This window comes from Pholcus phalangioides, unplaced genomic scaffold (genome assembly GCF_987345545.1).
Source record: "Pholcus phalangioides strain wild (caught in Gottingen) unplaced genomic scaffold, Ppha-v1.0 ptg000010l_1, whole genome shotgun sequence".
NCBI classification, from domain to species: Eukaryota; Metazoa; Arthropoda; class Arachnida; order Araneae; family Pholcidae; genus Pholcus; species Pholcus phalangioides.
In genome coordinates, this window is record NW_028301603.1 from 43,025,480 (window position 1) to 43,086,962 (window position 61,483).

The 61,483-nt window shown below is 38.6% G+C and overlaps 3 protein-coding genes across 4 annotated transcripts; 2 read left to right on the forward strand and 1 right to left on the reverse strand.

The window, feature by feature from the left end:
- Positions 1-14,475: 14,475 nt before the first annotated feature.
- Taf5 (TATA-box binding protein associated factor 5) lies at positions 14,476-37,855 on the forward strand. The gene is made up of 20 exons (XM_089238462.1): positions 14,476-14,783; positions 17,129-17,477; positions 19,223-19,332; positions 19,440-19,518; positions 21,152-21,230; positions 23,440-23,563; positions 24,833-24,951; positions 25,479-25,556; positions 25,913-26,013; positions 26,302-26,393; positions 28,642-28,761; positions 28,901-29,046; positions 30,353-30,490; positions 30,694-30,775; positions 30,972-31,083; positions 31,850-31,963; positions 35,130-35,184; positions 35,294-35,416; positions 35,533-35,629; positions 37,604-37,855. The coding sequence occupies exons 2-20, from the start codon at positions 17,133-17,135 to the stop codon at positions 37,716-37,718; spliced, it is 2,229 nt and encodes a 742-aa protein (XP_089094588.1). The 5' UTR covers positions 14,476-14,783; positions 17,129-17,132; the 3' UTR covers positions 37,719-37,855.
- Positions 37,856-45,354: 7,499 nt separating this feature from the next.
- On the reverse strand, positions 45,355-53,111 carry LOC149081533 (sentrin-specific protease 8-like). Of its 2 annotated transcripts, none has more exons than XM_089238463.1 (3): positions 52,859-52,997; positions 50,715-50,801; positions 45,355-48,283 (listed from the first exon to the last, which is right to left on the reverse strand). In XM_089238463.1, the coding sequence occupies exon 3, from the start codon at positions 48,098-48,100 to the stop codon at positions 47,444-47,446; it is 657 nt and encodes a 218-aa protein (XP_089094589.1). In that variant the 5' UTR covers positions 48,101-48,283; positions 50,715-50,801; positions 52,859-52,997; the 3' UTR covers positions 45,355-47,443. The 2 variants fall into 2 exon arrangements, with proteins under 2 accessions (XP_089094589.1, XP_089094590.1); XM_089238464.1 differs by having other exon boundaries at positions 45,524-48,283; positions 52,859-53,111.
- Positions 53,112-53,312: 201 nt separating this feature from the next.
- LOC149081534 (NADH dehydrogenase [ubiquinone] 1 beta subcomplex subunit 2, mitochondrial-like) lies at positions 53,313-58,542 on the forward strand. The gene is made up of 3 exons (XM_089238465.1): positions 53,313-53,517; positions 55,524-55,647; positions 58,381-58,542. The coding sequence occupies exons 1-3, from the start codon at positions 53,417-53,419 to the stop codon at positions 58,459-58,461; spliced, it is 306 nt and encodes a 101-aa protein (XP_089094591.1). The 5' UTR covers positions 53,313-53,416; the 3' UTR covers positions 58,462-58,542.
- Positions 58,543-61,483: the final 2,941 nt, after the last annotated feature.

Here is a 61,483-nt window from a genome sequence, read left to right on the forward strand (position 1 = left end):
CCGCTGATTGTGTTGCATTGCGTATTGTGGTGCACCGCTGATTGTGTTGCATTGCGTATGGTGGTGCATTGCGTATTGTATGCATTACGTAGTAAATCGTGTTCCGTATTGCTTATTCTAATGACGTGTCTACTGCTTATTATGCTGTAGGTCTCATTGTAGTGCACTGCAATATGGTGCATTGCGTATTGTTATGCATCACGTATTATAGTGCACTGCATGCTTTATTGCTTATTATATTGCAATGATTATTCCATATTGTAGTACATTGCGTATTGTGCTGTATTGCTTATTATATTGCAATGTTTATTCCATATTGTAGTACATTGCGTATTGTGCTGTATTGCTTATTCTAATGCATTGCGTATTGTAGTGTATTGCTTATTCTAATGCATTGCGTATTGTAGTGTATTGCTTATTCTAATGCATTGCGTATTGTAGTGTATTGCTTATTCTAATGCATTGCGTATTGTAGTGTATTGCTTATTCTAATGCATTGCGTATTGTAGTGTATTGCTTATTCTAATGCATTGCGTATTGTAGTGTATTGCTTATTCTAATGCATTGCGTATTGTAGTGTATTGCTTAATCTAATGCAGTGGTTATTGCTATTGTGCTGTATTGCTTATTGTGGTGCACTGTATTGCGTATTGTGCAGTATTGCTTATTGTAATACAGTGGGTATTGCTATTGTGCTGTATTACTTATTGTGGTGCACTGCCAATACAATGCTGATTTTAGTGCATCGCAAGCTGTATTGCTTATTATAATGCAGTCCGATGCAGTCTGTATTGCGTATTGTGGTAAATTGCTTATTGCGATGTGTCGCTGATTGCAGTGCATTTCTGATTTTGCTGGTTGTTGATTTGTACTGTTATTCATATCGTGCAAAACGTGCTGTATTGCTTATTGTAATGCAGTTCTTATTGCGTATTGAGGTGCATTGCGTATTATTCTGCTTTGCTTGATGCGATACATCGCGTTTGCGTATTGTGGTGGATTGCATATTATAATGTATTGCATATTATAATGTATTGCATATTATAATGTATTGCATATTATAATGTATTGCTTATTGTGGTGCACTGCAAATGGTGGTGCATTACTGATTGTAATGCATTACTGATTGTAATGCATTGCGTATTGTATTGCATCGCGTGCTGTATTGCTTTTTTTAATAAGTGCTTATTGCATATTGTGGTGTATTGCTTATTGCGGCGTACTGCAAATAGTGGTGCATTCCATATTGTAGTGCATTGCGTGCTGTATTGCTTATTGCAACGCAGTGCTTATTGCGTATTGTGGTGCATTGCGTATTATTGTGTTTTGTGCATTGCGTATTATTGTGTTTTGTGCATTGCGTATTATTGTGTTTTGTGCATTGCGTATTATTGTGTTTTGTGCATTGCGTATTATTGTGTTTTGTTCAATGCGATACATAGCGTACTGTGGTGCATTGCATATATATAGTGGGGTACTGCTTATTGTAATGCAGTGCTTACGGTGTATTGTGGTACATATTAGGGTTTTTTGGCTATTGCGATGCATCGCGTATTGCGCTGTATTGCGTATTGTGGTGCATTCCTTATCATGGTAAACTACTTATTTTGCAGTATTGCTGACGTTGGTGCATTGCCGATGGTGGTACATTGCGTTTTGTGCTGTATTGTGGTGCACTGCATATATTGGTGGGTTTGAGCATTGTGCTTTATTGCCGATAGCGGTGCTTTGCGTGGTGTGATACAACGTATATAGTGAATCACTATTTAATTAGCTGTATTGCTGATATAGTGGTGCATTATTTATTGTGCTGTATTGCCTATCGTGGTGTATCACGTATGTATTGCGGTGCATCGGGTATTCTGTTGTATTTATGATGGCAGTGCATTGCTTATCGAATGCAGGGTTGGACGCCGTACGTGGCCCAGTTTTGCCATAAAAATGCAGGTTTTTGTCAAGAAACTGTATATCTGACTCTGGTTTGAAGTACCTGCGGTTGTGATCAGTTCGAACATTATGTTAGGACAATGTTTCTCAACTGTAGTCCACAAACCCCCAGGGGTCTGTGAATGCCCTTAAAGGGGGCCCCACGGGATCATTTTTCATTTACTATTATTGCAAGAATGATCCCTTTCGTGCAGCGACATTGTAATTTATTACTTCAGTTTTTTTTTATGATATATAAATTATAAAGCCTTTTATGTATTTTTTTGGGAAGGTGTCGTGGAAATCGTCATCGCTACATGGGGTCCGCAGTGCATTGACCTTTACAGGGGTGTCCCCGACAAAATCAGATTGGGGAAATACTGATGTAGAACATTTGATTTCTCTGAATCAAATATTGGATGGCTCGGTTCTGTGTTTCAAAATGCTGGGTGCTCTAGCACTCCTAGTGGCTCTGAGTCAGAGCCTCAACTAGATACTTAATCAACGGGTATGCATGTAAATGCATGTAAGCATTTTGACATCCCTGTGTAATATCGCAAGCAGTGCCGTCTTAAACACATGGGCCCCACCTAGACATGGCCCCGAGCCTCATGAAAATGAGATCTGATTAAAATTTTCGAAAGTAAACATGTCTCGCTCGGTAGGGGGCTTCAGAAAAACTACTTCTTTCCCGTGTGTCCAAGATGCTCTTAAGACGGCCCTGCTCGAAAATATGGTTGATGGTGGGGGAGGCAATTTTGGTGCCCCTCTCTGATAAGGCGATTGGGGGGGGGGACTAGATCAGCCTGTACACTTTCCTACGCCGCTGTTTGAACGGTTATTCTTGCGGCATCGCCATCACAAATAGTCTCTGTGTGAATGAATGAAGGAAACATCTGCGCTGAAAAAAAGACATAAAATCGAATACAAAAGGAAAGCCTCATATCGTAATTAATACCATTGGGTACTCACGATAGCCACACATTGTCGATTTCCATCTCTCCGACAGACTTCGTATTCACAATGAGCTTGACATCAAACTACAGGACGTGTAAGTCCCGATGTAAGCAGAAGATGACGGATCCCGTCATCTTCGGATTGCTCACGCAATCCCGTTCTAAGAAAAACTTATAACAACTAAATGATATGAATGCGTGTGCGTGACAACAATATTATTGTTCAGGAGAATTGGTTCCAGCTCCTCACATACGCGTATATCATGATACAAATGGGGTGAGGAAGTTCATAGTTACACGTATGGTGAATTTCCACGTTTCTGCTCACTTAGTAAAAAGCTTCCACGAAATGGTTAATGTTATATAGAGAGACTAAAGGTTTTTTCCTATGTTAATACCTTTATTTCCCATCCAACTTGTAGTGTTCCCAAACCCGAATTGGTTCAGAAGCATTACCCACGTGTAGAAATGATTTCCGAGTGATATTTCTCAGAAACTGCCGATTTAATTCGGCTTTATTTCCTCACTTCCCATATCATTTGTACGGTCTATTAAAGTATTATAAGACCAACCACCAAAGATAGGTGACTTTGAGACGTTAACGTAATGATGTTTCAACCTCATGTTCTGACCATTGTGTCATTATAACTCTCGGTGAGTCCTCAATATGTTAGTTCGTGGCATTTCGAGGTACTACGACGCTCTCCAGAAGCTTTTCTACGTCACGTTCAAAGTCTTTCCGAGCGGAGAGCCCGGAAGAGGCTACACCAGACTCATCTGGAACGTTCTAGATGCAATCATGGTGCTCTTCCTCTTCTACCTCCTGCTGTTGGACATTTACGTTTGCATCACTTTGGAAGGACTATTGGGACTGAAGGTGTCCACTCTGATAGTCGATGTCACGGCGTTGCTGATACGGGTCCAGCTCTCGGTGAATCAGAACCCTATCCGACACTCGATCGAGTCCGTGATGCGCGTCATCGAAGACACTGGCGATCATTACCCCTACGATCGCTTGCTCGCGTGTCGGGTTTTCGGTTCGGTCGCCAGCTGCTCGTTTCCGATCTTGCTGTTCATAAAAGTTATCAAAGGGTTATCATCGATGGATGGTGTCCTCGGATTCCAGAAGGTCTTCGCGTTCGGTTGGAGCAGCAACACCACCGGCGCGGTCGTCGTGGTGTTCGCGTACCATTCGCTCGTGGTGCTGCAGCTTTTCGTCTTCCCGGGGCTGTGCGTGGTCCTGTGCTGCTTCGCGAGCGTGTGTCTGCAGGCGGCCTGTCTCAACGTCTCGGGGAGGATCGCCAAGGAATCCAGAATGTCTTCGGTGTACGGGTGCGTGGCGACCCTGCTACCCCGGGTCGCGACGTGCGCCATGGATGTCAAGAGAGCGATATCCGTGCTGATGGCGCTCGTCTACGTGTTCATCCTTAGCTACGTGTTCTCGCTGACAACCTTCTTCGTCGAGCTCGTGTTGTTCCAAGTGAGGCCAGACATCGCCGACCTACTCATGCACCAACTCTTGGAAGCCGCGCTGGTCCTCGTGGCTTTCTTCGGACTCAGCATCAAGGCGTCGGACGTCCACGAGGCGGCGGAAGAGATCCGGAAGGTCATCCACGAAAGATGCACGGACGGAATGGTTTCCTGCGGTTTTCCCGACGATCTGGAGATTCGGTCCTTGGCGATGGCTCGCGCCGACGCTTTCCCGGATGAGATCATGCTGACCGGTTGGAACTTTTTCGACCTAACGAAAAAATTCGTACTCAGGACTGTGGGAGTTATACTAACTTACGGCGTCATTCTATCGCAATTGGGACAGTAACGATATTGTGCCGCACCGTCAGGTTCGTCGCGGGTGACACAGTAGTAGTCAGCTGATGATGGTTTCCTGCGGGTTGTCAAGACGCAAATAGAAGCATGACGTGCAAATTCTGTCATTTTCTCCGCTTAACCAGAATTAGAAAAAAAAAGCGCTTCTTCTTGTTTGCACTCGTGGTAGCTTCCAATGGACGACCGGCCCTATTCTAACCCTATGAACGGAAGTTGTTTTTTTTACCTTCCTCTTGTTTTTTTCTTATACTCCTGTTTAGTGACTTTTTACCCGCACACATTTTATAAAAGAGAAAAAATAGGGGAAAGAATAAAAGGATAAAGATAAGAATAAAAATAGGGGAAAAATAAGAGAGGAAAGAGAAAAAAAATAGGGGAGGGTGAGAAGATGATGATGATGAAAGTGAAATCTACTGCACACTAAAATCTTTTTCCCCTTTTATTTCTAACAAAAATTCCACCGGTGTTAACGCTGATACTACAAATACAAATCATAGATATCATAGAGGAGTTAATTTGAAATGATTTCTGAAGGTTACAGTAACTCATAAATTCTCTGGAAGAGATTCCATATGTTCCTTCCTCCTTCCCCTTCCACCTCAACTAAGCATGCTCCCCTGAAAAGGCCAATCCTGTGTACGCCCCTGGGTGTATTTTGTGATTTTGTGAGCGGGGAAGCATTTCACCGCGTGCAGGTATATGGGGCGCTGCTTGAAGGGAATACTGGTCATAGCTCCGCACATCCCCGAGCCGGTCTCTAGCCTGAGATCTTTGGCGTGGCCTTCTATTATGAATCTATAGAGGAAAAAAAAAGATAAGATTTATCCCGAACCCTCGGTCTGTAGGTCTGCCAGTTCCAATCCCCGGAGGTCAGGTGTGCTACGACCTTGGGTATATGATATACGCGGTAATTTGAAAAGGTCTATGGCACGGGGCGCAACCTGCAGTCCGTGGATAAAATGCACACAACCAAGCCGTTCCCCCAGGTAATATTTCATGGACACCTAGCGGCTTCCGCCAACATGTCTCCACTTACAGAACGCTCCTGGAGTAGAAATCAGACATTTTGCAAGCACAAAAAGATCCTTTGCAAATAATACTGACACGGACAGCTTTTATTCCCACACCCTCAATTTTCACTGTCGAAACATTACACAGCTGGACGCGCGTTGGCAAAATGTGCTGTACCTTTAGTCTCCTCGGGTAATCCTCCATGTCCATGGACACCTAGCAGCTCTCGCCAACATACCTCTAGTTGAAGAATGCATTGGTGGCTGAGGCTGTTTGAGATCTGCCCACCAACTAATTTTATGGCATGGGGGAGGGGGGGGGGAAGGCTCAGCAGAAACGGATCTATAACGGGTGCGTGCCCTGCGCGCCCATAATTTTCTGCTCACGGGACCCTCAACTGACTTCAATCTGCTTCTGAGGCTTAAGTCCCCCACCCCCGAATAGTTAATGAAAATGCAATGCAATGCACCATTATCCCCCCCTCCCCTGCGCATAAGGGCTTGCGTCCTTACATACGGTCAGTGGCTTCGGAGCCGGTGGTTGCTGTGAGTGCTCGAGCATCCGCAGAAATTTATGGCATAGGTCTGAGAACCCCTAAACTGATTCAGAAATCGAAATTTTCTAGATAAGAACGAGCATCCGCGCAAGTTCCGAACACCTCCGACGCCCATGGTTCCAATAACACCTCGTAAATCATGCCTTTGCACTTACGGAAAAAACGGTATTGGAAAGCTATAAGAATTAATTTTGAACGATAGTCTCGAAATACCATGGGAACCGTGATGGAGGAAGACTGCGAATCATGTTCTAGAGAAGGTTCTGGAAGACCACGCGTAATCAAGCTCCAAGACAATGATCTAGTTCTATGATTATTTGAATAAATTTTTCTTTTGAATAGCTCTAGAATTTATTTTTCAAGACCACGAGAATCAATATCTAGGAAACCTACGAGTGTTGGTGAAGACCTTGAAGAGGAATCACGAAAATTAACTTCTAGGAAGAGACTACGAGAACCTTTTCCCGATCAAGTGCTGTGAATTGATTAAAATGATTAACTAGTTAATCAAAAATTTTTATTCGATTAATCGAATATTTTTCGTAACTATATAATTGGTGGCTTCTCCACCTTCCAAGGATTGTAGTAATTTATTTTTTTTACTCGCAGATCTAAAAAAATCACTAGTTTGAGAAGAAAATTCTTATTGAGGATAAAATCTTAAAGATTACGATTAATTTTGTTATGCGATTGATGCCACTGAACTCAGACCGGATATCGAGAATGGATCATGATACGAACTTCGAAACTAGTTACGGAGGGGAACGAGGGAACACATGAAATCGCTCTAACCGATTTGCAGTTGTCATGGCCAGTGCCGTCTTAACGCATGGGCACACCCGGGCACGACCCGAAGGCCTCAGGAGAAGAGGGGCCTCACAAAAATGAGATCCGGTTGAAATTTTCTAGAATTTGCAAGGTAGGGCCTCAGGAAAGACCACTTGGCCTAGGGCCCATGATACTCTTAAGACAGCCCTAGTCATGGCTGTAGGCTGCTAGTCGCTGTTTAACATGCGCTAACCATTTGCATGCTGAACATGAAATGCAAGCCCAATACTTCTAAGAATCAAAACGAAAGTGGCCGCCCATGCCCCCGCAAACAAGAAAAATTAATAGTCCAGGGTCTTCAAATAAAAAAAAATGCGGCTTTCCAAAACCACAAACTGGGAATCCGATATCGGCACAAATTATTGGTTCCCGTGGGGCTTCGGTTCTTTGAATTTGAACGAATGTGCTTTAAATTTCCGAATTTATCTTCTCGACAACTAATGAGGGAGGGAGGGATGGGGGAAGGAGAGACAGAGAATTAGAATGGATCGGGATACGAACTTCGAAACTAGTTGCGGGGGCAGAAGGTTACTAAAGAGGAATGCTAGAAAGCATGGAATTGCGCTACGCAATTTGTCGATGTCGTGGCAGTAAAGAAGTCGCTGGTCGCTGTTAGACTTGAGCTAACAATGTGCGTACTGAAGTGCAGGGCCCACACTTCCAAGATTCAAAATGAAAAAATGAACTGGACGTCCAGGGCCGCAAACAAAGTAACTGCCTAAGCCTGAGAAAGGAAATGGGTAGATTATATTCGCAATTGAGAACAAAAGTGTCTATCCAGACTTCAAACTAGCATGCGGTGTTCCAGAGTCGCAAAGTCGAGTTCCCTGTCGCTGCAAATGTTGGTTACCGTGGGGCTTCGTTTCTTTGAAAATTTTATAAATGAATATGGCTTGCATTTCTTTCTCGGCAACTATGGAGGGGGAAATGGTGGAAGAGAGACAGAGAACCAAAATGGATCATGATACGAACTTCGAAACTAGTTACGGGGGGCAGAAGGTTCCTGAAGAGGAATGCTAGAAAGCGCATCAAATTGCGCTGAGCGATTTGGAGATGTCGATATCTTAGCAGTAAACAAGTGTCCGCTGGCTTTCGGTAACGATGTGCGTACAGAAGTGTAAGCCCAGCGCTTGGCCCTTCTAATTCGAATGCGGCGTTCCGCAAACAAACTGAAATTCCTATGTGGCCATAAATTATCGGTTACCGTGGGGATACTCGAACCCCCAATATGTGTAGGTATTTATACGCCTCGTATTTCTGAAGTTTCCTCCGACGGGTGTGGGGGGGGAAGAGAATTAGAATTTGTAATGGTACGAACTAGTTATGGGGGCACGTTACTGAAGAGTGCATGGAAACATGAAATCTCTAAGCGAACTGAAGATGCCGTGGCAGTACGCAAGTAGCTGGTGTTAGACCAACTGTCACTGCAAATTATTGGTTACCGTGGGACTTCGTTTCTTAGAATTTAAACGAATGATTTTTGATTTTTTTTTTCCTCAGTTATTAACGGGGAAGGGGTGGTGGAGGAGAGATAGAGAACCAGAATGGATCATGATACGGAACTTCATGAGGAACTCATGTTACGGGATTCACGAAAGTACATGAAAGACTTCCGGTTAGAGACAACGTAAGACTAGCAGTAAACACCGTGCATACTGAAGTGCAAGCCCAACTCTTCTAAGACTCGGATCAAAAGTGGCCGCCCAGACCCACAAACAAGAACTAAACCCAGCGAACTAGCGGGCGCTACTTTATACCCTCAAACTGGAATTCAGCTGTTGCCGCAAATTATTGGTTGCCGTGGGGCTTTGTTTCTTCGAATTTAAACGAATGATTTTGATTTTTTTTTCCGTTATTAACGGGGAAGGGGTGGTGGAGGAGAGATAGAGAACCAGAATGGACCATGATACGAAATTCGAAACCAGTTATGCAGGTGAGGATGTTACTAAAGAGGAGGGCAAGAAAGCACATGAAATTGCGTTCAGCGATTTGAAATTGTGGCAGTAAACAAGTGACCACTGTTACAGTTGCGGTTACAATATGCGTACTGATCTATATGGTCAAGACTGATCGAAAGTGGCCGTCTAGGCCCACAAAGAAGGATGGTAGTGGCATTCCAAGCTAGGGAAAGAAAAGCACATGAAATTGCGCTTATCGATTTGAAGTTGATGTGGGTGGGAGTAAACAAGTGGCCGCTGTTAGATTTGCGTCAAGAATGTGCGTACTGAAGTGCAAAGATAAGATTCAGATTGCAAGTGGTCGTCCAGATCCATCAAACTACCCTGCGGTATTCTAAGCCCGCAAGCAAACTGTTGACGCAAATTATTGGTTACCGTGGGACCTCGTTTCTTTGAATTTAAACAAATATGCCTTAGCTGGGAGGGGGGATGGTGGAGGATAGACAGAGAACCAGAATGGATCATGATACGAACTTCGAGACTAGTTACGGGGACAGAAGGTTTCTGAAGAGGAATGATAAAAATCATATGAAATTGCGCTTAGCTATTTGAGATGTCTATCGTGGCAGTAAATAAGTGGCCTCTGACTTCCAATAACAATGTGCGTACTGAAGTGTCAGCCTAACACTTGGCCGTCCAGCCCCTTATAATTCGAATGCGGCGTTACGCAAACTAATTGACAGCCCAATGTGGCTGCAAATTATCGGTTACCGTGGGGATACGGATCTTTGAATTTGAACAAAAACATGCGTCTCGTATTTCTGAAGTTTTCTCTGGGGGCAGCGAATTAGAATTTATAATGAACTTGGAAATTAGTTATGCGGTTATTCATTTTATTCTGTGAATGAAAGCGGCTTCTCTTTCGTAAGGCAAATGTGGGGCACGATCATCATTCGTACCTACATTCCCTTTTATCATTCAATCACAGAAATCATATTCTGGTTGCTTTCTGGCATTTCAAGGTTTCAGGAAACGCTTGCATTGTAACGTTACGGCCCGCTTTATAGAGTTCTGTTATTGTATTTAACTTTGTACATTGTTGTGCACCTTCACATTTAGTAATTGTACCCCTTTCTGTGATATTACGAATCGACGTGTAAATTTAGTCGTATAACAAGCATATAATGGTCCTTTATGTCATACCCGTTCTCATTTTATATTTGTGTTATTAATTGTACCTCATTGTGTTGCCACCTTTGCAATTAGTTTTATGACCATCTTATATATAAATGTGAAAGTATGTATGTATGTTTCTTTATACAAATCTACAGTTTTAGACCGATCGTCGCCAGATTTTGCATATATACCAAACAGGTCCGGGATTGAACCGTAGGCTACTTTAAAACTTCGTCAGAGCTGGGCAAAAAACTGTCGGGCAACAATGGTATTGGGGCCTCAACAATTACTTTCGGAACGTTTACTTTGGTTACCGTGGTTTCCAACAATGCGTTTCAGACGTGAATATATGCCTTTACAATGGTTTGTCACACCTTTAATTCTGTTATTATAATAGTTTATTCCTTTATAATTGTTTGTCACTTTTCCAATCCTCCCAGTAATTGAAGAAAACCCGGGAAGCGCCGGGTATTTCTGCTAGCCTATATACAGGGTGTCCTGTAAGTGCTAATGCGGCCTTTATCTCATCAACCACTTATCGTAGAGGTATAGTTTCAATTTAAAAAATGCTTAAAAGGCGTTTGAATAATATTCGCTGCACAAGCTGGACGTATGACGTCGCTAACAACAGAGAACAGCAACTACAACGACAAAACTGGGAATAAAAATGTTCAACGCCAGCTGATGAACTCAATGCTTGCCTCAAATCATCAACGCTCTGGCACGAAGTTAAAAAGTTATCATTATCCACCAACATGCGAGTTCAACTGAAAAATTACTCAGCACTGATATCATTTTTACATCAGTTGATCAAACTTGGAAATGGAAGAATTCCCGTAGAGACCCGAGCACTGGACTGATTACGTTCCCAAATGGATTTTGCCAGTTATTAAATTCGGTTCAAGAACTTGCAGACAAACTCTTCCCAAACATTCAACAAAAGCACTGAAACCATGTGTGGTTTTGTGAGAGAGACATTCAGGCACCGAAAAATGACAGTGTGAACAAGATCAACGAAAAAATTCAAAAAATTGTTCCGGGAGACTCCACATCTTACAAATTGGTTGGCACTGTCACAGACACAGCGCAGACAGTTATGTATCCTGCGGAATTTCTGAACTCTTTGGATATTCCGGGTGTGCCACCATACAACTTGACCCTCAAAGTCGGAGCACCTATAATGCTTTCAAGAAATTTGGAGACACCGAGACTGCAATGGCACCAGACTCTGCGTGAAGAAATTGCACAGCACAATTACATCATCGAAGCAACGATTGTAATTGGATGTGCCAAAGGAGAAGACGTCTTCATTTCACGTATCCCAATCATCACTGAAGAAATGTCATTCACTTTCAAGCGATTACAGTTCCCGGTTCGTTTAGCTTTTGCCATTACAATCAACAAAGCGCAAGGCCAGTCGTTAGCAGTGGCAGGTATCAACCTACTTGAGCCCTGAATTTCTCACGGACAGCTTTTCGTCACCTGTTCGCGTGTTGGTAATCCCGAAAATTTGTACATCTACACACCAGATGGGAAAACAAAAAATATTGCGCATCCACAAGCGATTGCCTGAAGTTTTTAATTCAAATATTTGAAAATAAAAATATTTTTTTTACTTGATGCAGAAATTTTTTTGATTGAGAAATAATTAATAAGCTATACGTATATACATTTTTTACGAGGCGGGAATTAGTCGCCGGGTTTCAGCTAGTAGAGCAATAAATTTGAATGTTGGAAGAGAGACAGAGAACAAGAATGAATCATTATAGGAAATTCGGACTTAGTCGCGGGGGCCAAATGTCGCAATATAAGTACTGAAATGTAATCCCAACCCTTCAAAGATTCAGATCAAAAGTGGCCGTCTAAGCCTGAGGCTGAAACTTGTAGCTGAGGCCTGCGAGCACGAAATTGGCCGTTTGGGCGTGAGAATGAAATTAGCAGTCCAGACCCGGAAACAAGAACGATAGCTTGTCCAGGCCTTTCAAACTAGAATGCAGTGACCGCAAACAAATTAGTAAAGCTCTGTAGCCTCAAATTATTGGTTACCGTGGGGCTTCGTTTCTTTGTATTTAAACGAATCTTGCCTTGTGTTGTGATCGAAGTAATAACAAATTTTATGTTAATTATTATCAATCATTTGTGATTCATTTTGGGTTGCTATATTATGCATAAAAAGATGCGATATCACAACGATATCGTTAGGATATCGTATCGATACTGGTCCGACGCCGTAACGTCGAATGAATATCGAACGTCAGAAAGAGTTCGGCAATTTTTAAGTGTCCGATATCAAATGAAATAGTAAAAAAAACTCACTCAATAAACGCCAAAATATCTTCTTTTTTCTCTAAAGTAGTTTTACTCTGATTTTTACAGTATTTTGTTTCCAAGGAGAATATATATGTCTGTATGGTAATTAGTCCCTTTTGAAATAATCCAAATTTCTCTACGTCGAACTACGTCGACAAATGTATGCATTTCTACGACGAACTATATCGGTAAAGACGTCGAACGGTATAGAAATTTCTCTGTCGTTCTATATCGGTGTGCTACTGGAGTAGTCTGGAACTTGGAACGTCTCCACATTTGACTTTGCCTGGAGCAAGGAGGGGTTTTTCTCTCTATATATCTCCAGAAGATTTTTTTTTTAAATCTTTTGGAAGTGGTTTTTTTTTTCTCCAGAGGAATCAGCTTTGAGTGTTGTTTGCATACTACTTTCTTTATTTCTGAATGCAATAGGTAACCCCCACCTCCCCACTTCAGTACACGGCATCTGCCGTTGGCGAACAAACAATGGTATGTATTCTCAAAAATGGATATTGCGATTTTCTTCTTCCAGCGCTGTTTATCGGAGTGTCTTTTTCATGTTATCCTGGGTCAAGCTGGGCCATGCCATATAGCATCTGCTCTGCTTGGATTCATATGAAGAATTTCGAGGGCGTTGGTGAAAGTGTGTAATAATATGTGGGAAAAAACACACGCAAACACGCATACCAATGGAGAGATACATGTTTCAAAATGAAGGGGGGGGGGGAATGATTCCGAAAACCTGAAAAGGAGGACAGAAGGACGAATTTTCTAAAACGTAGGAGGACGCTTGAAATGACACCAAAAAGAAGAACTTGTCCTTCTTGAGGCAGGGCCGTCTTAAGAACATCATGGGCCCCCGGGCCAATTAGTTTTTCTTAGGTCCTACCTGGAAAATTCTCGGATATTTCAGTTATTTCTAATTTTTGTGAGGCCCCCCGGGCTGTGCCCGAGTGGGCCCATATGTTAAGACGACACTGCTTTGAAGATGGTTGGTAACCCTAAATTAGGTATACTAAAGAAAATTTCAGTTAAAAAGGTAAACTGAAAAACTGAAGAGTATATTATTTATTTTTTAACATAAGAAGTAATAACTGAAAAAGAAAAAAAAATAGAATAATGAAAAAAATTATTAGGTCATATTTCTATGCTTTTAAAGGTCATAAATTCTTGCATATTTTTGATTTTCAGGTCATAAAAATCCGAAACTTAGTGATTTTCGTCACCGGATGATTCGTCTTAAATTTTTAGAACAGATGGCAGCAGATAGTTTTACTGAATGGTTTTACTGAAATAAGTACCATATTTATTCGAGAAAAATACGGGAAATTCGTCTTCGAAATACGGGACATTGCCAATTATCGCCAAAAATAATGCCAAAAGTGAGTAAAGTCACCATTTCATGTGAAAATCACAAAAAATTCGCCAATCACGGGAAATGAATCTCCACTTGACATTGCAGTGAATTAAAATGAAAACCTTACAAATATGCGAGATGAACATTGTTATTTGTTATCGTAATTGTCATAATTAGGCTGACCATATTTCCTCGAAAGAAATACGGGAAAATACGGGACATCACCAATTATTGCCAAAAATGACGCCAAAAGTAAACAAGGTTGCCAAATATTGAGAAATTACGTAAAAATAAAATGGCGTGAAATAAAGCATTACTGCGAATTGCAGTGGATTTAAATGAATTCCACGAAATAAAACGTTCACCAAGACAAATGCGAGAGATTAATATTCTTATTTATAATTGTAATTATCATAATATAGTTTATGAGTGGGAAAATAATTTCATTCTTTGACTTGAATAAAAAATAAAAATTCAAGTAAACTTCGTGTAAAAAACGGGAAAAACCGGGACTGTCCCGGGAAATACGGGACGTATGGTCACTTTACTTATAGATCAGTGACTGAACAGTATTAGTGATTCCGAGTCCAATTTCCGGAGCGCAGGAGAAAAGTCTCAGCACCCAATAGTCTTGGATAATGAAACCGACAAAATTGTATTTTTCTTGTTTGTTTTTAACCTTTGAATACAAAATTATTAGAGAGCTCGTCCTGTGAATACTATCACGTTTGTTTGTATTCCTATGATTTCTCGTTGAAATTTTATGTCATACTTTTGCTCGTTGAGGAGCCTCCCCACCCACGAATGATTGGGGGTGAAAGAAGCCCCAAGCCTTCCTGAGCTAGCTGCTTTGATTGTGGGACCACCCAGAAGCTCTAGGTACCTGGCGATCTGGATTATATTGGATTTGGCGGTCTGGATTATACAGCACCTGTACCAAGGTCCGTTCAAGTATTACCGTTTAATCAAAGATTTAGCATACATGGTAAACCCTTGACCCTTCGGACAAATATGGCCCGGAAGGTTATCTGATGCGGCTTGCCCCATCAAACCCGGTTTTGTAAAAATGAACTAGGCGGCACATTTACAGATCGCTTAAATGATCTGTGGCACAATTCCAGAGCATTCAAGTGGCCTGTGGCACATTTTCAGATCACTGAAGTGGGCCCGTGGCACTTTCAAAGATCACTTAAGTAATCCGCGACACAGTTCCAGAACACTTAAACGATCCGTGGCACATCTTAGAGATCTCTTGAGTGACTTGGGGCACAGTTTTAAAGCACTTAAGTGGCACCCCAGTGCGGTTCTGCGTCACTCAAGTTGCCCGTGGAACATTCCCAAATTACTGAAGTGATCCGTGGCATAATTCTGTGGTTGTTGGGTCAGAACATGATAAGTCCAAAATCACGTTTTTGAGACATAAGCATTTTCATTGTCATTTAAAAATCAGAAATAAAGCATACATAAAAATACAAATGAAAATATCATACATCAGCATTTTGTTTAGCACGTGTTTGTGCATTTATCTTGCTTCTAATTAGTTATAATTAGCGAGACTTATTTTTGGATGTGGTTACTTATTTAGTAATTTTTAATTTAGACTAATCCCACTCTTGAGAGGGCCGCGGGTAGGGAAAAGCATACATTAGAAAACCTCGGCTTTGGAAAACGTCTGGTTTTTCAACAAAGATATTTTGTTTAAATGTGGAACCAGGGTTTTTAAGCTGGATAAAAAATTCCTTTCGCAAAAAAGCGAAAATGGGGGAAAAGCTTGAGCAAAATGCTGCAATGCTAATGTTGATGATTGGATGTCTACTCGTTGCGTACCTCCTGTACGCATTTTTGCAAAAGAAAATTTTCCACTTTCTACTACTACTACTTTTTTCACATTCTACGATTTTCTTTCGCATTTTGCGAAAAATGTGACCATAGCTTAAACCCTGTTTGGAACCCTAAATTAGTGAAACCCCATGCAAAAATCAGGTCTAGCTCGAACAGTCCCCTATAACGTATCAAAAACTTTGGTCAGCAAATGGACTTTCCCAGCATAACTGTCGTGCTTTGAACTGTTTTGTTTTGGTACATAAGGCTTCTATGGTGACTTTTAAGCATATGGCAATGCTTTTAACAAGTTCTTTTTTTTTTAAAGGGAGCCGTAAAATTAATCTGTTCCACTCTCTTAAACTTTTTCATAGTGACGAGTTAACTGAAATTTGCGGCGAGTAAACAAGGGTTTAATAACATTGCCGTCAGTTGTGCCTGAGAGAATGGTGGCAACATATCGCTATTTTATCCTGATCCAAAACTTGGCGACAAAAGGGTACTGAAAATTGGGAATTAACCGGGAAACTGCTATATAACTGTACTCAGGGACTGGATAATGTGTCTTCTCAAACCATAATTCGTTATTGATGAACGCTGTGAGAATTGCATGGGGGACCAGAGATTGATATCATTTTACAGCGTGATGTGACATGTTTTTGCTAAACGAAAGGGGGCCATATATATACAGACAAGTCAAAGTTTAACATGAAACTCCCTACCAACCCTGTCCTGTCTCGATACATTTTTGAGTTGACTGATAATCAATTATGGGAAAAAATGTGCAGAGTCTGAAAAAACTAGAATTTATGAAGTTTCTGGACGATCTACACACAAACTAAGGACATATTTGGAAAGAGAAGAAAGAAATTGTATAAGATGTCACCAATTTCACCGAAATATCTAGATTCACCAGTGAGCTACAAGCACTGAAAGACTGGCGAAGTTCAAAATCAAATTGTCGCCAAAATTTTTAGCTGAAAATTCCGCAAACACCCTTCTAGCTAGTTACAATCGGTCAAATTTACCAAAAGCTTGTTCATTATAGCAGCTTTCGAAAGAGCCTACAGTATACCATATCAGTGTTCCGATTCAGGAGAACCTTAGCCTTTTGTTTGCAACACATCGTGTTTGTCATCAGTGCAAATGGTTGATACTAATCCACTCTCAGTCCTGCGGTAAATGAATTTATTAGAGCACTGGTTTCACTACTTTCGAAAACCAGATTGATCCAAGGGTCGCAGAATTGATCACATTGCTGATTTTGAGTCGCAGCTGAAAAAGATTGAAAACCTATACTTTGATTGAATAATGTTTTATATATAAATGTTTTGATTTCCTTTTTTAAGATTACTTTGATATTTACATTGTTGATATGCATCATCAATATACGACTATCTTTTGAATATTGTATTTATTGCACAATTTTAATATTAATGTACGTGTTTTTGTGTGGTTGTCATAGGAATATGGATGAAGTAATTCCTGTACCTACAGCGGCAGTGAGTCTACCATCGGTTATTTCAACACCAGTCACAGAACAATTGAAGTCTGTTAATGAAATAAGAACGGAACACGAGATCGTTGCTGCTGCAGCAGCCGCAGCCTCTGTGGTCATGGCTCCTGCTGTCGCCTCACTTCCCCTCCAGCAACCTCCTGCTCCGCCTGTTACCACCGCTGCTGATGCGCCGTCGTCGATTGTAACACCGAAAGTGGATCAGAAGGACACTGCGTCTTGTAATGGTGGGGCTAATGGACTGGATAAAAGCACGCTTTCTGCTGTTCTGCAGTTTCTGAAGAAGAACAATTTACAGGTTCGTGGCATTTTTTTAAAAATTAAGTGCAGAATGTGATCATTACATGTTTTGTGACATTTGTGATTTCTAGATTTTGATTTGAAGATGAAAGATAATTTCTGCAATGTTTGGTATCGATCTATGGTTGTCTCTTGGTATTCACGAGGGTTATGTTCTAGCCGCTGTTGTGGTCGAATGGTCACAGTGACAGACTTGTATTGCAGGACCCAGGTTCGAACCCCACCTGCACCAAAGTGGTGGTCAGCTGAAGTTGTCTCCCCAATGAAAAGGCTCGCCACAGGCCCACAACAGTACAATTATCCAATCATTACATTCACTCACAGTTAGAAAAATTGATGGCAGACGGCAGCACTGCACATAACAAGCATTACACAGACTTCACGTTAGGTTCACGACACATACACACACACCTTCCAGCATGGCCCAGGTGTTCTTCGATCACTTGTTAAAATCCCTTAATTAAGACAGCTGTGGGCCATGATCTGGTTAGGTGGAGGGGGGGGGGTGACTGCAAATAACACAAACTTCTGCTTTTTTAGACATCTCATTTATATCTGCTTTTGCGGCAAAAGTAGGAAGGGACATCCAGTAATCCTCATCTATGTTATCTGAAAGACCGTTATAATGTCTGATAGCTGTTTCTTCTTCATTTCATTTAATTTGTATGTTCCTTCACCTTGACGGAGGAAATGGCTGAAATTGGCTCTAAAAGTCTATGAAGCCTTGACCGTGCTCGGTTTGGAAGAAAGAAAACAAATGATAACAAGGCTTCCTCATGCAATTTCTCTCATGTGAAAAACTTATCATAGATGGGTCTATGTCAGGGAAACGATCCATTACTGAAACTTTCAAGCTATGTTTGCTCATAATGAACTTGCCGTCCAAGTTCTTAATCATCATGCTGTATCGCTTTGGTTTCAGAAGCAGCCGGTTCTATTAATCCCTCCCCTTTCAATTTCTGAATTGCTGTTAATTTAATTCTACAATTTCTCATTGAACACTGTCCACTTCATTGAACCCTTCTAACATCCACCTGTGTTGCTAAGTTAATATCTTTCATAGCCTTTTCGGCTGGCTCCCTAGAAATGGATGTAGCGCACATTGGGGCCAAAATTAGTAACCAAAGTTCTTCCAATATTAGATTCTCATCTATATAGCTTCCACAGTTCTAGCAATGGCAAATTTCATGTATGAAATTCATCCATGATTTTAAAACGTTTCCTGCATTTGCATCTTCTTCGAACACCCGCACAATGATGATTGTGCAGGCATTCGTTCATTGCTGGCAAATCATCATTTACATCAGTAATGTGTGTATAGCGAACCACACATAAATGTTCGCATAACATCCGAACAAGTTGCTGAATGCTAGATTTGGAATTATATAAGGCATATAGAAAACTTAAGTACTAGCGAAAACTTAAGGAGGGTTTTATTTAACACATACAATTTACATTTTGTTCTGATGCGAGAATTAGCACTGCAACTGTGTTATCACTGAAAACTGGTAAGGAGATTGCGAATGCCCTCAGACTGTATTTGCTTCCTCTTCCATCCTGTGCTGGAATTTTCCACTGTCCTCTGAAGTAAATTTATAGTGCGCTTTTTTGTATGAAATAATTTAATTGTAGCGTTTGGTTAGTCAGACTTTTTTGAACGAAAGTTCACAGTTGTATTATTGAATGAAATTGTGGCGTTCATTGATGTACACACATTTTTAATGTCATTGTACCATCTTTTAGGAGACTGAGGCAGTATTACGCAAGGAAACAAAAGTACTAGACGGTGAGAAAATCGGTGAATCAACACAGAGCAGTACTGATGTCACGAGTGTGCTTTCGACCTATAAGAGGCGAGTCCGTCGTCAAAGTTCTAGTTTGGAAGTTCTGTTCAAGTTTCATGACCTTAAATGTTTGGAAGAGCTCTAATAATACGTTTGTTTCTTTTATATATCAACAGTGATGGTGATCCAGACATCTATGAGGAAACGTATTGCAGTTTGAAAAAATGCGTAGAGATGGCTCTCGACACCTACCGTGTAAGAATCATTTCGATAATTTTCTTTTTTTGGAAATGTTTTTTTGATCATTCCACTTGATAGACGATTGATTTACCACTTCAATCACAAATATACCAATTTTATGTTCAATGCCCTTAAAGTCTTTTAACCCGAATTCCCGCTTAGTCAAAACTGCTTAAAAAGAATAGGATAGGATGAAAGGCTTGGAGCTCTGTGTGCTTGGATATAATCGACAAGCTACTTCATCAAATATTAACTCTGGCCATATCGCTATGTTGCAATTTACTGTCATTAATGGGGTGGTTTACTGTCATTAATGGGATATTGGGTTGGAAATGAAGACACCATCAGCTTGAGGTGGTTGCCTCAAGCTCGTCAGAGAAAATATCTATATTTGTTCCCATAAGTGAACCTGGGACCATGATGACAACCTTCATGGTGGTAGACGAGCTTTTTACCACCACACCACTTGGGTGCCTTGCTCATGGACAAGCTGGTATTATCAACATTAATTGTGATTAAATGTAATATTGGAACTTTCCATGCAATAGTGATCCCCTGGGTACCATGTCTTGCTGTGCTCTTGCAGTAAGGTGGCTCTGCCCATGCATGGACTTCATCATCCAATCGGAACATGTATTACATTCAAGAAAGATAGGCTCCTCACACTTTCAACTCTCAGCATTGTTGAATTAAAACCATTAGGTCTGAAACTCTGGACTGACATGTAGGGGATACTCACCATTATTAAGTATTTAAATCCTGAACCCCCTGGTCATTTAAATGTTTATCAATCTGGATGGGTTCCAATTGGCTCTGTTCTCTACTATAGTTTCTGTTTATTGCTGAATAAATATACTATTATGACTGCTGATTGAATCATGACCACCTGGCTTAAATACAAGGGTACTACTATGTCTACCCATGAAATGTGATGTTGCAGACTACTACTACTTAAATCAGACATGCACCTAGTCCATATTCCTCTGCGGAACTTCTAACGAATTGTTACATGTTGGAATGTGTGTGTGTACATAGTAAATCTTCTGTGAAGTTTGTTTCTGTGTAATGCTTGTTATGTGTACTGTCATCTGATGCTGCAGACTACAAGTGTACACAGTTAAGTGGCTACATGTAGTTAAGCAGCAAATGTTAAAGTCAATCAGAATTTAATTATTTCTTAAAAGAGCATGATTGTGGATGCCATAATCTGGGGGGGGGGGGGCATTGATAACTGCGGAAACATCACTTGTTAATGTTTAAAACTGGTGCTGGTTAACTGAGTTTTGGATTAACAAGGGTTGAATTATCAGGTTTTGCTGTGTATTATATGCTTTCAGGGGCGCTTCGATATATCTCTGAGATAGAAAGCGGGGTCCTTCAATATAAGTTATATTGCATATAATGATACAATAGATAAAAAAAATCGACTATTCACGGCTATAAAAGAGATGGCTTGAAATTTCTTGCAGCATCGATTAATTTAACTTGTGCATGTGTGTGTTCATGTTTTTCCTTTATATTTAATATTAAAGCATCATTCTTCGTTTACAAATAGAAAACCTTACTCTTATTAATTATTTAGAATTAAATGACCAGCAGTGTGAGCCCACAAAATCTGACACTCATATTCTTTTCTTTTCGTAATCAGCATGAGTTGGCGATGATTCTTTATCCCGTCTTTGTGCACATGTATCTAGAATTGGTGTACAACACTCATGAAGAGCAAGGTAATACTTCTTTGTCCTTTATTTATGTGCAACAATTTCATTTTAATATTACATGTCATATTAATGTGAACCACTCTTTCAAATCATGATTACGTGGTCATGGTCTCATGGTTACTGAGTATTTTTTAAAATAAATATGAACAAAAGCAGCTATCAAAAAAGTTTTAACACAATTATAGATCTAGCTAAAACACACTCCTGCACCATAGACCGTCAATTATGTGAATGTTCTGGGTCAACTTCAAACTAACTTTGTTTGATTTGACAAGTTCTCTCTGTTTCTTCTTTACGCTTCGTAAATAAACCCATACATTTCCCTGAAAATTTGTGAAGAAATATTCCATTTGTTGTAAGACTGTATTTTCATGTCTTCCTGACAAGAAAATTGAAAGTTATATAGCATTTTTTAAAACTAAATGGTTAATCAATCATCTGGTTACAACAGCATATGCCATTGCGCCATTTTTTAAATCTAATTACTTATATTTCTGAAACTAATTAGTAATTATTTTAATCTTTTTTTTTTTTTGTTGGTGATTTAAAAACGCAGTTAAGGACGTAATGAAGACAGTTTCAATGTATTTATGAAAATATGTATTTTATTAGTTTCAAACTTTTAAAAAGGGGGGAAAAGAAGAAATTAATTGGCCAGATGACTGGTTAACGTTAAGTTTTTTAGTTAAAAGTAAAGTTAGATTTTTGTTTTAGAGACAGCAGAATCCCATTATAATGAACTCCAAGAGACTGGGAAATCACTTCATTATAAAGGAATTCCAGATTTTTACACCATTCCTATGTAAACTTATCTGCAGGAGTAAAAGGGTTTCTTTAAAACAAGATTTTTCACTATAACAATATTCGTTAAAACAGGGATTGACTGTACATGTGAAAACTGTTACATGGACATATCTCAATTAGTTTTATAATTGTGGTTTTAAAACTTCTTTGATTGTCACTTTCTTTCATATTTTATTTTGAAAAATACTCGGCCTCTATATTTATGAGACTTACAATACAGTGAAACCTGTATAAAACAGAATATCAAAAGACTGAAATTATTTTCCACTTTAGGCAAATCTCCTTGTTATAAAAGTGAACACAAAAATACATGTAGCGATTTACTCCTATTGCTTTGCAAAACTTTTACATTTTTAGAATATCCCTAATTATATTATATTAGAATATCCCGTATTAGAAAAGAGACATGCAAATTGTTATTTTGAATTTTCTCATGTTGTTTCAAATTACTATACTTTTGAAATTTCATATTTAATTTTCTAATTGTTGAAATTCAATATAAAACATTTTTCTTAATCTTGATAAAATGAAAACTTACTGTTGTCAAAAGTAAAACATTTTTAATATTTGAAATAAAAAATTGAGAAATTGTGCACCTTCTGAAAAATAGTCACATTGAGATCAACAAACAATAACATTTTTCTAGAAGAAAGATTCTACATCGCTCTGTAACACTTAATTTTTGATTAATTTTACTTTGCCTCTATGACCTGCATTTTTGTGTTCAAATTTAAGACCTGTTTTTTGCGGCTGGTGGCTCTCTCTACACTGAATAAAATGTTAAAACATTGTATCGTTTAAATTGTGAATAATAATTCAGTCTCCCTCTTTTATTCCTCTCCCAAACTAGTTTAAATTGAAATTATCAACCTTTTTCTAAAAAAACAGAGTGTTTTCTAAGAAAAGTTATCATTTTCATCATAAATGAAATGCTAACTGATCTCTTATTCAATTTTGAATAGTAAATCTGCTTTCCATCCAAACCTTACTTCCAGAACTAGTTCAGGTACAATAGTAAGCATTCATTGTTTTCCCAAGAAGTAAAAGAGTTCTCTAATGAAAGGGAAGGATCAGTACGACTTTATTTTTTCCCATTTAAAGGACAAAAACTTGCACTTGGCCAAAAATTCTTTCCGTTTCAGCAGGTTTTTTCAAAAGAAAATAGACTAAATACACCCTCCGTTTTCACGTTTGACATTCTCCATCTTAAAAAAGTTTCCCAATGTTGGGAAAGCATTAATTTTCTAAGACACTCTCTGTTCTGTTTAATACAGGTTTCCATCTCATACGGTGTCTTACAGGTTTCACTGTATTTCGATACATTTTTATTTTAAATTTAATTTTTGTATTTTTATCATGCCATGTTCATTGTGTCATATATGTCAGGCATCATTGTTATTATTATTCCCAGCGATTAAATTCATGGATAAATTTGGTCGAGAGCAAGAGGAATATTATCTAGACGATATCAAGAGGTTGTCATTCCTGACGAAGAAGGACCACATGAAAGGGAACGAGTTCATGGACAGCTTCAGGTATAAACTAAAAATTGGTATCCTGATCTATATAGGCATAAAATAACAAGGGGCTTTGTGAATATTATTATTCTTCTGGATAATGTCTTGAAATGATCAATGGATGAAACAATTTTGAGGAAGTCACAGATTTATTCACCAAAAACAGCTATTTACAATTATTCTCATCGAGGATAAAGTCCAACAACGCACTCTACTCTTGTGATCACATCACTTTTTATCGACTTGTCGAACGTTCTGGAAATAGAAAATTTCAGCAAACTCAATCATTGCTCGTAGTTCTAGAAAAGTGGCGCTTCTGAAAGGGGACAGACTTTTTCCCCAGAATGTTTTAGACCAATAGAATGATCTCTCTTCTTTTCCTCATGGCTCTGTTAACTTGAGGGGGTCCTTAACAAATTATGTTACCGATATTTTTTGTGGCATTATATAAGACACAAATGTGCTTCAATTTGGTGGAATTTCTTATGTTTGTAAAACATGTTTTTGTAATGCCTAAAGAAAAAAATTGCTGTTAAAATTCCACCATAGCATCTGACTGGAACTGAAGTGGTTTTTTTTTTGTAAGCAAGGTTCATTAAGTAACCCAAGTGGCATCTCTGATCACCTTGATGGTAGTTATATTTATCCTCTGGAGATGGCACCCATTGTGTATCAAAAAATATTAGAATTTGTGGCTTTTCCCTGTTTATTTGCTTTTAATGTTGGGTCCTTCTATGAATGTGTCGGGCAAAGGATTATTACTCCTTCACAGAATCATTAGTTGTGCATTTTGTGCTGGATGCTTACATAGATGTTTGAAAAGTATTGTAGACATGCCCCCAATATCTGAAATTTGAACCATTGGTTATGCTCTTTATTCAATAGGCATTGAATGACTACGTGTAGAGTAGATTAATAATTGTGGTAAAGAAATGATAATGTTTCTTAATCAAACCTCTGTTACAAAACAATACATGAGATTACATCACAATTATTGAACTAAATGAAACACATGCAGCGTCTAGGCTTTTAGGCCATGATCCAAGAATATGAGGAACAACATGACACAATCAGGTTACATAGTTTTTTGCCGCTTGTTGCAGAGACCTGCACATGTTATCAAACATCTGAAGATGCCTACAACAGATGTGAGCAAAAACGCAAAGTAAATTTCTCTGACCTTGGCCAGACAGCCTGGAGAGAAGCTGCATATATTTTATCGAAAGCCTAAAACGATCGATTTAAATTCTGTTTTTCATATCCATTTCTCTTGTGTTATCATTCTAGATCTGGCCAGTTCACTGTCCGAATGTCAAGGGATACATATAACTACTTGAAACGATTCCTTCAAGACAAGAAGAATACTGTTCTTCAGAACATAATTCAAGAACACTTATACCTGGATGGTGAGTCACTGTATATCTGAATATTCATTGACGATTCCTTGTGAATGATATCGTTAAGATTCATATTCAAAGTTTTTTTGTGTTGGTGAAAAAAAAATTTCTGGTCAAATTATGTTTTTTTAAATCAATATTATGTTTGTATTATATGTATAATGGGCCTTAAAATGATACTTCCTGAACATATAAAATCGAGCATGTGTTTATTTTGAGAAAAAAAAATGTTTTATCGGCCCTTTGAGCATTAATTCAGTTTGATTTTCCATACATATCTCAATGTATTTTTTTTTTCTTGAAAACCTTGATATCTTGAATTAGTGATTTCTCTATCCAGCAAAATGCAAGTTGTATACATACAGATGTTAATCTATTATTATGCGCCTGTTTCTTTCAGAATGGAATAACAGCCAGTTAAATTTTAAAAATAATACTGTCTGGAGGGCTGTGCAAATGTTCATACATATATATTTATTTATATATGGAGTAAACTTATGTATATTAAATGTTTTACATCTATTTTCGTTCAAAAGTTTATGAAGGAATATCACGGACGAAGCAGCAGATTGATAACACCGCTGGTGGTTTAGTTGGTGAAGCTGCTCGACAAGGTATGTCTTGAATCAGTCAAAATGCTTTCACTATGCTTACTTAAATTGTGATTTCTTTTTATTTTGTTTAAAAATTCACAGTAATCCAGATAATTTACTTGAACCAGAAAATGTGTCAGTTGCGTCCAACCATGAATGAAAAAAAATCAATATTCATAAAAATAATACCATTTATGCATGTTTCTTCATTGTGTAAGTCCATTAGCATTCAGTCTCACAATTTTCGTTTGTGTAATTTTCATCTCACACAAATATAATATTATTTAAACATTTATTGGGTGTTGAAGGCTTACATATCATCCATATTTAAACATGATTTCAACTTATGAATTGATTCATGTGGTTTCCGTTTCCAGCAAACAAATCGAAAGTATATTATGGTTTGCTGAAGGAACCCGAAATTCAAATTCCATTGGATGAAGAGGATGAATGTGGTGAGGGAGATGACAAGCCAAAGGTATTTTATTTTTTGTTTAGTAGAACTTTGATAACTCAACACCCTAAGAGGAATAAAAAAAACATGTTGACTTAATCGGATGTCAAGTTAGCGAGGTTTTATTTCATCTTACCTTCAATGGTTTTTTAAAACAGTATATGTATATACTTGTATATAATTAGAAAGTTCTGCACTGTATCGTCTAAAAATTTATAAAATGTTGTGACCTTCACTTTTCGATGAAAAGTTTCTTTATTCGAAATAATCCAAAATTAGGTGGAATACTAGGACAGGTCTTTTATGTTTCAGAAAAAGAAACCGAAAAAGGATCCTATCCTGTCAAAGAAAGCAAGGAATGATCCGAATGCTCCTCCAAACAACAGGATACCTCTTCCAGAACTGTATGATTTACTCCTTATATTTTTTTTCTGTACTGTGGAAACATTAGTTCGTTTTAAATTATAATCAGTGCATTAATATTTAAAAAAAAATCAGTGAAACCTGTGTGTGCTTGTATGCATCATCAGCACTGTCACAAGTTAAAACATGAATACATATTTCTCATATCATTATAGTGTACCATGACCTGTGTTTGCTAGGGGAAATAATCAAAACTGATGATGTCAAACTTTGTGATACCACATGTATGTAAATCTCAGGTACCAGCTCCCCATGCCAACTACAAAATTGATATTAGTGCCCTAAAATTTTCTACGTGTGGTTACTAGCTCGGGCAAAAAAAATAAAAACACACTTGGCTCCTAAAACATTAGGTTGGTGCCTAGATTTTTTCTCGATTTGTCATGCCCTGCCTAAGGTACCATTTGATTTATCTCTCATCCATATGAAAACAACATTGGCTTTTACATACTTCTTGAGATTTCTAGTCACAAAATTATTTTGTTACTGTACTATTCTGGTGATTCTGTCCAAAAAGTTGAAAACATGCTCTAACCAATAGGTTGGATTTGGCTCTATGAAATCTATACATAGGTACCAGCAACTTACATTTCCCGAGATATACAGTAAAATTATTTTGTTATGAAAGTTGGCTGAAAGTTGAGTACCCAAACATCAATATAAATTTAGGCCAGTTAGATATTGTTATACAGTTGAATCCCATTATAACAAACTTCAAGAGACTAGTGTAATCAATTTGTTATAACAAAACTTTGTTATAGAGGAATTCCAGGTTTTTTGCATTGTTCCTATGTAAACTTATCTGGGGGATTAGAAAAGTGTTTGTTAAAATGAGATTTTTGCTATAATGGTATTCATTAAAACGGAATTCGACTGTATTTGCAGAGTTGCCCACTGTTATGGATTGCACAAATCTACAGTTTTAGATCGATCGTCACCAAATTTTGTATATATACCAAATGGGACCAGACTGAACGATAGGCTACTCTAAAATTTTGTCAGAGCAGGGCAAATGCCCCAAATGGGCAAAAAATTGTCGGGCAACAATGGTTTTTGAGCCTCAACAATCACTTTCCGAACGTTTACTTTGGTTACCGTGGTTCCCTAGCAATGCGTTTCAGACGTGTATATGCCTTTATAATTGTTTGCCACATTTTCAATACTCTCAGTAATGAGGCTTTTTGAATATACGTCATAATCATCATCAGCATTGCTTTGAGGGTCAGGAAAAGGGTGATCCTCATAGAAATCAGTGTTAAAATTGCCGATTTTACTGTAGAAATGCAGAAATTTGGTGGGGTTTTCTGTCACAATAATTTAAAAAATTGTAGAGAATACTCAATTTTTGAAATATTGAGTTCGTTTAGAGATATACAAAGCCCAGGAAAATAAATATGAAGTAATTAGCCGCACCTACTCTTGAGTTGGATATCCATGCAATAACACTGATTTAAACTTTTTATTTATATCTTCTCAGGCATCCCTAAAGCAGAATGTACCAAAATCGGTGACGTACGTTGCAGAACAATTAGCGCTACTGCAGAACAATTTGGAAGAATTTTAAGAAAAAGTGCAAAAACACACTATTACATGTATGGGGATTTTAACTGCAGAACATTTCCAGTCAGCTGAGGGCTCGTCGCAGAACAATGCTAAACATTCTGCTTTGGGGTCGGGCATGAAAATTAATGTCTCCGTATTGTCTTTTGATATTCAACTGCATAAATTCATATAGTTCAGGATGTTTTAAAATTAATTATGGGCCCTTAAAAAGTACATCGAAAAAATTTCACAGCTTTAATTAAGCATTTTTGAAAGCTGAAACAGGCTGATGGATAACTTGAAGTTTGGGAGAGGACCGAAATACATAATTACCACCCCTTAAAAAAGGAAAAATATATATATTCATTTCTATGTTTCTTTAAATCTAGATTTGTTTATTTCATGAGTTGCCATATTGGTTGACTTAGAGACACAAAGAAAGAGGGAGATATCACGTGATCCAAAAAGCCTCATTAAAGAAAACCCTGGCAGCGCCAGGTATTATAGCTAGTTACAATAAAAGAGGGGCGAGTAAGTCCTGAAAAGAAAAATTTTTCTTAAATAATTTTTCTCTGAAAAAAAAAAACGTGTGTCAAGAAATCTCGCACAGTTGAGTTAGATATTTTTCATTGATTAACGAAAGAAGTATTAAAATATAGATCCATGTAATGATTTATTTATTTTAAGGCGAGATGCAGATAAACTTGACAAAATAAATGCGATGAGAGAGGCTACAAAGAGAATGAGGCTTGGACCAGAGAGTCTACCTTCAATATGCTTCTACACATTTCTGAATTCTCATCAAGGGTAAGTCAAGTTTCCCCCCCCCCCCCTCTTCCTAACTTTTAATTTTTGTTGATATTAATTTGAAATGTTCCATTCAACATTGCCTTTTGAGACGAGTTGCCTACCAATGTTCACAAAAACATTGACTATTTATTTGCAGTGTAACGTGTGCAGAAATTTCTGAGGACTCTGGACTTTTGAGTGCTGGGTTCTCTGATTCGCTGATCAGAGTCTGGAGCTTGAACATGAACAAATTGAAAGCGATGAAACCTGCTGAAGATTTGGAGCAAATTGACAAGGAAGCAGGTGGGTTTGGTTGGCATTGTAGGATATTCTTGCCCATTTAGTGTCGTCTGAAATGAAAAGTTATACAAGCAAATTTCACATCTCGTTTATCAGCTCTGGAAGTAATCTCGATTGATATCCAGCACACCTTTCACCTACTTGCCTTCAGCTTTACTATGCCCTGGTGGTAAAAATTTATTTATTTAACTTACAAGCCTGTAAAAAGCCAGTGGGCTCTAACTTCACTGGGTGCACAATACAAACAATCAGTGAAAATGGAAGGGAAAAAAGTAGGTGGTATCAGTAAAAACGATAAATTAATTACACACGCAAACATGCAAAAAGAGGGAAAATGCATAAATAATGACACTAATAAATAGTTTAATAAAAAAAAACCCTGAATGCATTACAAACAATAAAATTAACATGTATATGTTACTGCCAAAGCCTGAAATCGGCCACCTCACGAATTGTCCAATTTCATAGTAAATTGACCCTACAAATTTTGAGCTTTGGCTAGCCAGTTTGCAAAGTGGCTAAACATCCCTGACTAGAGTCCGCATGACTTGGACTCACGCCATTTGGCATATTTTTTCATGATAATTATGTCCACAAATCCTATTTATGTGGTAATCATTATGTATTACAATGTTGTAATCTTTTTTATTTCAAAATTTGACCAAAAAAAAAACTATATCTCTATATTATTGTACAAATAGTTTTTTTCTCAAATTTTGCTTTTTTTTCCTCTTGTCACATGGAGCTAATCCAATACAACTACTATACACAGCCATGCATCACATGTTAGTGATGGTAAAAATGGATTTGAGGCCTGTTGGACCACTTACATCAGCACATCAAACAAACATTGGCCAAGGTTTTGACTTGTATTTCTTTTCCATTCGAAGTTTTGGTCAGACAGATTTTGCTGAAAACCCAGTATTATCTCTCCAAGTTCGCTAGACTACAACCATTGTGGAAATGCTTTGCAAATGAGGCAAAGTGTAGGTGCTCATAGACTTATGTGTGCCCAAGATCCCCCAATGTTTCTCAACGGGGGTGTTGTACAACTGGAGGTTGATTGGGAAAAAGGGACTGGATACACATATAGATCACTTCAAGGACTAAACCATTTGTGCTACACATTTTTGTTTCTGATGATCAAAAATGGCTAGGACTCATTTTCTTTGGTTACCATGCCTGTCTGTTGCATCTATTCTTTACTATATTTCCCGTGGAAAAAAGAGGTTTTTTTTTGTCATCCAAATTATTTTCTGATATTAGAAAGATGGCTGACCCTTTCTGGAAATTATGTTTGAAATTATAGATGATGTCCTGTACAGGATGATGGACGATAAAAATGCCACTGATATGCGAACGCTGATAGGTCATAATGGTCCTGTATATTCCACAAGCTTCAGTCCAGATAAGTCCTTGCTGTTGTCGTGCTCGGAAGATTCTACTGGTAAATTTTAACACTACTGCTCTTATATACTATAGACAAAAAAAGCTAAATGCATTTTCTCATAGGATATAGTAGGTTATAAATATTTTGTACCAATTTAATTTTGGACATTTGATGATTCTCATTCACAAATTAGTTTTCGCTGGCAACTCGAACTCCATGTACTGTAACATGCTGATGAATTTATATTTCATTTTGTATAGTCCGTCTTTGGAGCCTTCATACGTGGACAAACGTTGTGTGTTTCAAAGGCCATTGTTTTCCGGTGTGGGATGTCAAATTCAGGTTTGTATGAATCGATAAGAAATATTTTGATACTCTTTCCCTGCTAACATGTTTTCCTTGAAGTTGGTGAACTTTTTGGTTAAGCTATTTCTCGGTACTGTATTTTTTTCTTTAGTGTTACTGTGTAGTTTCTTTTTTAAGAGAAGGAAAATCCAAGGCTGATGTAAATATTTTAGTGTTCAAACTTTATTTTTAGTCCACACGGATATTACTTTGCATCTTGTGGTCATGACAGAACGGCAAGGTTATGGGCAACTGACACTTACCAGCCATTGCGGATATTTGCTGGACATGTATCTGATGTGGATGTAAGTTATTTTGTACCGGAAAACACTAACATATAAAAAGATTATGAAAATGAAATATCATTATAAAAATGTGTAAACAATAGTTTGTGCTCTTTTTTTTTAATTTTGGTTATTTGACTAGCTTATCATACCAGTAACATCACTGAACATGCTATGTCTGTACATATCAGTGTTTTCTATTGAAAGTGTAAACAGTAAAAACCTTGCTACATCGATATTCCACATAACGATAAATCTCTCTACAATGATATTTTTCAAGTCTTGTTTGGAGAAATGTCAAGTCTTGTTTGGAGAATCTATAATGTTAAACTGCTGCCTCTCGATATAATGATAATCCCTCTTCAACAATATATATATATATATATTTGTGATCCTATCATTTGTGTGGCATATCATTATATTGAGGTTTCATTGGATTTTCAAACATTTTACTTTCTTCATTTATCAGTTGCAAAGATTAGCTGCTTCATAGAATTAAAATTGTCAGGATAAAAGTGATTTCTATAAGTCATAGGTGCTGTACAGAGGCGTATTTACAGGGGCTAAGTAGGCTATAGCTTAAGGTGGCAGACTATGGTACCTGTGTGGCCAAGAACATTCAATCATAAGAGAGAAGGGTGGCAGGATTTGAATAGCCCACAGTCAGCGAAGCCATAAATCCACATCTGGCATTGTGTTTTTAGCTGGCGCCTCAATGATGTGCATGAGTTTAATATATTGCAGTTGTATTTATAACTCTTGTTAATATTTTTCCCTTTAATTCCAGTGTCTACAGTTCCATCCAAATAGTAACTACATCGCAACTGGATCCAGCGATCGAACTATAAGGCTGTGGGATGTTCTAACCGGCAACTGTGTTCGATTTATGACTGGCCACAAGGTGGTTTTCAATTTTTATCTCAATTTTTTTCTACCAAAACTTTTTTGCTGAACAAATCTGTTAATTCGTGTGCCTTTATGGTGTGCGTGTGTCAATTACTAGTGATTGCTTAATGCAAAGGCCTTCAATTCAAAAGATCTTGAAATTCAAGTATGTTTTTGAGAAACCATTTTTTATCAACACAAAACACAAGGATTGTAAATACAGTATTAGCAACTTGGTCGAGGAGGCTACTATTAAACCAGACATGCACCTCACTCATATTCCTCTGTGGAACTTCTAACGAATTGGTACATGTTGGAATGTGTGCGCGCGTAGTGAACCTTTTGTGAAGTTTGTTTCCATGTAATATTTGTTATGTGTAGTGCTGCCATCTGCCATCAATTTTTCCTAACTATGTATGAAGTGTAATGATTGAATTTTATACCGTTGTAGGCCTGCTCTCTGCAGTGAGACTTTTTAACGGGGAGATTGGCTCTCACATTTGTGTCTCGAAGTTGGGAACCACATGTCAAGGAAGATACTGCTAAACCGTGCATGTACCTCGTACACATTCCTCTAAGGAATTTAGTCAAGGAGGCTTTTTTTTTTTTCAAACCGAGCACAACTCAGGTCTATTGCCATAGGCAATTTACTACCTAGTGAGTTGTGCCGGAAGTGTAAGTGCGTGTACCTAACAGTCTGAGTGCGTATCTAGTGTTGTGTATGATTTTTCAGTACTGCCATCTATATCTCAGAAGTGAAGTGAGTGATGTGTAGTGACTGAATATTTGTACTGTTTGTAGGACTGTTGCTCTCTGTGGCGAGACTTTTTAACGGGGAGATTGGCTCGCATTTGCGCCTCGAAGTTGGGAACCACAGGAAACCAACTTCAGCCGACTACCACTGTGGTGACGGTGGGGCTCGAACCCGGGTCCCCGCGATGCGAGTCCGTCACTGTGACCACTCGACCACCACAGCGGCAGTCAAGGAGGCTGCAAAACATATTCCACATGTGCTGAAACACACGTTGTTAGGTGTAAACACTAGGGTATGTCAACAAATATGGCTTCATACAATCAGCTGATTTCAATACAGAGAGGATGGAAGGAAAAACCAGAAATCAATCTATGTAAAAAACTTGACCACTATTCAATGAGTTGTCTAGTCAAATATTGCATAATTAAGCTACGCTGAATCTCAAAAAGTAGAGCTGATAGAGTAAAAACTGTTTTTATATTTGAAAACAGCTTATCAAATATAGTCAAAGCCACTTTAGTTTACACACTAGTTTAACCACTTTCCAATCAGGGACGTAATATTGCGTCCAAATGCCTGTGGAATAAACTCAAACAAGATCTCTTTGTTTTCTTTCCTCTCTCCTCATCACTGTGAGTCTTTGTTGTAACCCTACAAAGTTCATTTTACTTCTGTATAAATTACTAGCTATAATACTCTGCGCTGCCCGGGTTTTGTTTAATAAGGCTTTTTGGATCACACGGTATCTCCCTCTTTCTTGGAGGGACATACAAACCGTGTCTAAGTTAGCCAATATGGTGACTTTGTGTGTGACTCATAAATAAACAAATCTAGATTTAAAGAAACATACAAATGAATATATTATATATGGTAAGTATTTCGATTCCCCCCCTGAACTTCAAGTTATCCATCTCCCTGTTTCAGCTTCCAAAAATGCTTAATTAAAGCTGTGGAATTTCTTCGATGTACTTTTTACAGGCCCATAATTAATTTTAAAACATCCTAACCCAGATGAATTTATGCAGTTGAATATCAAAAGACAATACGGAGACATTAATTTTCATGCCTGAGAAGATATAAATAAAAAGTTGAAATCAATGTTATTGCATGGACATCCAACTCGAAAGTAGGTCCGGCTAATTACTTCATATTTAATCTCCTGGGCTTCGTATATCTCTAAGCGAACTCAATATCTCAAAAATCGAGAATTCCATACAATTTTTAAAATTATTGATTGTCGGAAAACCCCACCAAATTTCCGCATTTTTACAGTAAAATCAGCAATTTCAACACTGATTTCTATGAGGATCACCCTTTTCCTGGCCCTCGAAGCGATGCTGATGATGATTATGACGTCATTCAAAAAGCCTCATTAGTGAGAGTATTGAAAATGTGGCAAACCATTATAAAGGCATAAACTATTATACATTTTATTGACAGCGTTGAAGAAATGACAAACCATTGTAAAGGCATATACACGTCTGAAACGCATTGCTAACCAAAGTAAATGTTCGGAAAGTGATTGTTGAGGCTCAAAAATTATTGTTGCCCGACAGTTTTTTGCCCATTTGCCCTGTTCTGACGAAATTTTAGAGTAGCCTATCATTCAAGTCGGGTCCCATATGGTATATATGAAAAATTTGGTGACAATCGATCTAAAATTGTAGATTTGTATAGAGAACACACACACACACACAGAGAAAATCAATTTTATATATATAGATTTGAGATTCCCCCGCATATGATATATCTTTGTACTATATACAGATTAGAGCAAAAGAGAACAGGTAGGGTGAGGGTGAAAAGAGAAATCTACTTTGTGTAACTACGCTCGCTTATCTCTCTTTTATCTGTACTTATCTATTATACTGTTTTTGGTTTTTTTTCTTCTACGTTAGGGTACCATATTTATCGCCCATTCGTCAAATTGAGATCATTCAAATTTCTTGCCAATATACCTTGTAAGCGAAGCAATTAAACGAGACAAAAAACTTTTTTATAGAGCCATGTAATTTCATTTATCGTGCTATAAATATGCTGATGATTTCATTTATTACTTTCAAAAAAGATGCATGTGTGTTTTGTGAATTGGAAGACAGTGTGTGTATTTAAAGGGTCGAAATGGATCTGCACGCTCAACTAGAAATTCAGTTTTAGAGAATGCATCAATTTTTCACTTTATGTTGCTCTGGGCTCAATATATATAAGAAGCTTCGTTTCAAATTTCTAAAAGCTTTTCATGCAACACATGCATGAAAAGATAGTTTTTATAAAATGTCACTTTTAGTTAGTTTTTAAAAAAAAATCATTTTGATAACTCAGTTTCTTGTTTTTCATACATTTGTGGAATGACGTTATAATTTTTTCGTTATGAAATCAATTTAATAATAGTTGTTTATTGACTCATAAGTTACAATTCCCTCTACAGGGAACAGTGTGTAATTTGGCCTTTTCAACTTGCGGTCGTTTCCTCGCATCAGCAGGTTCGTCAATCATAATTTTTTCCCCCCTAAAAATATAGTCATTTATTGACAACAAATTTAATCTGTGATTATGAATCAGCTGATTATTATTGTTATGTGTATTTTGCAGGAACGGACAAGAAAATACTCATATGGGACATTGCTTATGGACATCTGTTGGCCGAGCTGAGTGGTCATACAGACACTATATATACCCTGTGCTTCAGCCGTGAAGGAACCGTCCTTGCATCTGGTATTTACTTTCGTAGTGGTTTGTCAAAATACCATTTTCCTTTCCAATCTGAAAAAAAAAGAAATTGTGTTTTTTACTCATGCATCCTTTATTACTCAATGACGATGATGTTGCAGGTGGTTTGGATAACTGCGTCAGGTTATGGGACATTGTAAGGATTCTGGATGAAATAGACTTGGAAGACATCAATATATCTCATGCTCCAAATGTGAAGTAAGAAAAGTTTCATTCCTGCATTATAGTGGATCTCGTTTTAAGTTGTTTTAGAGAAGTCTTTGTCCCAGGTCTCGATTCTTCTCCTCCATAAATAACTAGGAACATGAGTGACATTTTTCAAGAAACATTTCTAATTTAAGAAGTTTTTCTTGCTTGGTGTACATTAGTATTGTATTATCTCCAACAACAATGTATCAAGCAATCACTGTATTTACTTACAGATTCTTTTTGAAATTGAATGCATCCTCGTTTCTGTACTGAATTTAAAAAAAATTAATTTTTCTGTGTCCGATTAGAGCAGTGTTTCCCGAAGGGAGCATCACAGTTCTTAGAAGGTGTTGCCAACTTATGTTACAAGCATTGCGATGAGCTGAAAATTTTCTTGTGTATATTTTTTCTTGTGTTTATGCTTCAAAGTGAGTTTTTTATGAATGCAAATTATATATGTACTAAACTATTCTGGGAGCCGCAGATGAACCATGAATTGGGCAAGGGAGCCGCAAGTGACGAAAGTTTTGAGAACCACCATATTATAGCATTGAGTGAAACAATGTCCTCTGAAAGTCATGACGTTGCACTGTCACTACAATTGTGTAGGCATTGGGAGGATGTGGAGCTTCGAAAAGTTTTATGCCCCCCTCCCCACCCACACTGTCTTCCACAAATCCCATATATGCTGAAGAGTATTTACATTACAGATACTTGTCTCGTATCATGTACCACCACCTTTCACTCTGATGGCGATTCTTGTAGGCATGGACCCAACAAGGCACCTGAAGTCCGGGCAGCATACAAATCCATGATTCCTACAGTTCACATATTTTGTGGAGGAGGTACATCATCTGAACATCTCAGTCAGTGGTGTCCCAGATGTTCTTGAAGCCAGGAAGTCAAGATAAAGTCTGGATAAAAGTAGAGTGTTCCTCCAACCATTCGGATACGATGTGGGAGCGATGACATGGCATTGTCTTGTTGAAGAAGAGGGGTCATCGATGGGAGGCTGCAGATACAGGAACACATGGTCGTTGAAGATCTTCACGATGCCACGTGTACCAGAGGTCCCATTTTCGTCCATATAAACAATCCCCAGATGAGAATTCCATTTCTGCTGTCATGAGATCTCCAATGAGGCTTGCCCTGTACTCATACCCTGACATTGGCATTCACCAACTTCAATTTTTACTCATCCATCCAGGCAGCCTTTTGCCATCTTTCTAGGATCCAGTGGCAATGTTCCCATGCCCAGACTAATCATTGAAATCATGGAGTCTTGTGCCATGCGATCAGCAAAAGTACACTCTTGGAATGATGGCTCCTGTATCTCTTAGCAAAAATATAGTTCTGGATGGTATGGCTGCTTACACGTTTTTGGTGCAGCAGCATTGAATAGCAGTGATTTTTTTTGTTGCACTCTAATGCATCTATCTGCCTTTACAATGCAAGCCAAAGTTGACATTGATCATTCACATGCTGTTGTCCACGGCAAATATTCTTTTACTAGAATCTCAATGCACTCATGATAGATCATTGACGCAGTGGTATGTAAAAGTTCCAAGTGCTTGCATGAGTTCCGAAGTAGAGTGACGCATTCTTCTGACCATGATCAAAATGCACTCAGTTCCTTCATCTTGCCCATAATGCATCTAACTCCAACTTGTCCCATGCTTAGCACTCCATTTAATGCCAGAGTGCTGCTTACGCCTGTATCAGTCACAGGCCACCCACAGCACCTCTTTTTGTGGGTGTATTGTATACTGCAAGCTGTCTCTAATCCAGTTGCTCTTTAGTGTACCTCCCTTGGGCTCACAAGATATGCATAAATGTTCCAATGCTATAAATTTTATAGCTTAGTACTTGAAAAAAAAGCTTATCACCGAATAATTTTAAGAATTTTCCCCACAGCCAGAAAACCCACTATATCGTGTACAATTATGCAGTCTATGCGTCATTCAATCTTTTTTTCTTTTCCAGACAAAATACAGAAGCTCATCTCCTAGGTTCATACCCAACGAAGTCCACGCCAGTACTTTCTGTTCATTTCACCAGGAGGAATCTCTTGCTGGCGACAGGAATGTACCATGGTTGAAAACGTGTGAACTGTGCATACTGCAAAACAGTGGCAAGGCACGTAGTGACAGCATCATCTTGTAATATTTTTTCATCTCAATCAATCAGCTTTTTTAATCATTGTTGGTGATTTGTAATAAAAGTGCATATTCTAAGAATAGACTTGTTTTTCTTCTCCTGCAAGCCTATGATATATATGTTGACTTCGCCAATGTCATCTGTAGCCATAAGTAGATACACAGAGAGTCTTTGAATAAGGGAGGGAAGTAAATGTCCACCTCCGACAAAAGATTTTTTTTTTTGTGTGTAAGCCCGCCTTTGCCTGTAGCTTAATGTAATGATTGTAAGGGCAAATATTCGTAATATAAAATGGGTAGGAGGATGTCAAGGCAATCATTCAATCAATTGAAGATTATACTAGATTCTTATGGGATGGACGGCTATACACCACTATCTTATAATCCCGTTTATAATTTTAATTGCCCATTGGCGTTGATTGTTTTGATTTTATTTGTTATATGACTTCAAGGGTTGACGATCAATTTTTATGTAAATTATTTTATTTTGCTGCCTTCGTCTGAGGTGGTCATGTTACGTTGTTTTTAATAAAACTTTCCAGATACACCCATCCTTCAGGAATGCTTCAATATCTCTCTGAGATGGGAAGCGGAATGAGACCGGTCCTCAAAGGTCAATAAATTATGGGCCCTGCAGCAATTTTTTTTCGCTCAGTTCTTGAATATTGATTTTTGCGTCAAAACGTTGGTACATTTGATGTCATCTGTCAGGGCCCCCAGGCTCTTTTGCGCACCCTCCCCCCCCCCCCGATCAGACTTTTCACGGGGCCACCTATAGTTAATTTATAGCAGCAAAAAATGAAAATTCTCCAGGGCTATGGTCAGACCCACCCTTATAGGCGCCACGCCATCTGTGGGTAGACTGGAAAACGTCGTCGGAAAAATAGAACCGACTATAGAACAGCTGCTGCCATCTCATACTTATAGAAGGAAATAAAACCCGCATCTAGTACTATTCTTGAAAACCAGATGGCAGTAAACTGGTTCACTTCATGGAATGTTTTCACACAATGGAATCGTATTGGCCAAAGTCGTACAGCTTTCAGGAAAGACTACGGTGAGCATATGCGTACCCAGGATTATATATCGCAGAGGGGTATTATGCTTCTTCCTGCAAAATAGCACTCTATTAACCCCCTTTGCGTACAATAAGAGTGAGTCAAGACCATATTTACATCGGTAAAGCATATACATTATTTTTTACTTTAACTCGGCACCCATTGGCGCATTTTTTTTCCCAATTGGCGTTTTTTAATAAGGAGAGTATTACATCGATGCAGCCTCTGTATCAGCAATATTCGTTTCTAATAGTATCCCTGCAGAAGGCGGATTTACCAAGCGGGCCGCCATGTTTGTTGACATGCAAAGTAGGACGGCTTTGACTAGCAGTTGAAAAAAATATCTGATTTGCTGCCATCTATAGTTCAGAAATAGTACTACTTCAGTTTTCCGTTTGCTTTCTAAATAATAAATGACAGCACGTCTTATTTTACTGTTTATTATTAACTAACTTCTCGAATTTCGGGATAGATGGCAGGAAGAGATGCAGTATTTCGATATGGATAGGGTTACCAGATTTTTTCCCTAAGAAAAAAAAATTGTTCCGAGAACCTAAAAAGTAGGGCGAATGAAATGAAAAAGGAGGTAACGGAAGGCAAAATGATTTAATCGTCTCACGGTACATGTGTCCCCCCCATAAATTTGTATATAGTTTAAAAAAGTAATTGTGTGGTATATTTGAACGCGGTTTGCGAAAAAAGTTGTTCTTATGAAAGGGGATTTCCGTGGTTCAGTTCACAGCCACGAATTGCTAAACACCCGAAGACTGTAGACAGAGAAAAAAAACTGCACGAGTTGCGCAGTTCAAAGCTTCATTTGGAAAATAAATCTTTCTCCAGGAATCACTCATTATTTTTTATTAAAAAAACCGGAAGAAAATAAACGATGATCGATGCATACTATATATATTTCAACTAGTAATGATGACATTCTGTTCGAAACAATCTACACAAAATGAGTTGGATTTTCAATCAAATCATAAGATTGAAAATCCAACCATATCTAATCAAATATTGAAATAAGCGAAAAATAATTAGCTATACATAATCGCAAATCACACAGAATATATAAAAAAGGAAAAAAAAAAAGAGGCTATAACCAAAACTAACGCGCTTCAATACAAACAGAAAGGCAACCAAAAGTAACAATCAGATACAGTAAACGTCTGTTAATATATCCCGTCAGGTTCTTGTTGCCATGGTTTAAAGGAAAATAGTTTTTCAGACTAAAGAACTCTTTTAGGTTTGGGTACACACCTGACGTTTCACTAGTGGTTTGAGCCAGGGGCGTAGCCAGAAATTTCGTTCGGGGGGGGGGGACCGAAGTGACAGAACAATGGATTTGGCCATCTTTTTCCCTTTTTTCGGTCATTTTTTCACATTTCGGGGGGGGGGGGGGACCGGACCACCAAGTCCCCCCCCCCCCCCCCTGGCTACGCCCTTGGTTTGAGCATTTCAGTTGGGATCTGTCTTATATTGGACTCGAAACGCTATCATTCTTGGATTGATGACAGTGCAAGAGTCAGTGCCGTCTTAAGGCATGGGCCCACCCAAGCCACGACCACCTAGATGTGTAATTTAGGTGGTCGTGCCCAAGCACGCCCCGGGGGCCTGAAGCGAAAAGGGGCCTCACAAAAATGAGATCTGGTTGAGAGTTTCGAGTTGTTGTTTGGTAGGGCCTCAGTAAAATCAATTGGCCCGGGGGCCCATGATACTCTTAAGACGACCCTGGCAAGAGTTGAGGCTAGGCGGACTCAACACACAGGCAACAAAGCTACAGATCTCACGAGGCTTAATTTGTCCAACCTACGGAAATATATTCCCTTCAAATATTAATATGTTTCCTACGTTCATCTCCAGTGAGTCAGTCGGAATGTGCCACGTGACCGAACACAAGTCGGCTAGCCAGAGATTGGATGCAAAGTCACGCGATCTCTAGCTTCGTTGGCCTTGAATTGAGTCGCCCTTGGCTCCTATTGTCAGTCACCTGATTTGTCCAATCGCTACAACTTTTTTACTGGTCAGGGTGTTTTTCGATGCAAAGGTCACAAACAGAACGGACTGAGCACGACTAGGCTCTGTTTGCTTATGCGATTTTAGTTCATTGCCTCGTGGTCATGCCGGCGGAAATCAGATAATCTGGTTTCACTATCATCGCTAGATAGATCATCATCCCCCCCCCCCCCCCAACGGAGATCAAAGTACAACAAAAGCTTTCCCCTCACCTGTACAGCAGATGCTCAGTAGAAATTTTCAAACACCGAAACTGTTACAATAAAAGAGTGTGGGAGCTGAGTCTTCCTCAGATATCTGAATTAACCCTTTGCGGTTGATGCCATCGGGGCGGCATTTGCAAGTCGTCTTAAAAGTCTGTGCAGCTAAGGCGACTTGATAACCCCTATTGTAGTGGCTATAGGTGCAGCCAGCTTGGCGGCAGGACGTCATTCATGGCGCGCGTCGAACGAGGCTAGCAGTGATGGTTAACTCGTGGGAAATTTTCAGAAATTTTCATCAAAAAAAACCAATTTTATTGAAAAAAAAAATAAAGAAATTATAATGCAGTGCAATACTTTTCTATTGTAAAATATTTCATTGTATTTCCCCGCTACATGGCAGCACATTTTTCGGAATGCTTGGGAAAAATTTTGTCAAAAGGGAAATTTTTTGCTGGAAGAGGTTACCACATCACTGGAGGCTAGCGATAATGAAAGAAAACTATCCTCCCGATGCCATATGCAAATGTTTGTCGATCTCTTTGGAGAGCAGAGATTTTCGGGCAGTGAGCTTTGAATGAGCTCTGGGGAAACATTGAGATGAGTAAAAAGCTAGCCACTCTGCGCATCGCACACGCTATTTTATGATCAAAAAGTACTGTATATATATCATAAAATCCGTGTTCAAAATTTAATAAATAATGTGTAATTCCCAAAAAATGGAGGGGTTTAGGAATGATTCTCAAGATAGAGTAGTGATGATGGATTGGAAGTTCAAGTATATAATGAAAATATGAACAATTCAATGTATAATTTAGTAAACGACAGTGACAGTACAGTAATGATTACATAGTTCCTCCTCAGAAATAGAATGTACTAAGAATTGACAGTGACACGGAGAATGATGAAGGTGATGACGAAGAACATTTAGAAGAAATAGAGGACTCAAGTAAAAGTGATGGATGGGTGGACGTAACAGAAAGACGATTTGTGCCTTTCAGTTTCACGTTCAAAACTTCTCGAATCACAGGACCACAAATATCTCGGGATATAACAAGCCCATTGGACTTTTTCAAATTATATTTCACCGATATATTGATAGATCAAATAGTGAAAACGACTAATGAATTTGCACAAATGAAGATGCGTGAGAAACAGTTGGCCAACAAGTCTATTTGGCATTCGTAGGTGGATTTTACACGTGAAGAATTTACGGCCTTCATCAGTGTAATTCTAAATATGGAAACAGTGCCACTTATCGGAATATTGGACAACTAGGAGCAACAGCAGAATACGATCTTTCTATTCTGAGGTATTCAGAAGAAACCGATTCCGTCAAATTTTCTCTATGTTAGACATCACCATATTTTAATACATCTTTGAGAGTCTGGATTGGAAAGGCAAACTTTTTGAAATATATCGACTCAAAGTTTGCAGAACATTTTATACCTGATAAGGACATTTGTGTTCATGAGTCAATTGTCAAGTTCCAAGGGGAAATTTGCGTTTATAACGTATAATCCAAAAAACCCCCGACCAAACGGGGCCCAAAAATGTACCTATTAACGGATGGGGAAACCGGATATGTATACCCGAATTCACCTTACTATGGAAGTTTGACAACTGAGGGTTTACAGAAACCAGAACTTCGGGTTAGCTCTTGAATTCCATTGACCCTAGTTAAAAAAATTGCTGGACAACATTCCAAATGCTGAGGGCTATCATTTGTGTATAGTGATAGATACTTTAAAAATATCCCTCTTGTCAATGAACTTCTAAAAGTAAAGGGCTATTTAACTGGTACAGTAAATATGCCAAATCGTAAATACTTGCCAGCTGCAATTAAGAAACCAAAATTTTCAACAATCTATTGTGGCTTATAAAGAAAATACATTAGTCCTCGCTTGGAAAAGCAAACGAATCCTAACTTTCCTGAACACCAGCAATGAAGCACCCCTCGAATCGGTTACAACGAGAACATGCAGTGGTGCCACAACAAATTTATTGAAACCAATTGTGGCTATACATTATATAAAAAAAAAGGGGGGGGGGAAAGAGAAATTGATTGTACGGTCCACTAAGCAGCAACCTATTGTTTACTTCAAAAATCCCTCAAATGGGAGGGGGGGGGGGAAAGGAGAAATTTTTTTTGGGGCATGTCGATGTGCATCATCAATGCATAAAATAACAAAACATAAAAACGGAAGGCCACTAACACACTTTAATTTTGTGAAATGTTTAGTCAATAAGTTAGTAGGAAATGTTTGGCACCAAACACCATCTACAGCACAACCTTAAACGTCATTCGCAGACATAAGATCAAATAATCTGCTTCATATAATTCGTTCAGGAACCACGAAACACTGTGCAGCATGTTCCGACAGGAAAAAGACGGAAGCACGCACGTACTGTGATACTTGTACTCGAAGTCATGAAGTTAGGATTTCACATATCGGTGATTGTTTTGCAAAATATCACACTTTGGAAAATTACAGAAATGTATATATAAGGACAATTAAACACAACAAATTCTGTGTTTTTTAATATTCATATATTTGCTTTAAATCACTTAGGGAAAAATAACTCGGAAAAGCTAAATTTGCTTTGACCTGCTGGTACTCCCATCAGAGAAATTTGCAGATCACAAAGGGTTAAAGAGCATGAGACCATAGGCGTTTTTTCGAACCTGAGGGTGCTAAAAAGTGTGTTAAAATCAACTGTGGGTGTTTCCCACAGCCATAAGCAGATACAGGGTTCTCCAATGTGTGCGTGTGTGTGTGGGGGGGGGGATGTCCACCTCTGCACATGCCAATAATGCCATATTCCCTGCATTAGCTGGCATATGCCAGGAAATTCTTCGTCACAGATTCTGGAAAAATTTTTATTCTAAAAATCTACTGAATTTGCTGAATGCCTACTGCGATCCTTATTAAATCATGCTTTCCCTGATATAAAAACCAGTGTCCCTCAAGTTTTACGGGCATGGCGACCAATACTGTAAATTTTTTTATTGAACAGGGTGGGGGGCAATCGCTCTCCTACCCATCTATGCACACAGCAACCCTGGCTCCAACACTACTACAGGAGACTCTTGAAGCCTAATGTATGGACCAATCAGGTAACTTTGATGATGATGGCAGACAATAATATTATACAATGAAGCCAACAATCACCTTGCCTTAGTCCATGATCCCAGCCTGTGAGAAGTGTTTTAAATCTTGCCGAACAACATTTCAGGATCAGATCCCAAAGAAGTCATTTCAAAAAAATAGTTGAACCCCATTTTAACGAATACCATTATAGCAAAAAAGAACACCTTTCTAACTCCCCAGATAAGTTTGCATAAAAACAATGCAAAAATCTGGAATTCCTTTATAACAAAGCCACAGAAAAAAACAATTTTCAGTAACATAAAGCAAGGCGGCAGGTGGAATCATAGATCTATAACAGTCCTACACCATCTGCCCATAAAGTTAAAGAGTCAATTTTAACGGTATATCAACCGAAATCAGAGCTACACTAGATGATTGGACAAGAGACACCAGCTGAGCCATGCAAGAACTTTTGCGCTCGCTTGTAATGTCGGAGAAACTAAAGGGTGAAATTTGCACCCCCCTCTAGTATAGCACTCAGGGCACCAAATCTGTGTGCTTCTGTGTGCTTCTCTCCCCCCCCCCCCCCCCCCCCCCCCCCCGTGTAACCCTCCTCATAACAAGATTCTCATTATTCCGGACTGTCAACTGCCAGTATATATATATTTTTTATAACTGCTTGTCTTGGAACTTTTTGCACAGATGGTACATAGCAGGGGTGGCCAACTTTCTATTCACGGGCCAACATAATGGTCAGAAATAGCGTCGTGGGCCACATCAGTGGTGCATAAGCCACTCCATTATTAATTGAATTAATATTAGTTAGTTATTAAATTAATTTTGCCACTAGAAATAAGAAGTTTGTAAGCAGTTTGTTAATCAAGGAATCTGCTATTGGAACCGATAGTTCAAAATAACGATCACAAATTTAACTTTTTCACGGTACTTTTACCTTGTTGCAGGCCACACAAAATCACTTCATGGGCCAGCTGTTGGCCACCCCTGGTGTATAGTATGAGCATAATCATTCATCTGGGTGACACTGGGAGATGTCTTTTTTTACTAAATTTACAAAGAGGGTTCACGTTGTACAGATACATTCTGCATTTTACGAACTTAATGCCTGGTGTGAAACAATTTTGGAGGGCTAGGGATCATTAAAAGACTCTAAAAGAAAGCTTTCCGGAAAACATTCTTCGATAACAATCTTGGAAGTAAAATGAGAAAGTATATTTATTCACATATAAACTATCTAGATACTCTCAAAAAAGAATTCTTTTGAGCGATTCGCCATCACATGTTTGAATTATTTGAAAAAGTCGAGATTTCGACTGCAAAAAAAAAAACCCATAAACATGTCACGATTTTTACATACTTATTCCACTGATAGTGCGACAAAACATCTTTATTCAGATCTTTCACACCAAGAGCACTTATTATAACAATCCTATAAAATTATATATATAGGAATCATCTCGCTCACAGGTAGGAATAAGATAACAGGAAAAGTATTTTTTTTTTTTGGATCGTCACAAACAAAGACGTTATTGTTAGTTCTCAAAAGTGATCATCTGCACAACCAGTGTTAACCTAAATCCACTCACATAACATCACAGCAGTAGAGCATTTGGGAAGGGGGGGGGGGGACACCTTACAAAAGGTTCAGCTCATTCTATTTCAGAGTCTTTTGCGCATGTTCCAACAGGATCTCGTGAACGTTTGACCTCAATGACAGTAGCTCTTGGTACATCCAAGACAGCATAGAATTATTGCAACTGGCATTTAACCAAAAGCAACTGTTTTTTGTGAAAGAATACTTTCTGGTTCCGCTTACCTGGCAGGTGTACCCACAATCTCTCTCATCGGAGGTATGCGACTCCATCAAGAAGTGTTTTAGACCTGTGGGTGCTTAGTTTGAGATTTATGCAGGAGAAACTAATTTTCGAATTAGTTCTGTAAATGCTTGAGCAACTCTGCACTGACGCCACTGGTACAAGTAGCTAAAAACACAGCACAGGTGCACAATTTTTTTGTTCTATGGGGCAGATATGCGGGATAGCTACCAGGAGTGTGATCATACACTGGTAAATGTATGTTGCGGGCAGGGCATGGCAAATGAAGAAAAAAATCTAGGCACCAAACAAATACTTTAACAACCAAGTGGTCTGCGGCACTTAGTGACCCACAGCACATTGAAAGATCAATTAAGTGACCTGCAGCATAGTTCCAGATCACTCAAGTACTCTGTGGCACATTTACAGATAATTAAAGTAGCTCGTGGAATACTTAGGCAGGGTTCACACAGGTGCGATACAGCATACAATCGAATGCAGATTGGTTATAAATCTGAATTGCAAGTTTTTAATCAATCTGTGTCAAGCTGAATCGTGCAGTGTGAACCCTGCCTTACAGATCACTTAAGCTACCTGAAGCGCTGTTCCAGGTCACTTGAGTTCCCCACAGCCCGCTTCCAGACCGATGAAGTGGCCTGCACTCTTCTACAGGTTGAGCATCCTTGCTTTACGCAACTGCCATTGTGCCTTCCAAGTCTATTTCCACCAATGACCCTTAAGATTCTTTGGTATAAACAACCCCAAATTTTTAGCGGGCTGGGTACTGGTTGCAGAGGGAGATCAGAGATCATTTCAAGGAATAATGGTGAGCGATATTTGCTGAATATGCTTTAATTCCTAATCAAAAAAAAAACTGCAAAATTTTTTTCCAGGTTACGTTGATTCGAGAACAAACATAATCAGGGGTCTATCCAGACTTTTCTGCAGGGTTCCATTTTCATATATGAAAATTTCCTTATCATTGTGTAAAAACGGTCGTAATTTTCGTGACAAGATCCTCGGCGCAAAGTCCCAGCTTTGTGGAGAGCCACAGAATCTAGTTAATTCATTACAAAAGAAATGTCAGATTTATGGTTTCGTTTTCCAGATTCGGAATTTTGTGGAGGGTCAGTTTTGGACCCAAATTTTGGTTGGACAGACCCCCAATAATTACATGAGAAAGAAATCAAACCACTGCAGATGTCAGACTTTCAAACACTATTAGTAACATTAGAATAAACAAAAAGAGCGATATAAGCTAGGTAAGATTATTAGGTAGAAAATCACTATCATAGTAATTTCAGAAAAAAAGGCATGATTTTTAACGCAAAAAGAAACCACACACAATCAAAATACAAGGAGAAACAGGAAGAAAAAAACTACTCTAACGTAGTACGTCACGTTGGCACTCTATCAAACAAACGGGACGCACTAAAGTTCCTAAAGTTCAGAGTATTAGATGCAGCACCTCTCTAGCGACTCAACGTTCTTATCAATTGCTTCATCTTCTCGCGTGCTTTGCTCACGGCGCTGCTGGAAGCGATCTCCGCCAGGGGACGGCGCTCGTGCCTCAGGTACATGCGGCACAGGGCATCTGTGTTGCATATCACATGCATCCCACAGTCGTAACTGTTGGCCTGCTGGGGACAGTCCATCTCGGAGTACCTAAAGCCACTGTCCTCGGAGTCGCGGCCGAAGAGCAGCGTGGCCAGGATCCGGGAAATGTTCCTCGCATGCAGGGTGTTGCCTCCGCCAGACAGTGAGTCGTAGTGTTCGAAGGACCGGCACATGGCCTTGTAGAGGAGTATGCTCCAGTGGGAGCCGCCGGGAGCACCGTGAGACATGTTGTCGTTAATCGGGAGGAGAACAAACTGTTTCTTGTGGAGCTCTAGCGACTCGATCATCTTCTTGATGTCACCGAGGTCGAGGCACTTGATGCACTGCACGACCTGGGGACACACGAAGCTCACCAGGCTCTGGTGATCTTTGTAGACATTGTTCTCAAGATAGTCGAACCAAAACGATATAATGTTATCGTTCACCCAATTCGGAGCATCTAACAATTCGACATCTGACTCACGAAGTGTCGTATTTTGGTAACTAAGAATAATTTTTCCTTCGGAAGCCATTTTTTTTTTAAACAGAGATCACAGCATCAAAAAAAAAAAGAAAACAAAAAAGAAAAGAGATAATTGACTTTATCACGAGAATTCACAACTTTAGATCTTTCTCGACATCAGGATATCTCCAGGCATCATTCTTCAGGTTGTCGGCTACGATTCTGAGCTCGTTCATCCGCTGATTGTGCAACTCTAAATTCATAAATAAGAAATAAGTGATTGAGACATAAATAATGCAAACACACACAAAAACATACAAGATACAATCATCACAACCTGAAACTATGCAAACTGGTAGGCCAGGAGGGTGAAAATCACTCAACTGATATAGCTGGCAACCCAGAGGCTTTAATAGTAACAAATACAATGTTTTCTTACAACAAAAAAAATACCATAGCTGTCAACTGTGGAGAGTGAGAATTCGGGAGGTTTCCGTGCGGTTCCAAATTCCACACAAAAATTAATGTAAAAGGGATCTTTTAAAACATTTTAGAATTTTTTCAGTTTTTCTTCATGGATGACAACCCTACACCTCATCATGCAGTGGCTGTTGGAGATAAATATATTCAACGCATACGATTAGCTGGCAAGGTCCCTGGATTTAAATCCAACCGAATACGTGTGGGGCACTCTAGGGCGACGCTTGGCAGCACCTTTATCAGGAATGAGCAGCAATGCCTCAATAGCTCGCTGGCAACCTTTTTTTTCAGCATGGAGAGGCAATGCTGGTGATCACACTTATACTACACTACTAAACCAGACATGAACCTCGTCCAAATTCCTCTGCGGAACTTCTAACGAATTGGTACATGTCAGATTGTGTGTGTATGTATATTGAACCATCCGTGAAGTTTGTTTCTGTGTAATGTTTGCTATGTGTAGTGCTGCCATCTGCAATCAATTTTTTAAACTGAGTTTTTTTTCTCAACTCATAGCGAATGAAGTGTAATGAATGAATAATTGTAACGTTGTAGGCCTGCTGCGAGATTTTAACAAGGAGATTGGCTCGCATTTGCACCTCAAAGTTGGGAACTGTAGAAAACCAACTTCAGCCCACCACCACTGCGGCGACGGTGGGGTTCAAACCTGGATCCTCGCGATGGGAGTCCGTCACTATGACCACTCAACCATCACACCTGTACTAAAGGCTGGATTTTCCTTGCCAATCACTTGTCACATGGATGTTTTGGTCTTCTTTCCAATTGTGCTCGAAGCTAATTTTTCGATGAAGTTCCTTTTTATCCTTTTGATTTCTTTTTTCAGAAAATTTTGTTTACTTTTCGCATAATCCTACATCCTGGGGATCTTAAGATATTATTTTTGTCGATTTGGAATACTCTCACATGACGTTACATTAGAAAAAGCAGCCTTATTCTTAATTTTTGCACACCAGTGTACATGGAGGCCATGTTTCACAGACTTCAGAAAAGTCTTTCAAGGCTGGGTACACACCAGTTAGGAACTAGACAAGACAGCTTAGATCATCAGTTTAGTGTTGTAATCGTATGGACCAGCAGCGGGTGGAGAGGGACCACCCCATTCAAAATAAGTGGTTATTGATTAATACAATTTTAATACGCAATTATTTTTCTCACCATAATTTCAAAATTATCATGGTTGATGTCATCGACTGAGATGCAGTCACCCAACTGATAGCTTACACTAAATCAACGTGGTGTTGTCATTACTGTTGCTGCGTCATTCTTCTGAAATCAAGAAAAGGGAATTCGCAGGATATGTGAATCTAAATTGATTGGCTGCTATATAACACAGCGATGAGATTGTCGCAGTGCTTATGTATGGTATCCAGGCAGAAGTGTCCAAAATCGTCATCATAAATTTAGTTAAGTACATAACTACCTTTTGTTTATCTTTGTATACCCTTTGTTCCGTCAGTCGGCAGCAATCGTGTGTTCCAGCAGCATTTTTGATCGGAAATATTTTCTCATGTAGAAATATGCAGCCAGTTTGATCTTGAAGCCTATTGGCTCGTGTATAAAAGTGTGGACGAGAATTTTCCCCATAAATACCAGTCGCACGCTGTTAGCCTTGCATTTCACATTGCATATATTACTACGATTTTAACAGCGTCCCTGATTGCTCACGACTTTGGCTACTAACTAACAGCTAAAATCACTGCTACATTATAACTTAACCAATTGACCCTCTTGATGAAGTGTTTTTAATGAAATTTTAAAAAAAAAAGTCTGCAATAAATCTTACACATGGCAGATCATAGTTCGAAGTGATGTGTGGTGATAAATTTCATTTCGTTAATTTCTAAGCTGTAAATTTAAATAGTCAAATTCGGTAAATTATTTCGAGTTCTCATAATCTCGGCTCTCATTGCTTGGATTGATTTCTGATACTCATTTAGATCCTGGTTGTGACAAGCAGTAAGTCACATTTATTTGTAAGGCACAAGGGAAACTGGTTAGTCAGAGAGACAAATTGAAACGTTACGTCATACAAATCAATGTGAACAAAAATGGCTATGCTTGTCTAAAGCTGTCTTGTTTTGTCTAACCGGTGTACATCCAGCCTAACTGAAGATGCTTGTTATAGAGGTTTGTCTGCACAAAGAAAAAAAAACGAAAGCAGTTAAAAACCTATTAACGCTCACCTTTCTGAAATGAATTCAAACTGTTCTGAAGTTCAAATTCAAATCGTATTTTTGCTTTGGTTTTCAGTATCCCACCTTTATCAGACGCTGAAAAAAAAAGAACACCAAAATCAATAGTAAAAATCATCCATCGATATCGTTGGCTCATCACATCAAATAAAAGATGAAAACTTTCAAACCAGAAGAAATAGAGCCATCCATGGCAAGTGTCATGCTGCAGACAGAAATTGTTCCAAGTTACGTCCAAGGAAATTTCAACTTCTAGACTTTTTAAACATTTCAGTGTTGCGGCAGCAGGTACAAACTCAACGATCAGCCAGTATTTATAAAGAGGACAGGTTTGAGTCGCATTGGAATTGATGTGAAGAGTGGAATAGTTTGTTGAACTGATCAACGGAGATTGTTAGACTCTTGTGAAAAATAGCCGGACAAAGTCAAGAATTGTGGGTTAATTTGCATTTCAAGGGCAGTGCGTACCCTTCACACCTTTCTAGGGGGTTTATCCTCTTTCATATTCACAAGGACAAACAAAAGCCTCATTGGCACTTCTACGGACACTCTCTAACTCTGTTTTGTACATTCATCTTTTTCTTCCAAATGATGTCACCTTATAGCCGCAGCATTTTGAATGATTTGAAAAACTGTTGGGAGATTATATATACGGAACAGAGTTTAAGCTACGGTCGCATTTTCGGCAAAATGCGAAAGAAAATCATAGAATGCAAAAAAATAGTAGCTACTTTTGCAAAAATGCATACAGGAGGTACACAATGAGTAGACATCCAACCATCAATCATTACATTAGGGGTCATTCTAGTATTACATTAGCATTGAGGGGGTTTCGGATTTCCTGACCTTTGATGACAGGGGGGAGGGGATGTTGAAGGTTGCTTGCATCATCAACCACCCTTTTTAAAGATATGAAATATTCTAAGCTGCTGACCAAATTTTGGGGCGAAAATGGGGGGGGGGGGAAGGGTCAGTGTTTTGCTGGGAAGGGGATCAAAAATGGCTAAAAATCTGCTGCCGTAATACTTGAATGGCTCCTTAGCATTGTAGCATTTTGCTAAAGCTTCCCCCCCCCATTTTCGCTTTTTTGCGAAAGGAATTTTTTATCCAGCTTAAACCCTGATACGGAAGGAAGAGAAAATGATCTAATGTAGTGTGTGGGTAGGATTAATTAATTATCGGATATCTCTCAGGTTGCACCTTTAATATTTTCCAATATTTATTCTTTTCTTCATACAGGATGTCCCTGCATTCTTTTTACTTAAATTATGCTTGTTGGTTTTAGCATTTTTATGCTTGCTTTAGCATCAATAGCATCCCAGATCTTATTTATACTTCCATTTCTCTTGTGTTTCATGATATTTTTCATATTGTTTTCTATGCTGGCGATTTTTTTTTCGGCGCCCATAATGTGTCGAACGGTCTTGGCGACTTTTGATGGGGTCGTTAGACATGTTCGGTGCCGAAAATCGCCAAACTACCCCTTAGCTTTTCAGGCCATTCTTATGGTCGATTACTATGCTCACACTCCCTCAAGGTCACCCTTTTGTACATTCACATGCTTGCACACACACTCACTAGATCACTTTTTGATCAGTACCATGCTCACACTCTCTTGAGGTCATTCTTTGTGCCACTTAAACACGATTTCTTGCTTTCCAGGTTACTCGTTTGATAATTTTTATGCTTGCAAACTCTCCCGGTCACTCACTGGGCAGAGGCCGGTTCATATATAGTAGGCTATAGAAAAATCTTGCCGCTCTCCTCCCACCCTAAAAATTTCCTTGGCGGATCGTTCCCCAAATTTATATACAGCACGTTCAGTGCCCCTGTTAATATGTCACTGCTTGATGCCCTGTAAGGTTACGATCCACTACAACCGAGGAGAAATGAAAAACAATGAAGGTCATTGAGAAAAGCAAGTTATTCAGAAACTGTTTCTTTTTTCTAAATTTTAATATTTGTATAGTAGAGAATTAAAAAAATAAATTAACTAGACAACAAATAGAGAAACCAATTCAAACAAATAGCTTACACATAAAAATAGACGCCACTGAAAACGTTACATTGAAATTCGATCTTAAAACACGAACTAATGAACGAATTCGATTATTAAAAAAGACAATAATAATTACACGAATCGAAACTCTGTTGGTGTTTCTTGACGATGCTGCACTGTTTCTGGAATAGGACTTTCCTCGGTAGCGGCGCCGAAGACTCTCCAGAATCCATTGGACACTCGATTAAACTGCAATAAAAATACGAAATTGCTTGTAGCTTCGTATTTCATGAAATTCGCAGACGGACGACTTCGTATTTCACATGAAAATTCCCGGTTCGTGTAATATTATAACCTCACACTCGCCAAAACAATGAATTCATTTTTTTGGAGGGATATGATTACAACGGTCCTTCCACCGATGGACATTTTTGAAAATACAACAAAAAGTTGCTTTATTATTAAAGTTAATAGATCGGATTATATTTTTACGTTTATTATATGAGTTATTTTATATCTATAATGTTATAATAATTTATGTAAATCATTGAAAAAATCTGTATTATCTATTTTTCAAGGTTTAGGCCGTCTTGACATTGTCTTGGTTTGTTTACATATTTGTCCAAATTTAAGTCACTCCGTAACGTACTACATTGAATCAGTTTTATTGGTGACAAACCAGTGACTAGTTGCTATGCTGAGCACAGTTTTGTCTAAGAACTTGCTGAGAACGGTTCTTGCTGGTGCCGGTAGAAATGCCCTGAGAGTTCCGAAGAGGGAAGGTCACTGGGAAGGGTAAGTAGTGGCGGATACTTAAAACACACACACGCGGTTTTTATTAAAATATTGGCGATATGAATGCCAATTTGGCTGATTTTGGCAATGCCAAGATTTGCTCTCTTTGGTGAAAGAGTAATTTTTCAAGGCGCCAAACATCGTTGAAGGTATTATACAACATGAAACAACTGGTTAATACGCCAATCTTAATATTTTATTACTCTCAGACCAATTAATATGACCGATTAAGTGAGTTAATATGACGTGAAGTAGTTGTGTAGCTTGAACATTCAGCTCTATACTAGCTCCCTAACTTCGATGATGTTTGGTGACCTTTTCCCTGTCAACAAAGTGAGTGAGTGCCGCCAAATTGGATTATTTCTTATTACGCTAAAATTCTTGCTCCTTGTCGACCCAGATTTGAAACATCATTGAAATCGAAGATGGTCATCAAAATAAAAAATTAACAGTAGTCTAATTCTCCTTAAAAAAAATGCAAATACCATCAATACAAAAAAGTATGAACCAATCAACGACCGCCATATTCTTTGTGTCAATATGTTACTCAGTGTTTGAAATGATTTTAGCGGCACAGTTTAGGTGAGAAATTAGGTTTTATTCCATTGGTATGCGGCAGCACCTCTGTTGAAAACTGAAGTGTTCCCTCACTGGATTGGAGAATATTCATCCATGATACAATGGGAAAATTAACAAACATAGAATGGAAGTAATGCTCACGATAATACAAGACAGCTAAGACGCTGATCAAGAGAAAAGGGCACGGTAACCCAAGTTGATAAGATGCTCGTGTAAAAGTACCAAAAGATGTTTAGATGTGTCGCGAGTTCAATACCCAGTTTGTCCTTGTCATAAAAATTTCCTAACACAGCGGTACAAAAAAAAAATGGCGACATGACCGCAGGGAGTCCCCCATCCAGGGATTAGTGCACCAACCCCTTGATGAGTATAAAAAACAAGCCTGCCGTTCAGAATTGGCAATAGATTGCAGGTCCCACACACACACATAGTCTAATTAGCCCTCGTGTGCAGAAAATGACCGTTGTGTGACAAAAACGATCACGAAAAAAGGAAAATTGTGTTGAAATGATAAGTATAGCATTTTGCACTTGGCAAACATTCTGGTCTTCAATGAAAAATTTCAAACGAGCTGAAGTGCTAATGTAAACATGACAACAGAAACAAAAACCCTGGCAATTTGGCTGCAACCTCACTCATGGAATCTTAGCCGAAATCTCTGTCTTTGATAATGTTGTTTGGCGACCTTAAAATTTTCCCAGTCCGCAAAGAATGAGAATCTTTGCATGATCACGATCTCCCAAATTGGCGCTCATCTCCCTAGCAGAATCATAGCGATTTGATCACTCTTACAAATCATTTTTAGTTATAAAAAGTAACAATAAACAGAAAACACTGAAATTGCAGTATAATGATGCCCTCTACATGATAATGGTCTACATATTGATATTACTGTCTAGCCCTGATGCACTTTCCATAGTATCAATGTATTCCATCTATAATGATACATTTCTCAAGTCCCTTCAGTATCGTTATATAAGCTTTTGATTACATAACAATCATTATTTAGACATGATATGATAGAGAAATTGTTAATATAGTCTGTTCTATGTATTATAAGAGTTGTCATAACCTATAATCCTAGTGTAATTTACGAAAGTATCATTTGAAGACCGGACACACCCCGCTTCCCATCTCATAGAGATATCGAAGCGTTTCCGGAGGGTGGGTGGGGTACAAAAGTAGTCGCATTTGTCACCAAAAAGTTTCCAACTTGATTATGGTATCATAGCTGTAAGTGCGTTAAAGATGATGGGTCACCATCCCAACATTAAAGACAAGGACAATTCAAATGCACAGAAAAGTACCGGTGAAATTTCGAAAGTGGTTGCAACCAAAATTTCAGTTACCACATTCTAGTGAAAGTCTTTTTTTACAGTTAATTTCCCTTTATATGAGGAATATTATTAACATAATGTTGTCTCTAGATGGGTGTACCGTCGACTTGCAGATCCTGCTCCAAAGATAGAATTCATATTTGCCAAAGGGATCAATGCCTTAGCCTGGTGGTGGATACTCACACATTTATTTTATCAGCCCGGACATGTTTTCGTGAGTATTAATCTTCCTGGTTGAATGCATCATACAAATTTTGTAGATGTTTTCATATTGTTAAGTTATCTTATTGTGAATTTTGGAATATGAGGATGGATCAAATGGAAACGGAACAATCTTTATAATTTTGTTTATATCTGTATCAGTGTGACGACTTTTATGTGTAGAGGTAGAGTGAAGGAAATGGACGAGGCCGTAACGAGGCTTAGGGGACTGGGGTCCTGAGCTGAGGGGGTGGGGAGGCTTACAAAATTTGTGCTACCAGTCGGCCAACAGTCTGACAGGCAATCTGTTGTTTTTTCATGTGTATCTGCTGAATGTTTTCGAGTAAAGAAGAAAGACGTAGTGGGGGTGTTATTTCTTTTTTCAGTGGCCGAAAGAGGTGGAGTTCACAAAATTCATGGGTGAACGAAGGCAGTGTAAGGTCAAGATGTACTGTCATAGACTTGTATGCAGGACTGGCACAAGTGTTTCGGTGAAAGATGGGAATCTATGAATGACAATATGTGACTGGGTCAAGGTCATTTCATCATCACATAGCCCAGGTGGATAAGATACTCGCCTAAAGTACCAAAGGATGTTTAGAGATGTCATGAGTTTGATACCTGGTTTTCTTGTCAGAAAACTTTCCTGACACAGGGGTACAACAGAAACGGTGACATGACCACAGAAAAAATTGCTACCGCAGGGAGTCTCTCATCAAGGGGTTAGTGCACCAACCCCTCGATAAGTAAAAAAAGAAGCCTGCCATTCGGAATCGGCAATAAATTGTAGGTCCCGGGGTCTAATTAGCCCTTAGTGTGCAGAAAATGACCGTGGTGCGACAAAAATGATCAAAATGATCATTAGTTTTGTTTGGGCCATCATTAACTCTATAATGCCCAGATCGCCCGAAGTCGGCCGAGTAGGTTAATGCCCATAACCGCCTCAAGTCGGCCCAGCTAGGGGATATGGGTATGTTTTGGTGGGCTTTTGTCACCTACGGGGAAGGAGATGAAAGCTCTTGTCAGAGGCGGGAATGGAAAAGACAACTGCAACGCCCTATCAATGGGATTTTAAAAGCTGATGTACTAGAATGTTCCTTGAGAATGGACTAAGGGTACTCAATGCATTTTCAAAAGAGATAATACTGTGAGGAAAGGGATGTTATCAGTAGACAAATTATCTCCCGAAAATCCATTGAAATGAAAGGGTGAACGTCAATGCAAAGGGTGGCATGAATAGAAACTCATGGAGAAAGGGTGGGGAGAAGGAAAGTGGCCGAAATTTGGACGAGTCCACTTCGAACACAAAAAACTTGGTATTTTTACGACCCTCCCAGGTTTTCTATCTGGGCATTAAAGAGTTAAAGAGAAACTCCAATACAAGAAAGTGATTGCTCAGTGGAAATGTGTGTGTTTGTGTTAGTAAAAAAAAAAAAAGAATGACACCCTATATTGCTGTTCTTTACTCGCAAACATTCTGCAGACACAGATGAAAAAAATAAACAACCGATTGCCTGTCGGACGACACAGTCAGCAAATATCATGTCATGTGCTTCTGAGCATAGGGATGTTGGCTATAAAGCAGAATGTTTGCATTGTGCTGCAACGAGCCTTTGGCTCACTGGAAATGTTCTGTAATAAAAATTCCCTTGTAATTTTATTTATTCGCTACGCTTTTCTTAAAATTCTTCTCGACTGTTTTGCAAAACGTATGCTGCAGATTTTGGCGTATTCTGCTTTCTGGGATGCCATTAGGGGTTGCCTTCTTTAACTTTGCTCTACCTCTACAGCAAAATGTCACCATAAATCATAACCACTGTTCCGTTTTCATTTGATCCACTCTCATAGTATGTTTTAGCATCTTATTTTGACTGCATTTTCTTCTATTGCCACTCCCTTTCCAGTGCCTTGAAAAATGCCACCAGATTGGCGCAGTGGTAAGATGCCCTTGTTCCACTATGAAGGTTACCGTCGAGGTCCATGGGTTAAAATCTGGCCAAAGAACATCAGAGAGAGCTCTTTACCTACCGAGCCTGGGGCAACCACCGGTAGATGGCACTTTGACACTTTCATTTCCCACTCAACTCCATTTGTTCGAAATTGCTGTATGGCATTATAGGGCTAGAGTTGGTGTGTGGTGAAGCAGTGTCATGTGAAAAAGACCTTCATATCAGAAAGCATGACACTACCCTTCAACTGGCATAGCAGAAACCACCAAACGCCCCTTTAAAATGTCATCTCTTTTTTAATGAAGGTTTTCTTCTCAGATTTTCTGCCGTTGCTAACGGAGGGGTATGGGGGAAAAGTGTTCTACTGAAGAATCAAGTTTACAAAATATCTGGGCTTGTCAGTGTTAAAATAAGAGGCAAGATATATTGTCAATGCCGCTTAAAGGGTTAAGTGACCTGGGGCACAGTTTCAGGTCACTGGAATGGCCGATGGCACACTTCACCAAAAAAAAACCCAACAAAGTGACCCGCACTCTCAAAAAGTTTGAACACCCCCAATATACATGTATGTATTAGAGTAGACGACTAGCTTTCTTTTGTCCAGGGGAAAGCAATTACCCCTCCGTATCTTTGCCCACGCAGCAGGAGCATTAGAAATAATTAAATCTTATTGAACGTTTTTCCTCAAAATTACTATGAATTGAAAATGAAATGTATGGGGGAAAAGATACTCCCTAAAGATTTGTTTTAAAACATAATTTTTTCCCTTCTTTCCCCCCCTTCAAAAAAAAAAACAGGGCGAGTTTCCGTATCCTGAAGTTGAAAAGTGGACAAACGAGGAGCTCGGCGTGGCTTTGTCTGAAGAGTTCGATCAGTAAACAAAATGTTCATTTACAAAATATAGGTTTGATGTGTTTGTATATCTATTGTTGAAATAAAATGTAGAATTTAAATGAGAACTAGAAGTATATATATATATAGTTTGTCCATATATTGCTCGTTTCTAAAAAACGGTTACATATAGGTTCACACAAAATGAATTGGCAGTCGTTTATATTCAGATTATTGTGACAACTCACAATATATCCCCATGAATCTTTTTTTTTAAACAAAGCATGCCAAAAGAAACAAGCCAAAATATGCCAATTTGGTGTCGAAAATGTGTGGTATGGTTATAATGAAAGAGTATCATTCTTTTATTGTTAATACAAGGAAAGATAACAGTGGCAACACTGCTGTAGGAATGTCATGTAACATGGCATGGTTTTTTAGTGCATTTTGTGGCATACAAATGTGTAAACTTCATTGTATAAAGTGAATACTGTTTATTGTGATCACATCAGGCTGGGTTTCTGATAACAATAAACAATCAACAGATTTATCCAAAAAACAAAAACCCAGAAGACAATATGATGGCTACTACGCAAAACAGGATAAAAATACTTTTATTACATATTTTGGCTTCTTAACAAAATGCAATAGCTTAAAATTCTGTCCAAGACCTCTAGACATCGAACCTTCTGGTCCAGGATTTAACAGACCCCCCTCCCCAAACAAAAGAAGGGTGCAGCTGAATCCGGTGCTTTTTATGCCCATGAAAAAGTAGTTTGATAGTCATTCTTAGGTGTCAATGTGAACGTGGTGTGCACCACAGTGTTCAGGGACACTTTCGGAAACTCAATTTTAGATGGCCGCAAAGCTGTTTTTCACAACTGCAAAAGCCTGTTCCTGGTAATAATGCAATTAAAATTAAAAAAACTACTTAAAATTTGGTGATTTTTACTTCTCAACAAAATTTTGAGGAGTAAAATTGAATTTTTTGCTGCATAATGGTAAACACTGTGTGTGGGCTTATTCTCGAAATAATCAAATGACAGAAAATAAGACATTCAACTGGAATTTTCATATAAGTTACACTATACGGGGTGTCCCATAAATTTGTAAAGTTTAAAAATCCATAAAAATTGAAGTAATTGGTATATTTTTTCAGTATGATTTGCGAAAAAGTTCTCACGGAGGGGTAATTTTTTTTTCTCAGGAAAAAATTTAGTTTGAGTTTTTCTTAATAGAGAGCGCTGCACAAAATAAAATTTGCTTAAAACATGCAAATCAGATTCCTATAAAATGCAGGGTGTACGATTAACAGCTTATTTTTGAATTATCCTGTTACCGGCACTTACATAAGGTTTTGATTGTGATGTTGACATTGGTGGATAAAGTACTATTGGTGAAGTGGTTTTGCCTCAACCACGAATCACCGGCTGAAGATTCACGAGCATTTCAGACATACAAGGGATTGAGGAAAGGTTCAGTCCAATTGCTCTATTGACAAAAATTTTAACTACATTTTTTTTTTCCGTACCCAAAAGAAATCTCCCTTTGTGAGAATAACTTTTTAGCAAATCTCATTCAAAAAATACACCAATTCTTTCAATTTCTCTGAATTTTTAAACTATTTACAAATTTATGGCCCATGAAACCAACATCTACTAATTTTAAAATACCTGGATTTATTTGTTTCCAAGCTTACTTACAGCAAGCATTCATTGTGGTAATTTCATATGCAATATCAAAACCTTTTCTGTATTTCCCCACATTACCTTACATGCTGGGAAATAATGAGAGAGACTAGCATGTAAGAAAAGTCGAGTCACTAATTTCATGATTTCGCAGAATAAAAGTGAAAACTATCTGTGCTTTAAAGATTAATTAGTGTGTGGTATATTTCAGTTGATGTGTATACTGGTTGTGTTGTAAGACCTAATGCAATCTTTCTGTCTCTTCTGTGGCCAACAGAAAAAAATTAATGTTTCCAAATGCACTTCACTGAGATATTTTAATTCAAATATCGGAGAAAAGTTAAGAAAGAACGGAACAAACTGATGGGGCGCAATGATCCTTTCCCCTAATTTATGCTGTTCTTTCCCAACATTTCTTCGAATTTTGAATTCGAATATTTCAGCAAGTATTGTACTTAAAAAAATTTAGAACTTTTTTGTTGGCCTCAAGAGAGACGGAAACAACTTTCCAATTGGAAGTTAGTGTATAGGGGTACTATATAAAAATTTAGATTTTTTTATTTTGTGACACTGAATGAATGAACGCCAGGGTCTCTGCCACCGGACTTATCCCGTTGCCGAGATCTCTTCCAGCCCAGCTTCGTGGCAGAGTCTGGAACAAAGTGAGTGCACCTAAAAGTCTGAGTGTGTAGCTAGTGTTGTGTATGATATTTGTGCTGCCATCTATACTTCAAATTGTGTGTGAAGTGTAATGATTGAATATTTGTAACGTTGTAGGCCTGTTGCTCTCTGTGGCGAGACTTTTTAACAGGGAGATCGGCTCGCATTCATACCCTGAAGTTGGGAACCACAGAAAACCAACTTCAACCGACCACCACTGTGGCGCCGGTGGAGTCCGTCACTATGACCACTCGACCACCACAGCGGCTGCTTTGTGACACTGCATTTTCAGTGGTGCAGGGTGATTTTTGAACAAATTTTTAGCATTATTTAAACTGGAACCGTATCTCTGCGACAAACGATTGATGAAACAAAAGCTGCATTAGGGCTTACAAGACACCCTGCATACTTACTAAAATAAATGATAGATGATAAATAGATAAAAAACAGATATGAAAGTAATATTTGTGCGGGTTCAGCCAAGGCTTTCTGTTTGTTTGCGTTCATGAGTGGCCACTGGATTTGACAGGTCTAGTTGCCACTGGCCAGGAGGGAAGTTTCTTATCTTTGACCTCTATCATGAAAGTGTGGTATGGGCAGGACTTCCAAAACAAGAACTTCTAATAACTCTAGCAATGTTTGTCACAGCTCCCTATGCTATTTGAATTTTGTTCACACGAAACATTCTATCTTCGTCTGTAGTTCACGAAATATAGAAAAA

What these genes read in the sequence shown, in the direction of transcription:
- Taf5 (XM_089238462.1), top strand. Translation starts at nt 17,133, where the DNA reads ATGGATGAAGTAATTCCTGTACCTACAGCGGCAGTGAGTCTACCATCG. An exon ending in CAACACTCATGAAGAGCAAG is followed by an intron (nt 21,231 to 23,439) that starts GTAATACTTCTT and finishes TATTATTCCCAG; the next exon opens with CGATTAAATTCATGGATAAA. An exon ending in TCTCATGCTCCAAATGTGAA is followed by an intron (nt 35,630 to 37,603) that starts GTAAGAAAAGTT and finishes TTTCTTTTCCAG; the next exon opens with ACAAAATACAGAAGCTCATC.
- LOC149081533 (XM_089238463.1), bottom strand. Translation starts at nt 48,100, where the DNA reads ATGGCTTCCGAAGGAAAAATTATTCTTAGTTACCAAAATACGACACTT.
- LOC149081534 (XM_089238465.1), top strand. Translation starts at nt 53,417, where the DNA reads ATGCTGAGCACAGTTTTGTCTAAGAACTTGCTGAGAACGGTTCTTGCT. An exon ending in AGGGAAGGTCACTGGGAAGG is followed by an intron (nt 53,518 to 55,523) that starts GTAAGTAGTGGC and finishes TGTTGTCTCTAG; the next exon opens with ATGGGTGTACCGTCGACTTG. An exon ending in ATCAGCCCGGACATGTTTTC is followed by an intron (nt 55,648 to 58,380) that starts GTGAGTATTAAT and finishes AAAAAAAAACAG; the next exon opens with GGCGAGTTTCCGTATCCTGA.